Below are 68,990 nucleotides of genomic sequence, written 5' to 3'. Positions count from 1 at the left end.
ACAGCATACTTTCCACCCTGGCCCTGGGCCTGCCTGGGGCTGAGCTCCCTCCAGGCCAACCTTCCCTAAGCAGGCCCAGCCCCCTCTGTCCTCCCCTGCCACCAGGCGGGCCCAGGGGTTCCTGCAGGACTGGGCCCCCCAGGCCAGAGCTGTCACCACACCGGAGGGAGCAGCCTCCTCTGCCCCCATGCTGAAGCCTGTCCCCCCAGAGCCCCTTATTGCTCAGCCACCAGCTCCTTGCCCCCAAAGGCCCACACCTAGGTGGGCCTGGACAAAAGGGGACAGAAGAGACAGCAGCACTGCAGTGGACAGGCGGAAGGGCTTCCTCTGAGTGCCCAAAGCAGCTCAGTGAGTCAAGAACAAACCAGGCTAGGAGCTGCCTCACCGTGGGTCACATCCTGCTCACTCACCAATTTCCCGTGAGGAGCACTTCCCTAACTTGGGGCAGGATGGGGTCCGGGTGAGGCAAGGCCAGGCTGACCACAAAGTTAGAAAAGACCGGTGCCTCTCTCAGATGGCCTGGCGGATTCACATACACGCGACAGGCTCCGGATCACTTTGCTCTGTTCTGTGGTCAAAGACGTCACCCCTCACCCCAGAGACATGTGGCAAGATAGATTCCCAAAAACGCTCTTCTTGCCCGACAGTGCCTGGCTCAGTGCTAGGAGCCTGGCTTCCCTGAGCATAGAGCCTGGATTCAATAATGCCCCCTGAGCTGTGAGTTCGTAGGTTTAGACATGGCAGACAATCCCATTTTGGATTCCAAAAATATGGCCACTGCAAGTAAATTCCACAGCCGTGGCTCACCAAGGCACTGATGTATAGTTCTGTCAAGGACTGACTACAATTCCTAATAATACAGACCCCCGGCGGTGGACTTGGCCCAGTGGATAGGGCGTCCGTCTACCACATGAGAGGTCCACGGTTCAAACCCCGGGCCTCCTTGACCCGTGTGGAGCTGGCCCATGCGCAGTGCTGATGAGCACAAGGAGTGCCCTGCCACGCAGGGGTGTCCCTTGCATAGGGGAGCCCCATGCGCAAGGAGTGCGCCCTGTAAGGAGAGCCACCCAGCGCGAAAGAAAGTGCAGCCTGCCCAGGAATGGCGCCACACACCCGGAGAGCTGATGCAGCAAGATGATGCAACAAAAAGAAACACAGATTCCCATGCCACTGACAACAACAGAAGCGGACAAAGAAGATGCAGCAAATGGACACAGAGAACAGACAACTGGGGTTGGCGGGGGGGAGGGGAGAGCAATAAATAAAAAATAAATAAGTTTAAAAAAATAATAATAATAATACAGACCCCCTCACACCACTGGACAAACACAAAAGGCAAGCCCAAAGCTCCCAAAAATGTTTGTTGAATTGATACCTGGGTAGCATGGTGAATACATAAGTAAAAAAAAAAAAGAAAAAAAAGATGAAACTTTACGTTTAAATTTAGCACACCTGATGAACTTCAGTGCATAGTTCTACCTCAGTTTTTAAATGGTTAAACAAAGAAAAATAGATTAAGGTGAAGAGCTTTGAATCCCCAGACACCGTTTTGTCCCTGTAAGCCCTACCCACCCCTCCTCCTGTGCCAGCATTCCCAGCCTCTGCCCTTAATCTAGGAGTGGTTGGGATTAGGTTGTGTTGACCCAGAGCTGCCAGGGTTAGTCTCACATTCAGAAAGGTCCTTCAATTTCTAATTTTGTAGTTTAAAAAAATACCTCTAAGTACCTTGTGAAAAGGACTATACTATTTGCGTTGGTGTATCTCTTCTCTACACCTCTCCAAGCTCCGAACTCCCTCCTCCACTCTGCCGGCCTGTCCTCCCGAGGTTCCCACCCACCCCTACGTCACTGTACAAGACTGCACAGAAGTGGTGGGTGGAGGAAAGTTGGGGAAGGGGCGCAGAGGAACACCCACCTCACCCTCTTTGCTGGGAGCATCCTCTTTTTTTGAAGAAGACACCAGCGGGGCAGGGTTTGCAGGCTGGTGGCGCCCCCTTGTGCTGGGTGTTGGAACTGCTGCAACACGAGCCCAGGGAACTCCGAGAGACAGAAGCAAAGCCAAAAAGTCAAGGTGCCTACAGCCTGTCCCTTCCCCCCTTTCCACTTTCCATGTTTCTTCTCTGGACACCTGTACTTAAAGGGGTGGGACTAGGGGCGAGACAGGCAAACAAGCCGTTCTTAGCCTTCCAGCTGCAGAGAGGGAAGAGTCAGAATTTCCGTCTGCAGTCCCTTTGCGGGGGTTGTTGGGCAGCCCTCAAATAACTCCAGGAAGGGAGCAGGAGTGGAGGGAGTGCGGGACAGAGAATCTGTGGGAAGGAAGGGGGGGTACTTCTGCGCCCTTCTCAGGGGTCCTCGAGTTGTCACGCTGCCCTTCTGTGGTCGCCTTAGGCACTGAGGACTCCAGGATGCCTATTCCCAGGGCCCCAGTCAGAGTCCAGGTGGGTCTCTGCACCCTCGGGCCTCGGAATGCCGTGATCGAAGAACTCTATGGAGACAAGTGGACCTCGGGGTCTTCTTTATCCAGGAGTGGGGCATTCCAGAGCCACATCCCCGAGGTGCTTGGAGATCATGCCCATGTCTTTTGGGGAGTTAGGGAACCTGCTCCCATCCTCCCATCGGCATCCCCACCTGGGGTCAGGGAAATCCTTTGGTACCCGTCTCACATTCAGAAAGGTCCTTCAATTTCTCTTCAGTTTTTAATTTTGTAGTTTTAAAAAATCCTCTAAGTATCTTGTGAATAGGACTATAATATTTGCATTGTTCTGTGCTAAAGTTTTTGTTTAAAATGCACCAAGTATTTTCAAAACGATCTTAGTATTTCTTAATTTTGTAATACAACAGAGGCGCAAAACATAGTTGAGTCACTCTCAAACCTCCGAGGGGTGCGTCACCCCACGTCAGAGGTTGAACTGCATCTCAGTCTCTTGTGAGGCACAAGGAAACTTCCTCCCTTAAGGCAAAGTCTTCAACTCCCTCTCTCTGCAGAGACTTCCCCGTCTTGAAACCCTTCTACTGGATACTGCTGTGGTCTTCAATGATTCTTCCCATCTTTCCCCTTCCTCTCAAGCTAATGTCTTTTTAAAGCTGTCTGCGTTCCTTCACCAGTTTTTTTGTGTTGCTTTTTTCTGTACCTGGGCAGGAGATTGAACCCGGGACCACATATGTGCAAAGCTGGAGCTCAACCACTTAGCCACATCAGCTCCCCTGAGTTGGGTTTTTCCTTTGTTTTGCTTGTTGTTCCTCTTTGTTTTTTCAAGAGGAACCAGAACCCAACTCTGGACCTCCCATGTGGGAAGCAAGCTTTTCATTCTCTAACCTCATTCTGTTTTTCTGGTGACCTATATTCAAGTTATTAATACCATGAGATTACACAATATATTTAATTCATAATAGCACAATCACACCATATTTGTCCTTTTGTGTCTGGCTTGTGTCACTCAACATGATGTCCTCCAGGTTCATCCATGTTGTTATATGCTTCACGACTTCACTTTTTCTTACAGCTGCATAATATTCCATCGTGTATATATACCACAGCTATTTTTATCCATTCATTTTTTGATGGACACCTGAGTTGTTTCCATCTTTTAGCAGTTGTGGATAAAGCCATAATGAACATCGGTGCAGATGTCTGCTTGTGTCACTGCTCTCTGTTCTTCTGAGTATATACCCAGTAGTGATAATATCAGGTTACGTGGCAAGTCTATATTTAATTTCTTTAGAAACTGCCAAACAGTCCTCCACAGTGGCTGTACCATTCCGCATTCCCACCAACAGTGAATAAATGTTCCAATCTCTTCATATCCTCTCCAAAAATTGTAATTTTCTGTCTTTTTAATAGTGACCCTTCTTATGGCTGTGAAATGTTATCTCATTGTAGTTTTGATTTGGTTTGCATTTCCTTAATGGCTAGTGATGGTGAACATTTTTTCATGTGTTTTTTCACCATTTGTATTACTTCTTTGACAAATGTCTACTTTTTAATCAAGTCATTTGTCTTTTTATTGTTGAGTTGTGGCATCCCTTGTCAGATATGTGATTTCCAAATATTTTCTCCATTGAGTCAGCTGCTTTTTCACCCTTTTGACAAAGTCTTTTGAGGTGGAAAAGTGTTTAATTTTTTTCTTTTGTTGCTCCTACTTTGGGTTTAAAGTCCAAGAAACTATCAAAGATGTTTCCCTACATCTTCTTCTAATAGATTTATGGTCCTGGCTTTTATATTTGGTCTTTCATCCATTTTGAGTTGATTCTTGTATAGGAAGTAAAATAGGGGTCCTCTTTCATTCTTTTGGTTGTGGGTATCCAGTTCTCTCAGCACCGTTTGTTGAAGAGACTCTTTTGTCACATTAACACGAATGTGGTAGGTTTGTCAAAAATTAGTTGGCCATAGAGATAAGGGTTTATTTCTGGACTGTCATGTCTATTCCACAGATTGATGTCTATCTTTATGCCAGTACCATGCTGGGTTTTTTTGTATTTTTTTTTTTTAATTTATAATTATTTTTTATTTATTTCTCTCCCATCCCCTCCCAGTTGTCTGCTCTCTGTGTCCATTTGCTGTGTGTTCTTCTGTGACCGCTTCTGTCCTTTTTTGTTGCGTCATCTTGTTGTGTCAGCTCTCCGGGTGTGCAGCACCATTCCTGGGCAGGCTGCACTTTCTTTCGCGCTGGGCAGCTCTCCTTATGGGGCGCACTTCTTGCACGTGGGGCTCCCCTATGCGGGGACACCCCTGCGCAGCACGGCATTCCTTGTGCGCATCAGCACTGTGCATAGGCCAGCTCCATGGGTCAAGGAGGCCCTGGGTTTGAACCTTGGACCTCCCATGTGGTAGGAGGACGCCCTATCCACTGGGCCAAGTCCGCTTCCCAACCAAGCTGTTTTGACCACTGTAGCTTTGTAATATATTTCAATGTCAGGCACTGAAATTCCTGCCACATTGCTCTTTTTTAGAATGATTTTGGCTATTCAAGTACATTCTCCCTTCCAAATGAATTTGGTAGTTGCCTTAATTATTTAAAGTAGGCTGTTGAAATTTTGATTTGTATTGCATTGAATCTATAAATCAGTTTGGGTAGGACTGACAACTTCATAATATTTAGTCTTCCAATTCATGAACACAGAATATCTTTCTTTTTTTAGAAAAAAAAGATTTATATTTTATTTATTTCTCTCCCCTTCCCGCCCCCCGCCCTAGTTGTCTGCTCTCTGTGTGCATTTACTGTGTACAGAATGTCTTTTCATTTGTTCAGGACTTCTTTGATTTCTTGTTTTGTAGTTTTCTGCATATAGGTCCTGTACTTCTTTGGTTAAATTGATTCCAAGGTATTTGAATCTTTTTGTTGCTAATGTATATTGGAATTTTCCCCCCTGATTTCCTCCTCAGATTGTTCGACACTAGTGTACAGAAACATTAGTGATTTTTGCATGTTCATCTTGTATCTTGCCACTTTGCTGAACTCATTTATTCATTCAAGTAGCTTTGTCATAGACATTTCAGAATTTTCTAAATATAGGATCATATCATCTGCAAATAATGGGAGTTTTACTTCCTCTTTTCCTATTTGGATGCCTTTTTTTTTTCCTTGTCTGATTGCTCTAGCTAGAACTTCTAGCACAATGTCAAATAAAAGTGGTGACAGTGGACATCCTTGTCTTGTTCCTGATCTTAGAGGGAAAGCTTCCAACCTTTCCCCATCGAGTAAGATGTCGGCTGTGGGTTTTTCATATATGCCTATAGCAGTTTGGCATTATTTATGAATTCCAAAAATAGATATTGTATTGTTTGTAAACTGATCTGTTTCTCTGGGTATATTAGATTGTCTTAGATTCAGAGGTTTCACTTTTACTTGATTAAATTAAGATTAAGGCTTTGATTGGGCCACATCAGTAGGATGTTGAGTCCCCACCTCATTGGTGGGTGGGAACTCACAGAAAAAACAACACAGCAGAGTTGAGAGTTTGAGTTTTGATGCTGGAGCTCCAGGAAGGAAACACACAGGAGAAGAACCCAGAGGAATAGAGATGGCTCCATAGGCATGGCAGAGGGCCTGGGAAGACAGAGAGTCTGATAGTCTACAGCAGACCTTGTGGAGAGAGCAGAGCAGCTGAGCCCAAAAAGAAACAAGCAACAGGGAGAGAGACATGTAGGAGGAATAGGAAGGCTGAAACCTCACAGAGACTGGCACCATCTTGCTCTAACACATGGTAACAGACTTTGGTGAGAGAAGCAACTTACACTTTATGGCCTTGTGACTGTAAGCATCAACCCCAAGTACTCTTTATACATACCAACAGATTTTTCATACTTTGCATCAGCACCCCTTTGGTTGACTAATACAATGCCCTTATCATATTGAGGAATTTTCTTTCTAGTCATATCTTTTGAAGTATATTTATCAAAAAAGGAATGCTGGATTTTGTTGAATGCCTTTTCTGTATTAATTAAGATGATCTGTGAGATGGGGCTAAGAATACAAGGTGGTAGGTAAGTGGATTAAAAAACATAGTCTTTGTGATGCCTGTGACTAACATTCATTGATTCATTCATTCATTTAAAAATAATTTATTGAGTTCTTATTATGTACCAGACCTTGTTTTTGGCCCTGGGATATGGCAGTAAACAAATAGACCCCTGCCCTCATGGCACTTACATTCTTGTGAAAGGAGCTAGCAATAAACTTGATAAATTAGTAAAATATATATAGTATGTTAGGTAGTAATAACTGTTAAGGAGAAAAATTAATTGAGGAAGAGGGACAGAAAGTGTTGGTGATGTAATTTTGAACAATGTATCTGGGGACGGTCCCCCTGGAAACCTGATGGACATGAGGTGGTTTTCAGGAACAAGCACATTCCAAGCAGAGGGAACAGCCAAATCCCAAGATGAGAGCATGCCTGCCATGTGTGAGCATTAGTGAACAGGGCGGAATGTCTGGAACAGAAAGAGCCAGGAAGAGAAGAGTAGGAGAGGAGATTAGAGAGGTACAAGGGAAAGATCTCATAGGGCCTTCTAAGTCATTGTAAAGATTTTGGCTCTTACGTTGACTGAAATAGAAAGCCTTTGGAATATTTTAAGGGAGGATATGACATTTTAACACTGTGTAAATATCAATTACTATTATTTCAAAAATTCAATGTGATCTGATCAGTAGAACAATCAACACGCATGCATCTGATTAATCTTCCTGATAAGAGGTAGGTACTGTTTGTGGTGTTTTCAAAAAAATGTCCACTGATTTTTTTTAACAAGTGTTTTAATTTTTCAAAGCACTTTTCCCCCAACATTTTATTGTGAGCATTTCCAAACATACAGAAAAGAAAAAGAATTACAAGTGAACACCCATATAGCCACCACTAGGATTTTACAACCAACATTTTGCTGTGAATGCAGAACATTTTTTATTGGCTAATTTTATTATTATTTCTTTGTATTTCACCTGATGACTGAAGTATTTTTTTAATATACTGGATATATATTTTAAAAAATTTTTTTTGAATCATACACTATGTTACACAATATATTTGGTTCACAGTAATGCAATCATGCAGTATTTTTTTTTTTTAGATTTATTTTTATTTATTTAATTCCCCTCCCCTCCCCCGGTTGTCTGTTTTCTGTGTCTTTTTGCTGCGTCTTGTTTCTTTGTCCGCTTCTGTTGTCGTCAGCGGCACGGGAAGTGTGGGTGGCGCCATTCCTCGGCAGGCTGCTCCCTCCTTCGCGCTGGGCGGCTCTCCTTATGGGTGCACTCCTTGCACGTGGGGCTCCCCTACGCGGGGGACACCCCTGTGTAGCAGGGCACTCCTTGCGCGCATCAGCACTGCGCATGGGCCAGCTCCACACGGGTCAAGGAGGCCCGGGGCTTGAACCGCGGGCCTCCCATGTGGTAGACGGACGCCCTAACCACTGGGCCAAAGTCCGTTTCCCAATCATGCAGTATTTGTCCACTTGTGTTTGGCTTGCTTCACTCAACATCCATGTTGTCATATGCTTTACAACTTCATTTCTTCTTACAGCTGCATACTATTCCATTGTGTAAATACACCAGTTTGTTTATCCATTCAACAGTTGATGGACACCTGGGTTGTTTCCAACTTTTGACAATCATGAATAATGCCGCTAAGAGGATGTCTGTTCATGTCACTGCTCTCAGTTCATTTGGGTATATACCCAGTAGTGGTATTGCAGGGGCACATGGCAAGTCTATATTCAACTTCTTGAGGAACTGCCCAACAGTCCTCCACAGCAGCTGTACCATTCTACATTCCCACCAACAGTGAATAAATGTTCCTATCTCACCACATCCTCTCCAACACTTGTAGTTCTCTGTTTTTTAATAGTGGCCATTCTGATAGGTGTGAAATGATATCGTATTGTAGTTTGACTTGTATTTCCCTAATCATTCATGATGTTGAGCATTTTTTCATGTGTTTTTTTTTTCCATTTGTATTTCTTCTTTGTACAAATGTCTATTCAAGTCTTTTGCCCATTTTTTAATTGGGTCATTTGTCTTTTTATTTTTGAGTTGTAACATCTCCTTATATATCCTGGAATTAAACCCTTATCAGGGAAGTGGACTTTGCTCAATTGATAGAGTGTCAGCCTACCATATGGAGGGTCCAGGGTTCAATACCCACGACCTCCTGACCCGTGTGGTCATGTGCAGTGCTGCCGCTCACAAGGAGTGCCGTGCCACACAGGGGTGCCCCTGCGTAGGGGAGCCCCACATGCAAGGAGTGCACTCCGCAAGGAGAGCCACGCCACATGAAAAAAGCGCAGCCCACCCAGGAGTGGCGCTGTACACACAGAGAGCTGACACAGCAAGATGACACAACAAAAAAGAGACGCAGTTTCCCAGTGCCACCTGACAATGCAAGCGGACACAGAAGAACACACAGCAAATGGACACAGAGAGAAGACAAAGGGGGAAAGGGGGGAGAAATAAATAAAAAATAAATCTTAAAAAAAACAAACCTTATCAGACATGCAATTTCCAAATATTTTCTCCCATTGAGTCACCTGCCTTTACACCCTTTGGAAAAAGTTCTTTTTTTTTTTTTTTTTTTAAAGATTTATTTATTTATTTAATTCCCCCCCTCCCCCGGCTGTGTGTTCTCTGTGTCTACTTGCCGCGTCCTGTCTCCCTGTCCGCTTCTGCTGCCGTCAGCGGAACGGGAAGTCAGCGGCACGGGAAGTGTGGGCGGCGCCACCCCTGGGCAGGCCGCACCCTCCTCCGCGCTGGGCGGCTCTCCCCACGGGGCACACTCCCCGCGCGTGGGGCTCCCCCACGCGAGGGACACCCCTGCGTGGCAGGTCACTCCCCGCGCTCATCAGCACTGCGCATGGGCCAGCTCCACACGGGCCAAGGAGGCCCGGGGCCTGAACCTCGGACCTCCCATGTGGCAGACGGACGCCCCAACCACTGGGCCAAGTCCGCCTCCCGGGAAAAGTTCTTTTAGGTACAAAAGTGTTTAATTTTGAGGAGGTCCCATTTATCTGTTTTTTCTTTTGTTGCACATGCTTTGGGTGTAAGGTCCAAAAAACCATTGCCGACTACAAGGTCTTGAAGATGTATCCCTACATTTTCTTCTAATAGTTTTATGGTCCTGGCTTTTATATTTAGGTCAATGATCCATTTCAAGTTGATTCTTGTATAGGGAGTGAGATAGGGTCTTCTTTCATTCTTTTGGTTATAGATATCCAGTTCTCCCATTTGTTGAAGAGCCTGTTTTGTCCTGTTTTATTAACATGGACTTGGTAAGTTTGTAAAAAACCAGTTAACCATATAGGTGAGGATTTATTTCTGGACTCAGTTCTATTCCACTGATTGATGGGTCTATCTTTAAACCAGTACCATGCTGTTTGACCACTGTAGTTTTGTAATATGTTTCAAGGTCAGGCAGTGAAAGTCCTCCCTCATCACTCTTCTTTTTTAGAATGCTTGTGGCTGTACAGGTGCACTTTCCCTTCCAAATGAATTTGGTAATTACCTTTTCTAATTGTTTAAATTAGCCTGTTGGAATTTAACGGGTATTGCATTGAATCTATAAATTAGTTTGGGTAAGAATGACATCTTCATGGTATTTTATCCCTCCAATCCATGAACACGGAATGTCTTTCAATTTGTTTAGGTCTTTTTTAATTTCTTTTAGCATAGTTGTGTAGTTTTCTGCATATAGGTCTTATATTTCTTTGGTTAAATTAATTCCTAGGTATTTGAGACTTTTTGCTGCTATTGTAAGTCGAATTTCCCCCCCAGTTTCCCCCTCAGATTGTTCAGTACTAGTGTACAAAAACATTCCTGACTTTTGCATGTTGATCTTGTACCCTGCCACTTTGCTGAAGTCATTTATTAACTCAAGTAGCTTTGTTGTGGATAGTTCAGAATTTTCTAAGTACAAGATCACGTCATCTCAAACACTGGGGGTTTCACTTCCTCTTTTCCTATTTGGATGCCTTTCATTTATTTTTTCTTGTCTAATTGCTCTAGCTAGAACTTCTAGTACAATATTGAATAACAGTATGACAGTGGGCATCCTTGTCTTATTCCCAATCTTAGAGGGAAAGCTTTCAACCTGCCCCATTGAGTACAATGTTGGCTGTGGGTTTTTCATATATGCCTTTTATCAGATTGAGGAATTTTCCTTCTATTCCTATCTTTTGAAATATTCTTGTCAAAAAAGGATGCTGCTTTTGTCCAATGCTTTTTCTGCATTGATTGAGATCATCATGTATTTTTTTCCTTCAATTTACCAATGTGTGTAATATGCTGACTGATTTTCCTATGTTGAACCAGCCTTGCATACCAAGAATAATCTCCACTTTAGTCATGATGTATAAGTCTTTGGATATGCTGTTGGATTCTTTTTGCAAGTATTTTGTTGAGAATTTTTGCATCTATATTCATTAGAGAGTTTGGTCTGAAGTTTTCTATTTTTCTTTTAATATCTTTATCTGGCTTTGGTATTAGCATGATGTTGGCTTCATAAAATGTGCTGGGTAATTTTCCTTCCTCTTCAATTTTTTTGAAGACTTTAAACAGGATTGGTGTTAATTCTTTTTGAAATGCTTGGTAGAATTCACCTGTGAAGCCATCTGGTCCTGGACTTTTCTTTGCTGGGAGATTTTTGATGATGGATTCAATCTCCTTAAATGTGATTGGTCTGTTGAGTTCTTGTATTTCTTGTAGCATCAGTGTAAGTTGTGCATTTCTAGGATTTTTCCATTTCCTCTAGGTTGTCTAGTTTGTTGGCGTACAGTTTCTCATAATATCCTCTTATGATCCTTTTTATTTCTGTGGGGTCAGTTGGAACTTCCCCCCTTTCATTTCTGATTGTATTTATTTGCATCGTCTCTCTTTTTTTCTTTGTTAGTCTAGCTAGGGGTTTGTCAACTTTATTGATCTTCTCAAAGAACGAGTTTTTGGTTTTGTTGATTTCTCTATCATTTTTTGTTCTCAATTTCATTTATTTCTGCTGTAATCCTTATTATTTCTTTCCTTCTGCTTGCTTTGGGATTGGTTTGCTGTTCTCTTTCTAGTTACTCTAGTTGTTCAGTTAAATCTTTGAGTTAAGCTCTTTTTTCCTTTTTAGTATAGGCATTTAGGGCTATAAATTTCCCTTTCAAGTCTACCTTTGTTGTATCCCATAAGTTTTGATAAGTTATGTTCTTGTTTTCATTTGTCTTGGTATATTTACCAGTTTCACTTGCAATTTCTTTTTTAACGCACTGATTATTTAAGAATGTGTTGTTCAGCCTCCACACATAAGCGAATTTACCTTTTTCTTGTCTATTATTGATTCCCAGTTTCATTTCATTATGATCTGAGAAGGCACTTTGTATAATTTCAATCTTTTTATATTTATTGAGAGTTGCATTGTGCCCTAACAGGTCGTCTATCCTGGAGAAAGATCCATGGGCACTTGAGAAGAATGTATAACCCCCTGAGTATGGATGCAGTGTTCTGTAAATGTCTTTTATTTATTTTATTTTATTTTTGTATATATCTTTTCTGCCTCTCTGGTTTATCATATTGTTCAAGTTCCCTGTTTCCTTGTTGATCTTCTGTCTAGTTCTATCTAATGACGTGAGTGGTTTGTTGAATTCTTAATGATTATTGTAGAGAAGGCTCTTTCTCCCTTCAGTTTTGCCAGAGTTTGTCTTATGTATTTTGGGGCATCCTGGTTAGGTGCATAGATATTTATGATGCAATAGTTATCTAGGTGCAGATATTTATGGTGCGTAGATATCTTCCTGATGGATTGTCACTTTGATTAATATATAATGACCTTCTGCATCTCTTATAACTTTTTTGCATTTAAAGTCTGTTTTGTCTGATATTAGTATAGTTACCCCTTTTGGTTTACTCTTTTTTGTTATTATTTGCAGGGAGTATCTTTTCTTTTTTTAATGCTAATTAGCACATTTATTATTTTTTAAAGATTTATTTATTTATTTAAATCCCCCCCCCCCCCCCCCCGGTTGTCTGTTCTCTGTGTCTATTTGCTGCGTCTTGTTTCTTTGTCCGCTTCTGTTGTCGTCAGCGGCACGGGAAGTGTGGGCGGCGCCATTCCTGGGCAAGCTGCACTCTCTTTCACGCTGGGCATCTCTCCTTACGGGGCGCACTCCTTGCGCGTGGGGCTCCCCACACGGGGAACACCCCTGTGCGGCACGGCACTCCTTGCGAGCATCAGCACTGCGCATGGGCCAGCTCCACACAGGTCAAGGAGGCCCAGGGTTTGAACCGCGGACCTCCCATGTGGTAGACGGACACCCTAACCACTGGGTGCAGGGAGTATCTTTTTCCAACCTTTCACTTTCAGCCAGTTTGTATCCCTGGGTCTAAGATGAATTTCTTGTAAGCCACATATGGATAGCTCATGTTTTTTTAATCCATCCTATCAGTCTATATCTTTTGTTTGGGGAATTGAATCCATTCACATTCAATGATATTACTGTAAATGCATTATTTACTTCCATCTTTTTATGCTTTTGTTTTCATATGTCATACCATATTTTTGTCTTTTTACTCTTTTGGTTATCCTTCCTGCTATTCTTTCTTCTACTCTCCTCCAGGCCTCTCTCTCCTGTCTTTTTATTTCAGGTTCTAAAGCTTCCTTTAATATATACTGCAAAGGTGGATTCTTTTTTGCAAACTCTCTAAGTTCTGTTTGTTTGTGAATATTTTATACTCAGCTTCATAATTGAAGGACAATTTTGTTGGATAAAGAATTCTCAACTGGCAGTTTTTCTCTTTCAGTATCCTAATTGTATCATATCACTGTCTTCTCACCTCCATGGTTTCTGAAGAGAAATCCATGCTAAATCTTACTGAGCATCCCTTGTATGTGATGATTTGCTTCTCCCTTGCTTCTCTGAGAATTTTCTCTTTATCTTTGACATTTGACATTCTGAGTAGTACATGTCTTGGAGTAGGTATATTCAGATTTATTCTGACTGCAGTACAGTAAACTTTTTGGACATGTAAATTCATTTCTTGCGTGAGAGTTGGGAAATTTTCACTACAATTTCCTCAAATACTCCTTCTGCCCCTTTTCCCTTCTCTTCTCCTTCTGGAACTCCCATGACGTGTATGTTGTTGGGTTTCATGTTGTCATTCAACTCTCTAAGTCCCTGCTCAATTTTTTCCTCTCTTTTCTCTCTTCAATTTCAGCTGTTCTGTCTTCTGTATCACTTATTCTTTCTTCTATCATTTTGAGTCTGCTGTTGTTTGCCTCTATTGTGTTTTTATTATTATTAGGGTTTTTTTATTCTTTCTTTTTTTCTAATGTGTTTTTTATCTCACTTATTATATTTTTCATTCCCATGAGCTCTGTTAGTTTTCTCTTCAGGATTTCAAATTCTTCTTTGCACTCACTCAATATCTTCTTGATGTCCTTTATTTCCTTAGCCATATTTTCTTTCAACTCAATTTGATTTTGGAAATTTGTGCACATCTTGCTAATTAGTTCTCTCAAATCCTGTGTCTCTTCTGGGGCTTTGATATATTCCTTTTCTTAGACCATGTCTTCTATTTTCTTAGTCTGGCTTGTAATTTTTTGCTGATGTCTAGGCATCTGATTAGGATGTAGTTTACTCAGATGCTCAATTTCTTTCTCTTTTGTAGGGATTTAGTGGCAGATGGTTATCTGTTACCACTGCTCTTTGATTCTTGGATCAACCTGGATAGTTGCTGCTAGTTACTCAAAACCAGGCTCTGGGCCCAGTAATTGATTGTAGACTTGCTTCCTAGGGCCTTCGGGAGGGAGGCTTTTTTCAGCTTCTCTTGCCTAATTTTAATTTTCTCACCTGCACTTCCTTGGTCTGCCAGCAGATATTGGTCTTTGGCAGCTCTCAGTTCAATGCCTGGTGGGAGTGTATTTGTTGCAGAACAGACTGGATCAATGTGATACAGCTTTCTGTCTGAATACTAATAGCCTTGTAATTCAAACTTTCTCAGAGACAGTTCTCCAGTCTTCTCTGGCAGTGCCCTCCCCTTTCCTGGGTAGGAAACATTTCCACTCCCCTCTGAGTCCTCAACAATCAGTCCCTATTAGTAGAGTAGGAGACTGGGAGGATCGTATATCTTTAGCCCCTTACCAGCCCCTAAGGCAAACAATGGTGCAGCCCCGCCCAGACAGGAAGAGTTGGTGGCACACAGCAGACCAAATTTGTGGGTCAAAAGCTGAGTCGGCCTTAGGCCTCTCTCCCTTTTCCTGGGGTAGTGGTTCCCTAGAGCCCCTGTTGTTTGTAGCTGTAGGCCCAGAGGCCCAAGAATTCTAAAGTGTCTTTAGTGTGGGAGAGGGTATCAGCAGCGGCAGCAACTGGTTTCAACTCACTCCTCTCTCCTCTGGGTGGTGTCCAGGCTTCACCTGGTGTCCTAAACCCTAGAAGATCTTTTCCAGGTTGTTTCATACTGTCCTCTAGCTATTTTGTTGGAGGAGAATAGAGTCCTATGTCTTTCTAGTCCACCATCTTCCTTGCAAGTCTATCTGCTAATTCTTTAACACTCTTCCCCTGGGTGTGGGCTGGACTTGGTGACTTGATTCTAGTAGAATATGGAGGAAGTAATGGCATGTGAGTTTCAAGAGTAAATAATAAAAGACACTGCAGCTTCTACCTTGCTCTCTGGAATCACTTAATCTGCAGAAAGCTAGCATGAAGTCAGGACACTCAAGAAGCCTAGAGAGAAGTCCAGATGATGAGAAACTGAGGCTTCCTGACAACAGCCAGGATGAATTGCCAGGCTTGTGTCTGAGCCACCTTAGAGGCAGAGCCTCCAGCCCCAGAAAAGTCTTCAGATGACTGCTGCCCTGGCCAATATCTTAAGTTCAAGTTAATGAGAGACCCCAAGCCAGGACCATCCAAACCACTCTAAAATTCCAGACTCTCAGAAATTATGTGATATAATAAATGTTTATTTTATGTTTTGAGTTGCTAAGTTCTGGGGTAGTTTTCACAGCAGTAGATAGCCAAGGTAGTTTTGGGTACCAGAAGTGGGCTGTTGCTGAAATAAACACCTAAAATGTCATAGTGACTTTGGAATTGAGTAGGGTGCAGAAACTGGAAGTGTTAGTGAAAATCTAGAATGCCTTATATTGGTAGAAACACCACCAGCTTAGAGGGAGAAGGACAGATAAAGTACAAAATGAGAAGAGGACTTTGGACCCATGAACTTCTACAGGTAGGAAGCAGGCTGAGAAAACTACTCAGCTCCAAACATGGGCTACTTCTCATTGAAAAGGAAAGATGGCTCAGAGGGTAGAATCCAGAGGTTAGAGCCAAAGAGCTCTGAAGAATTATGCCCTGGTCTCAAGTCCTAATCAAGGAACTACTAACCTGTGCACTGCTGGGTTTTGGAAATGCTATAGGCTAGTGGCTCCTTTGTACCTCCCACTTTACCCTTTTTTTGAGTAGGAATATCTTTAGCAGTTATCGTTTGCTTCTGCCACCATTTTATGTTGGGTATGTGGGAATTGGAGGAGAGGGAGATAACTTCTCTCTTTAGTTCACAGGTCTTCAGATCAAGAGAAACTATATTTGAGGAACTATATTTAAGGAACTAGGCCAGAGGAGCTGCATCTGTATCTGGACTTTAAGCTGATGTGGTAATCAGACTTTGGGAGCCTCAGGAGCATGGAGTATATTTTGCATATGTATGGGACATGAATCATTGGGACCAGAGGGCAGCCTATGATAGGTGATCCCCAATGATCCTGTGTGTGATCTTGTCCCACAATGAATAGGGCTGACTTGTGTAACCTAAGAGATATTGCAGAAATGATAGAATACAATTTCCAAGACTTGGTCTTAAATGACACTGCACTTCTACTTTGTTTTCTCTTGGATTGCTCATTCTGGAGGCTCAGTTAGGAAGTGTCTGGGGGCTCAGTGTCTGGGGGACACTCAAGTAGCCAGTGGAGAGGCCCATGTTGGGAGGAATCCAGGCTTCCTACCAACAGCCAGTCCCACTTGCCAGGCATGAGTAAGTCACTTAGAAGTGGATCCTCCAGCCCTAGTCAAGCCATCAGATAATTACAACTTCATAAATGATCTCAAGCTAGAACCACCCATATAAGCAGCTTCTGAATTATCCCATGGAAACTGTAAGAAAATAAATGTTCATTGTTTTAAGCCACTACATTTTGGGGTAATTTGTTATGCAACAATAGACAACCAATACACTAAAATCACCATCACCCCCCCTTTCATACATGGAAAAATTCCCATATATAGAAGTAAAAAACTTGGACAGTCCCATTCAACTGATCAGTAACAGAGCTGGGACTTGGGTCCAGGCAGGCTGACTCTTGAGTTCAGGACTGCTTCTCAAGTATCTTCGCTCTTAGGCAGCCACGTCAAACTGTTCATTAAAAGGCACTTGAAACCAACTGAAATTTCTAATTCCTCTTCACACAATCAATAATTAAGTCATCTAACCTCTTTCTTGTAAGTTGGAGTTTTTAACCTAAGTGTAGGATTTTTCATTTTTATCTCTTCTTACCCTCATTGTAGGTACTTTAGGTCCATCGTTCTAGGTTGTCAAAATCTTTAGATTCCTTATTCTGTCTTCTAGCTTTCAATTCCAATTTGTGTCATCTGAAGATCTGATTAACTCACCTTCTACATCTTCATTCGAGAAATTAATTTTTTATACATTGACTGAGACTCCAGGTTAACATCAGTTAGGATGAGTTCACAGTGAATATGCACTTCAATGAGACACTGCTAGTTTTACTATCATTCAGCCCATATTTTCCTACTGGCTTAACTTATACTCCCAAAAGAAAAGAACAATTTTGGAATGACATGGCTAGTTTCTGGTGAAATCATTTCAGGTATAGTGATGATTGCCAATATCAGTCAAGCTGTGGTCTGGAAAACAGCCCATGCCAAATAGCCCAAAAGAAGAGATTTAACAGCCCAGTCAAAAGATGATGAAATTGCCAAAAAGTAAAAAAAAAAAAAAAGAGAGAGAGAGAGATGCTGAGGCAGCCCAGAGGTGAACAAGAGCTGGACGCTGGAGAAACGGAGGGAGGGGGTGGTATTACCAGAACCTAAGGGCCTGTCTACCCAGTAAGTAGAAAAGGCACAACTTCCGCTGGGGACAAAGCAGAAGCAGGGGGAATGGGGAACACCCTTGATTTCTCCGTTTTCCCTTCCCTCTAGAGCTCCAATAGTGTCTCCCTCTGGCTTAACCTAGACCAAAGTCACTGAGCAAGGCAGCCTGGGAAACAGTTTGCAGGGGGAAAGGCAGCAGGAGAATGAATTTGCAGATTTGACAGGTAAGTGACCTGAACATTATCTCTTCTCCCGTTGCGTATTCACAAACCATCTGTTTTAGAAGCTGGTCTAGAAGTTAGACAATTATTGAACTAACCTCCTTGCTCTGAAGTTTTGAAATATACTTTGTTTAAGAACAAGTCAAACCTTGGCTCCTACATGTGCTAGCAGCGTGATCCTGAGCAAGCTATCAAACCTGCCTATCTATGACTCAGCTTCCTGAACTGTAAAACAAGGACACAAACAGCACCTACTTCCTAAAAGTGTGTTAGGATTAAAGGAGATAATAATAGTGAAGTGCTCAGAAGAGTATCTATATGGTAAGTACTTTATGAAAATTAGCTATTATTATTTTGAAAATCCCAACATCTATCCATTTTCCACTGGTTCCACTATTTCCTACAATTGCTCAGAGATATCCAAAAACATTTCTACCGGCTCATGTAATGGTCTAGGATGCGATTTATATAGGAACCTGGATACTTAAACTCACTAAACTAGTTAATGCTCAAAATCATTTAAAAATACCTACATCCAGTTACCATTTATTGAAGGCCTGCTGTCTGCTAGACCCCATGCTAGTTGCTTTCCACTCACCATTTCACTTAATAAAATCTTCACACACACAAAAAAAAACAAAAACAAAAAACCTACATCCTTTTTAATTACTTCCTCACCTTTTTTTTACTTGAATTCATGTTTAAATATGAACTGCAGTGTTTGGCATAGGGTCTAGCACTGGGACGGCACTTTAAAAAATATTTATGGGGGAAGCGGACATGGTTTAACTGATAGAGCATCTGTCTACCATACAGAGGACCCAGGGTTCGATCCCCAGGGCCTCCTGTCCCGTGTGGTGAGCTGCTGCGTGCAAGGAGTGCTGTGCCACCCAGGGGCACCCCTGCATAGGGGTGCCCCATGTGCAGGGTGTGTGCCCCGCAAGGAGAGCTGCCCCACGTGAAAAAAGTGCAGCCTGCCCAGAAGTGGCACCGCACACACAGAGAGCTGATGCAGCAAGATGATGCAACAAAAAAGAGATCCAGTTTCCCACTGCTGCCTGATAATGCAAGCGGAAACAGAAGAACACACAGCAAATGGACAGAGTCCAGACAATGGGCTTTAAATATATATATATATATATATTTATGGAATATATATAAAAATATATATTTATTTATGGAATATATATAAAAATATATTTTTATTTATGGAACATATATATAAATATATATATATATTTATGGAATAAAAGTTTATTCTACTCTGGGGCTGTTTCTTCCTGATGATGATGATGGCTCAAGGCCATAGGTCGTTATTTTATTTTTTGCAAATTTCAGTTTATTCAGCTACTTTTTACTCATTAACTCAAGTTCTGGGTATTTCATTCCTCCTTGGGTATCCATTCTTCCAGAAAGCCACTTTGCTTTCCTTAGGTCTTTCTGGTTTTGTTTCCTCAGCAGCCTCCTTTGCTACTGTCCCCTTACAGTATCCCAGCCCTTAATCCCCACCCTGCCAAAATCCTGGCTCTCTTCCCAGCTCCCTGCCACCTTTCCCACTTCCTTTCCAAATCCGCCCCCCTCTCCCACACACCCACTCCTCTGGCTGTCTAGCTTTTTAATTGATGTATCTGGCCTTTCTTCCCAAGTAGTCTGTGAGCTCCTTGAAGCTAAAGAGAAGGCTTAGGAGTTCCAGACATTAGCCAAGCACAGCGCCCAGCACAGAACAGAGCCAGCCCTCAACCTACACCTCCCGGCGCTCTCCTAGGACTTGAACATTTGAAATTCCCCCACTGGTCACTTATGCCCTGCTTCCCTTTGCTCAACACCCTCCAGCCACAGTCAGGTTCTATCTCACCCCTCAGGAATCCCTAAAGGCTGCAGTGGGGAGCACAGAGAGTTGGGGCATATGACCAAGGTCCAAGGGGAAGAAAGGCCTTTTTATGGTCAACTCCATGGCTTCGGGCGCTGCTGAGGGCCCCACAACAAATGCCATTGACAGAAAAGAGCTGTTTTTACTATTTTGTATAGGGCAGAGAGCACTAAGGATTGAAATGTAGGTTCTGTCCAGAGCCAGAACACCCGGCTGCAGACACTAGTTTCACCATCAACTAGCTCCATATCTTGGGCAAAAGACTTAATCTCTCTGTGCCTGAGTTTCCTTATCTGTAAAATGGGAGTAACAACAGTATCTACCTCTCATAGGGTAGTTGAGAGAATTAAATCAGCAAATATTTGTAAAGTACTTAGCCCTGTGCCAGAAATGTTTGCTATTATTATTTATCATTATTTCCTTTCAGTGCCAAGTAACTTCATGGTAGAAGTTCATGTTGGAATTAACCTACATAAATCAGCAATGTCCCCTGGGAAGAATAGCATTGATAATTGCTACCAATAATGGAACACTTCCTATATGGCAGGCATTGTGCTCACTGCTCAACCTGAATTTCTTTCCTAAATGTTCGCAATCGTCATTACACTATTAGCCCTATTTTGCAATTGAGGAAGACAGAGGGGATGAGTAATCTTCCCAAGGTCACATAGCCACAGCGGTGAGGGCATAGCATATTTATTCGTTCATTTGCCATTTATTGAGTTCTTACTGTGTCTCCCAGCTGGAGAGATACCCTGTGGGTACAAAGGTACAAAGGGTACAAAGGTACAAAGGGTACAAAGCCTAGACTCCAACCCGCGGAAGTTTCAGTTTCCAGGGAAAGGGCGGGGCAAGGGCGGGAATGAGGAATAAACAGATCCCGTGTGGTAACTGCTATAATAGAGGCTCGCCACAGAAAGGGCAACCGGATCTCAGAGACGGACTTGTATCGAGAGGAAAGAACTCCCAGTGACAGTGAAGGAAGGAGCAGACGTCCTCTGTCACACAAGTTACAAACGTGCCCCGTAACAACAAACGCGTTACACCGAATGCACTAAACAAAGTGGAGGCTGAAACGGCCGGTCATAGGCCAATCTGACAAATCCAGGCGGCGCCAGAAAGGCGTTAGGGAGAGCCGGTGGGCGGGGCTCGAGCGTTGATTGGCAGGGGGAGGGGCCAGGCTCGTCACCTGCCCCCTCCCGCCCCCCGGACTCCTCCCAGCCCTGGGCGGGCACCGCCTGGGCAGGGGCGGTCGATCCCGCCCCCCGCCCCCCCCGCTTCCCCGCCGCGCTCCGCCGGCCGGACGCGCAGGAGAAGTTGAACAGCGCCAGGGCCCGCCCTGGGGGCTGACAGTCGACAAAGTTTGGCCGGAAGAAGCGACCGCGACCCGGCAGGTGGCGGCCGGGCCTGGACCGGGACGCTCGCGGCCTGCGGGCTGACTGGAGGCGAGGGCGCGCTCCAGCCCGGGGCCCTGCGCCGAGTCTCGCGGCTTCTGAAGCCGGCCCGGGAGAGAGCGCGGCGGCCGCCGGCGAAAACAACTCTCAAGTTGGCGAGAGGCACCGCCCCGGCTCCCCCGGCGCCTCCCAGCCCCCAGCCCTGGCATTCAGAGCACGGGTCGAGGAGCCCGGGCCGTAGGGCCCCTCGGGGAGGCGGCACCGGGTGGCCTGGACGCCCGGAGTCGCGCCGCCTCCCCACCGCCTAGACGACCGAAGCTCCGAGACGCTCCCTGTACCTCCGGACGGCCCAGGATGCTACTGGTCAGCCTCCTCCTCCTCCTGGGTAAGAAACCCAAACAAGACTATCCCGCCGGCACCCCGCCCCCAGGACTGTCACCGGGTCCCGACGCTCCGATTCCCTTCCTCTTACGCGACCTGTCACCCCACGCTGCCTGCTCGAGCCCCCAGCCCCGCCACCCCCACTCATAAACTGCCCGGAAGTCCCAGGCGGCTTCCTTTACTTGAGTTACCCAGGTGAAGAGAACTACTGAGGGTGACGCGCTCTCCTCCCCTTTCTCGCCCTTCCTCTGTAGGGGGCGCTCTGGCCCATCTAGACCGGATCATTTTCCCAAACCGTGGTGAGTGGAGGGAGCGCGCTTGGGAATAAAGGGGGACTCAAAAGGACTCTGTCCTCTGGTATCTACCATAGTCTTGAACTAGAGCTCATCCATGCTTTGTCTTATAGATGGAGAAACTGAGACCTAGTGTGGGTCCTCACTTGGTGGTTTCTCTACTACATTTTGTTTTTAATGAGTATGGATGTTTGATCACCCTAGCTAGAATGTACCCTCCCTGAGGGTTGAGACAGTAGTTGCTGTTCCTCTTGGCCCAGTGACTGGCACTAAGCAGGCCACAGAATCTTTTTTGGCTTATTTTTTTAAGGTGAATCTGAGAACAATGTGTAGAAGGTGGGGAGAGGGAGGGAGCAGAGGACTGTGACCCTAATGTGTGTGTGTGGGTGGGGTACGGCTTCTTCATGAAAAGCCCAGTCCTTTGGAGGCCTCAAGCCTAGAAATGATGCTAGGGACTGTCAACCAGTGTCCTGATCTCCTCTCTGCAGCCTGTGAGGCCCCCCCGGCAGTGCTCTTGGAAGTACAGGGCACCTTACAGAGGCCCCTGGGTCGGGCCAGCCGTGGCTCCCCAGCCAACTGCACCTGGCTCATCCTGGGGAGCAAGGAGCAGACTGTAACAGTCAGGTGAGAAGTAAGGCAAGACTCTTTTCCTCTCCCCACCTCCTCTGCTCCACCCTGGTAAAGTCTCCTGGGATCACTTTTCCACAGAATTTCTATACCTGTCTCCAGCTAAAGAGTAGAATTTGATTTGGCTTAGTCTGCCTTAAAAGCCTGACATGGTGAATTTGAGCTAGGCTAGGGTGGCCCTGGGACATCCAGCTTGGGTCCTGGGCACTTCTGAAGGACAGCAGTCACTCTAGAAATAACCCCTGGTCTCAGATATGATCGCTCTGAGTCCTTCAGTTCACTGCCTGCCCCTGCCTGGGATTCAAAGATACTCCCTCTATCAGCTCAGAACTTTCCTCAGCCTCCCTAAGTCTTTTAAACATTCCAGATATCCCCCCAGGCTCCTCTGGATCTTGGGCAGTGGGGTTGGGACACATGCTAAGTTCCTATTTGCCTCAAACAGTTCACTTTCCAGGAATTTACCCAGAAAGGGCTAGGTGAGGGGGGAGGGCAATCTGGGGAGAGGTTTTTGGGGTAGAGGAGTCAGACTGCCACGGGGATATCAGGTCTCATGACCTGACACTGGGAGGGAATGGTGTGTCCTGTTAGCTGAATTGTATGGCAGTTGCCACTGACAGCTTGTACCGTACTTGGGTGACTAGAAAGCAGTAAATCTGCTCTTAACTCAGTCTCTAAGCACAAATCATTTTTTTCTGAGGGGCTCTAGGATATACCTTACAGTCTCATGATGCCACTGGCCTCTGTGACAATACTGTCCCCATTGACTACAAAGCAATTCTGATTATTTGAATAGAAGATAAGCAGGTGTTTGTACTTCTTGGGACAGAAAGGGCCTGGTGTCCTGGGGAAGGAGGTAAGCAGCAGGATATAAGAACCTCTCATATCCTGTTCTACTTTATCCTTGTAGGTTCCAGAGGCTGCACCTGGCCTGTGGCTCAGAACGCCTAATCCTGCAGTCCCCTCTCCAGCCACTCATCTCCCTGTGCGAGGCACCTGCCAGCCCCCTGCAGCTGCCCGGGGGCAACGTCACCATCACCTACAGCTATGTTGGGGGCAGAGCACCCATGGGCCAGGGCTTTCTGCTCTCCTACAGCCAAGGTGGGCCGGACAGGGATGTCCATGGGGCCATTAGGGCAGGCAGTGGAGCCCCAGGGAGCAGGGGAGAATTCTGCAAGCCCTGGTGCTTCACAGCCCCTTCCTTTGGTACCTTTCTGTAGATTGGATGGCGTGCCAGCAAGAAGAGTTTCAGTGCCTGAACCACCACTGTGTGCCCTGGGCCCTGCGCTGTGATGGGGTCGATGCCTGTGGGGATGGCTCCGATGAGGCAGACTGCAGCTCAGACCCCTTCCTTGACCTGACTCCAGCCCCTGTCCCCCCTCTGCTCTGCAATCGCACCTTGGAGGACTTCTATGGGGTCTTCTCTTCCCCTGGATACTCAAACCTGGCCGCAGGCTCCCATCCCCAGTCATGCCTCTGGCTGCTGGACCCTCATGATGGCCGGCGGCTGGCAGTGCACTTCACGGCCCTGGATCTGGGCTATGGGGATGCCGTGTATGTGTATGATGGTGCTGGGCCCCCCGAAACCCCCAGGCTGCTGCGGAGCCTCACCTACTTCAGCAATGGCAAGGCTGTCACCGTGGAGACACTGTCTGGCCAGGCCGTCGTGGCCTACCACACAGTTGCTTGGAGCAGTGGTCGGGGGTTCAACGCTACCTACCATGTGCGGGGCTACTGCTTGCCTTGGGACCGGCCCTGCGGCTCAGGCTCAGGTCTAGGGAGTGGCGAGGGCCTAGGTGAGCGCTGCTACAGTGAAGCACAACGCTGTGATGGCATGTGGGACTGTGCCGATGGCACAGACGAAGAGAACTGCCCCAGCTGCCCACTGGGTCATTTCCCCTGTGGGCCTGCCGGCACCCCTGGTGCCACAGCCTGCTATCTGCCTGCTGACCGCTGCAACTACCAGACCTTCTGTGCCGACGGAGCAGATGAGAGACGCTGCCGGCACTGCCAGCCTGGCAATTTCCGATGCCGGGACGAGAAGTGTGTGTATGAGACGTGGGTGTGCGATGGGCAGCCAGACTGTGCGGATGGCAGCGATGAATGGGACTGTTCCTATGCCCTGCCCCGCAAAGTCATTACAGCCGCCGTCATTGGCAGCCTGGTGTGTGGCCTCCTGCTGGTCATTGCCCTGGGCTGCACCTGCAAGCTCTATGCCATACGCACCCAGGAGTACAGGTCAGTGAGGTGGGGCTGGCTGTGGAGGAGTGGGGACTGAGGTGAGACTGGGCCCATGAAGCTCCAGGAGAACTAATGGAGGTGCCCACCTTGGGGATAGGTTGTGGGAGATGAGCTCTTGGGATGGGTCCTAGGGTTGTCCAGCTGTGGGACAGGGTTGCTCAGTGAAAGAAGGACAGGTGTAGATTCTGAAAGCAATCTCAAGGAAGGAAGGACCTTTTGGGAAAGCCATGGCCAGCCAAAGCCATTTCCATCTGTCCTGGCCTGGGTGCGGAGGGGAAGGCCTGCCTGGGCTGGGGCAGGGGTCTTCCAGAGCAGCCTGCTCTGGCTGGGAGCCCCCCAATGACTGAGCAGCCCTCACTCCTTCCAGCATCTTTGCTCCCCTCACCCGGATGGAGGCCGAGATTGTGCAACAGCAGGCGCCCCCGTCCTATGGCCAGCTTATTGCCCAGGGTGCCATCCCACCTGTAGAGGACTTCCCTACAGAGAACCCTAATGACGTAAGTCACCCCTCCCCCCAGCCCTAGCACCTCCTGGTCCCAGCCTCACTGCGGCCCTGCTATCCCATCCTCCTCCTGTCAGGCTTCCAGCCTTCCCTCTCCTCTCCAGCCCTAATGTCTGCTTCCTCTCCTTGCAGAATTCAGTACTGGGAAACCTGCGTTCTCTGCTACAGATCTTGCGCCAAGATATGACACCAGGGAGTAATTCAGGCACCCGCCGCCGCCAGCGGGGCCGTGCAGTGCGCCGCCTGGTACGCCGTCTCCGCCGTTGGGGTTTGCTTCCTCGAACCAACCCCCAAGCACGGGCCCCTGAGACCAGATCCCCGGTCACACCTGCTGCTGCTCCCCTTGAGGCCCCAGAGGGCAGCAGCACAGGTCCAGCCCGGGAAGGTGGGGCAGTAGGCGGGCAGGATGGGGAGGAGGCACCTCCACTGCCTGTCAAGGCCCCCCTCCCATCTACTTGCTTGTCCCCAGCCCTCCCTACTCTCCCTGAGGCCCCAAGGCCCCTGCCCGCTGCACCCCTAGAGCCATCACTGCTGTCTGGAGTGGTGCAGGCTTTGCGGGGCCGTCTCCTGCCCAGCCTGCGGCCCACAGGGCCAGCCTGGACTCCACCTGGACCCCACCCAGCACCCCTGTCCCCAGAGGACGAGGATGACGTACTTCTTCTGCCACTGTCAGAGCCTGAGGTCTGGGTGGTTGAGGGGGAGGATGAGCCACTGCTTGCCTGAGGGGACCTGGCTTCCCTCGGGGTTCTGCTCACAACAGCAACAACCCTTTAGAAGGCAGCTCAGCTTCCCCCTCCACCACGCCCCTCCCTGTGCCTCAGTCTAAGAGGTCTTGGTAGGCCTCCCATTGTCCCTGTTCAGGCAGGGAGAGGGCACACACACAGCCCTCTCTGCACACAGCCCAAAGACCCCAGTCCCTCCACCACCAACTGCTCCCCACATCACCACTATGCAGGTGACTGTTTTTAAAAAGGAAAGATCTTAGAGGGTTAAAGGGTCACAAGACCTGGACACTCCATCCTTGCCAAGTCCCCTCCCAAAAGTGACCTTAAGCACCAGGACGCCCATTGCCTGGAGACCTCTCGCTCCCAAGGGGAGGATTTGGGCAGGACCTGAGGTTCTGTCAGCCTCGATCTACCCTACGGGGCCTGGCTCATAGAGAGAGTGCAACAAATGCTTTTGTCCCATAACTGGGTCATTCCCTAAGGAGTCAAGGTCAAAAATAAAGGAATCATAAATTTAAAATTTTTGCACATTAGCTGTGAACCTGAGCCCTGCCTCTCTACCTTGGCTCCTCCTCCCCACTCTGCCTTTTCACCTGCCTGTCTTCCCATCTGTCTTCCAATCACTCCACCTATGAGTCTTACACCACTCAGAGGGTAAGAAAATTCTAGGAACCCTAGGGACAAACCCTCTCCACTTGCCTGCATTGCCTGGGGCACAGCTCTGCATTGACTGAAGCAGGGGTGAGCACCAAACCCCTTTACTCACTAACAGGCTGGAAGTCTGGGGTATCAGCTGGGCCCTGCAGCCAGGAAGGTTCCCATTTTTGGCGTACTCCCAGAGCATAGAACACAGGAGCAGAATGTCCCTGGTGGCACACAGGAGCCGTGACTCCTGCCCTCCACCCCCACCAGGCACTTATGGTCTGTTCTAGGCAAGACAGATGAAGTCTCAGCCAGGAAACCTGAAACAGGCAAAGTTAAGTCAAGTGAAAAAGCACAAATATTCAGGGTGTGAAGATGCTGGCTCACGTTGGTCAAATCCAGAAGGTCTTCCTGGAAGAAGGTCCAAACTGGATTCTACAGAATGCTGTCTGCAGTTGGAATAAAATTGTGAATTCTAGGGGCAAGGGAGGTCTACAGGACAAGCAAGCTAAGGGAACATGAGGGCTAAAGCTATAGGCTGGACTCTGGACCTCCTAAGGAAAGTGGACTGACTGGAGGGCAAGCAGTGGCCAGAGCTGAAGAACTGATGGAAGAGGGAATAATCTGTAAGAAATGTTGGAACCCAGCCTCCGGTGGTCAGGGTGACAGAAACTGCCCCAGACTTTGAAAGGAAAATCAAGGCAAAGGATACAGAGGAGCCCTTGGGAATGGGAGTAATGTCGCAGGAGCAGAGCTGAGGCATTTCCCAAGAGAACCAGTCCCCAGAGGAAGGGGCTACCCCAGGCTCTCCCTGCCTGCCTGAACAGCCTCTCCTCATGCTCCGGTAGAGGGACCCTGTTGATTATACCCTGTGCACATCCTCATGCCCAGCCTACTTAATGGGTCCTCTTTCCTAGTGAGCAACAGCCTGGGGAAGAGCCAGGGAGTGGGTATGGCCCCATGTGCAGGCCTGGGTTCCTGGCATCTTGGCTCAGGGAAGACCCTACCTCCTTTCATTCCAGACTCTATGAGATTGGGGAAGAGGCTCCACAGAACCTGATTCTTAGTTACTGTTCACCCTTTGGGTCCTCCCTCTCAAGTGCAGAAAATCCCTGGGTCTAACCAGTGTCAGGTCTAGCTAAAACAGCGAAGCAAGAAATGTCCGTTTCCTCTCCCCTGCTTCTCCATCACCTGATTTTTGCCCTCTCCCTTGCTCCTTTCTTCCCCCTGACATCCTCATCCCTTGACCTGTTCCAGACCTTTTCCCTCTCAGGGGTATTTGCAACTGGAAAGTAGACAAAGATTTAAGATAAAAGAATTTGTTCCTCTCCTGGGATGCTTCAGAACACCGAAGGGAGCGCTTTAGGGAAGTGTTCACTGGGGAGGCCTGTGCTTATATATTAGCTGGCCAAAATTTTCTCTGGGTCTTGGTAGGTGCTCTGGGAGGTACAAGCAGTAAGCTGCTTTTTTAAAATAAAAAAAAAGATTTATCCCACCCCACCCCCACCCCCATTGTGTTCTGCACGCTGCCTGCTTTCTGTGTCCATTTGCTGTGCATTTTTTGGTGTCAGCTTGTCTTCTCTTTGGGTGGCACTGGGAACCGATCCTGAGACCTTCCAGAGTGAGACAGCAGTGCTCAATCTCCTGCACCACCTCAGCTCCCTGGCCTGCTGCGTCTCTTACTCTCTCCTCTCTGTCTCTTTTTGTTGCATCATCTTGCTGCACCAGCTCTCCACACGAGCCAGCACTCCTGTGCAGGCCAGTACACTGCGTGGGCCAGCTTGCCTTTACCAGGAGGCCTTGGGAATCAAACCCGGGACCTCCTATATGGTATGGGAGCCCAATCACTTGAGCCATATGCGCTTCCCAGTAACACTGCTTTTTGCCAGTCATGAAGACCCAGCCAAAGCTCAGAGTGGTGGGGAGAGAGGACTGACCTTACACAGGCAGAATGAGGAAGGCAGAGAGGGTCTTGCCCAAGTGAGGATGGGGTGCTGGGGAGCAATCACCCAAGTTTATTATCACCAGGGCCCAAGGAAAAGAAATGAGGCCACTTCAGGTCCCATCAGAACTGACAACACTATCCAAGGTGTCTGATATCTCAGTGTGGGCCCAAGTTGAGGTTCTTGGGTGGTGGGAAGGCAGGTGTTTTCAGCATGAGGTGGGGATCAGGCAGTGACTCAGGGAGTCTGAAATAACAGAAGTGCCGGAATTCAGTCCTTAAGGAGCAGGACCAGCACTGCTGGGAGCGAATGAAGGACCCTTAGCCAAACAGACCTCACCTCTCACAGCACCAAGGAGGCTGAATTATTGGGCATCTGCTGAGCTCCAGACCCTTTATCCCATGCAATTAACCCTCATAATAAGGCTGTGCCACGAGAATGGTTAACTAGCCCCATTTTACAGGTTTGGGAGCAGCTCCAGATAAATTATGAGACTAGCCCAGTCACTACTGAGTGGCACACTTGTCCTACTACTCCACAGAACCTCCCATTCCTGAGGGAGCCTGGACGTGGGCTAGCAGACAGCAGAAGACAATTTCCAGTAGGACAAGGAAGTGGTGTCAAAGAGAAACCCAGCCTGTTTTGTGGTCCAAGAGTGGATTGAGGGCAGGCACAAGTCACGGTGGAGCATGGTTGCTGAGGTCTGCAGCCCCCTGAGTCACTCTCATATGATATCACAGAAATGAGTCCAACCATTTAAGTGGGTTTTCCAGATACATAAAACTATTTTATCATTTAAAACTTTTTTTTTCCTGAGGTACCAGGGCTGGGGATTGAATCTTGAACCTCCTATATGAGAAGTTGGCACTCAACCACTTGAGCCACATCCACTCTCTGAAAGTCATTTTTGAAGGAAATCATTCCAAAATATTACCCTTATCTTTTAAATTTATTTCTCTCCCCTTCTCCCCCCACCCTGTTGTCTGCTCTCTGTGTCCATTTGTTGTGTGTTCTTCTGTGTCCACTTGGATCTTATCAGCAGCACCAGGAATCTGTCTCTTTTTGTTGCATCATCTTGCTATGTCAGCTTTGTGTGCGGCGCCACTTCTGGGCAGGCTGTGCTTTTTTCGCATGGGGTGGCTCTCCTTAAGGGGCGGCTCTCCTTAAGGGGTGCATTCCTTGCGCATGGAGCTCCCCTATGTGGGGGACACCCCTGCATGGCATGGCACTCCTTGCGCACATCAGCACTGCGCATGGGCCAGCTCCACACGGGTCAAGGAGGCCCTGAGTTTGAACCCTGGACCTCCCATGTAGTAGGCAGACACTCTATCAGTTGAGCCAAATCCGCTTCCCGTTATCCTTATCTTCAGCACATCTGAAAACAACATAAAATTTTCTTGATAGCTGAGGAACATTAATAGAAAGCAACAGCTTCTCAGGAGCAATGTCTCCAGAGGCTGTAACAGTGTCCTGGTTGTTTGCCTTGATGCTAAATTACCTCACAATGCTTTTTAAATGCCTATGGCTGCTTTAAAAGTTTTTGTTGTGGTGGCTTGTTTTTGTTGTTTGGGTTTTTTTTTTTTTTTGCCTTTTTGTGGGGTTGCCTCCCTTGCTACCAAGCTATCAGCAGTCACTGGCTGCTCTAAATGTGCTTCTAATCTACTGGTACACACGGACACATTGAAAGTGTGCATAACGTAAGGATAAGTAGGCTGTGACTGAGTCATGGAGGGTCTATACAATGAGAAAAGTGCACAAATATTTTGACTGTTCAGGAGTTCTATCTGCTCCCTCTAGACCTTTTCCTATGTTGCCCTGTAGCTGACCTTTAGGTAAGTGAAGTGTCATTGCACATTATTCCCAGGATTACTATTTGCCTCTTCCATTGGAAAAGTCCACTGCGCACTGGAATATAGGTTGCACCCATAATGGGAGGCAACTGGAAAATTTAAGACAAGGAAGACAGCATAGAATAGAGATGAAAAACAGTCTTTGACATTGGAAATACTGGGGTGGGAATCCCAGTATCCCCATTTTCCAGCTGCATGATCGATTTGGGGACAGGACACTCACCTACCACTCTGAGACTTAGGATCATGAGACTGAAAGAAAATGCAAGAAGGTGCTTAGCACAGCACCTGGCACAAATTTTTGGGTGAGAATGAGAGGAAACTGGAGTGTGTGTTTGGGTGCTTGGGAGTGTCAGGAAGGAGAGGGAAAAGTGGGAATCACAAGGGAAAGTGAAGTAAGCAAGGAAGAAGCAGTAAAGGGGGTCTTCCATCCTGAATGCCTACAAGGAAGGAAGCATCGCATGGCTGCCTTCTGCAGCCCAGAAAGCCTAGTGGCTGCACCAGGGAATGCTGTGCAGGGGCGGGGGTGGGGGGGGGTTGGGGGGGGATGTGGGGGGGCGGAGGGGTAGGAACTGGCACTCACCACCTCCTCCCACCCCCCATCCCTCGAAATTTGGAGCTTCGGGAGGACTAGCTTTGCCTCTTTTTTTCTCTTCTGATTAATCCTGGCTTAGTGGACCTGGAAGGGAGGGAAAGTAGAGGGAAGAGTCCCCTCCCAGTCCAGGACTCCTGCTTCCTACCAACCTCTGTTCCCTTATCCACGGACCCTCTCCACACCTCTCTGAACCCCGATCTCCTCTGCCCCTCTGGCTTTGTCCTACTCATATCTTAACCAGACTATTCAGAGTGTGCATGCCCGCACCCGCTCCCAGAGGAAAGCGACACAAAGGAAGGGGGGGGGCCAGAAAGGAGGGAATCCCGCTGACATCACTGCTCATTAGCATGTGTGACATCAGGGGGCGGGACAATTTCCCCAGGTGTCTAGGGGGAGGGTATGTGTGTGTGGGGGTGGTATTTAAAGGGAAAAGCTGACACTGCTGCTGAGGGAGCGGGTACTGTGAGCTGCGGGCTGCACAGGCACACACACATCGATGCATACGGACCCGGACACCGACATGGACACAGACACAGAAACCGCAGCACTCTGCCCCTCGGACAGCCACCAGGCCTCCCCTCCAGGGACACCCACACCAGGTGAGGGTTGACCTGGGCAGGTTCCGACTGAAACCTGGGGGTGGGAGCTGCAGCTTTGGTGGGGAAGTCTCAAGTAGGCATTGAGGGAGCCAGAACCCAAACAGCAAGAGGGGAAAAGCAACTCTAGAAGCGGGGAGGACCCTGGTCACCGGCAGATTGGGGCTAGGTTAGGGTGGCGGGGAGGGGAACGGGTGGGGTGGGGGGGAGTGCTGCCTAAATGCCTACTCCCCCATTAACCCCAGGGCTTTGCCTGAGTAATGGTCCATGGCCCCTATGTCAGCCTCATTCCCATGGGGCTGGGATGGGCAGAGGGGATGAGGCAGGGAAAGACGGGGCAGCCCACAAGCGGGGAAACACAGGTGGGGGGGCTACTCTGGGGACCAGTTGTAAGGGTTTCTCCTGGCAGCCCTGGCTGCTGGCCAGGTATTGATCCTGGGCTATTTCCAGCCTCTATCCATCCCCCTTTGTTGTGTCTGTTGTTCCTCCTCTAGTTCCTGACCCATGCATTGTCACTCTCCCCTCCCCCTTTTTTCTTCCTCTACCTCTACCTCTCCATGAACACAATATTCTCTCCCACTCACAGGGACAGCCAGGGATAAGGAGGAATTCTCACACAACCAGGCACTGGGAAATGCTCACCTGTGAGGCCACTAGAAGGGGCAGCCCCTCTCACACACACCCATCCACGGAGGCTGGACATGCATACATCATCTCAAAGAGCAAAGGCTGCCCACAAAGTTTTACACTCTTTGGGTATCCACCCCACAGGCTGTGGACAGCAGCTTCAGCTTCTCATTCCCTCTGCTGCACCTCAGTTTGGGGATCACCAGTGCAAGAGGCATGGGAGGCTCAGGGGAAGTAGAGGTAGCTCTGGGGCCAGAGGCTTAGTCTGGGGGTGTATCTGTGTGTCAGTGTGAAGCGTGAGTGGGTGTTTGAGTCTGCGCATAGGTGCCACCCCTGCACAGGGCATGTTTTGAACAGGTTTGTGGCTGGGACCACACTGGGGAAGCTGTCAGGTCTGCTCTTTAGAGGAGTCCTGCCAGTTAAGACTTCTGGAGGAGTTCAGTATCAGAGGTCTCAGCAAAGAGCATTAGCTCTTTCTGGGTCTGCAGTAATCTACTGGTCATCCTGGCAAGGCCAGGAATGAGCCCTTGGCAGATGTCTTGCTATACCCCCCTCAGAGCATCCCTCTCTTTGCCCCCTAGAAACAGATGCCACACTGCTGAAGAAGCCAGAGAAACTGCTGGCAGGGTTGGACCTAGGCGGGCCACCCCCTGCCCCAGGGGCCCCCAGACGAAGAGGCAGTATGCCTGTTCCATACAAGCACCAGCTGCGGCGGGCCCAGGCTGTAGATGAACTTGACTGGCCACCTCAGTCCTCATCCTCTGGCTCCTCTGACTCCCTGGGCTCAGGGGAGGCAGCCCCCAACTCAAAGGATGGCATCTTCAAGGTCATGCTGGTGGGGGAGAGCGGCGTGGGCAAGAGTACCCTAGCAGGCACTTTTGGCGGTCTCCAGGGAGACAGTGCTCATGAGCCCGAGATCCCAGGTATTTGGGGGAACCCTGCAGGGGTTGAGGGGTTCCTAGAGCCCTAGTCATGGATGGAAGTGCTCCTAGCATGAGCAGCCCCTAGAGGCTAGAACCTATGGGAGGCTTCTGCAAAGCTTCTGTGGCATCCTCCCTGGAGGGGTTTCTTGGTCTGGGATCTGAGGTGTCCCTGGCTACCACGGCTCACAAATACTGGGGAACCTCCTAATAGGCTCTATTCCCTCTCCCTGTTTCCCAACAGAGGACACCTATGAGAGACGCATCATGGTGGATAAGGAAGAAGTGACTCTAGTTGTGTATGACATCTGGGAACAGGTGAGAGCTAAGATGTGGTTGCAAGCACATGGTGAAGCCTGGGAGAACTGGGGAAAGACCAAATCTGGTGGAAGGCTGGTGGGACTGCAGGTCCTAGTTTCAACAGGAACTTGGTGCCTTACCTTTCATTTGTATCAGCTCAAAGAGTGAAGGCCGCATACCAGTGAGCATACCATGGCTGTATTTTCAGAATCTTCTGACCCTGAGGAAAGTTAGGCTCCAAATTTGACAAACCCTGCAGCTCCAAGTCAGGCTGGGCACCCTGAAATTGGTCCTATCCATAAATGTTTCAATCTGGAAGAGTCTGATCTGAGAGGACAAGAGCTCAGGGCTCTGGAGTATAAGGGAAAGAGGAAAAAAAGAAAAAATGAGGACTTCTTAATATTTGGGCATAATAGGTTACTATGTAGAAATGAGGAGCCAAATTACATACACTTGAACAGCATTCTTTTTTTTAGAAGGTACCAGGGATTGAACCCAGGACCTCGTACATGGGAAGCAGGCACTCAAAAACTGAGCTACATCTGCTCCCCAGCATTCATTTTTTATTCAACAGCATAAGCAAACGAAATCAGGATCTTATGTCCTCTATTTTCCCATGTGGAGCTCACATTACTAACTTCTCCCTCCTTCACTAACACACTGGAGGTATGGAGATTCTGCAGCTAGCTCTACTGTCCTAAGCAGGTGGCTTCTCCCTCACAACCCCATTCCTCATCCTTAAGATACAGATGCAGGACAATGTCTCTGATGCTTCCAGCCTTGACGTTTCAACGACTCTGCCCGTCTGCAGGGGGATGCAGGAGGGTGGCTGCGGGACCACTGTCTTCAGACCGGGGACGCCTTTCTCATCGTCTTCTCAGTCACCGACCGAAGGAGCTTCTCCAAAGTTCCAGAGACCCTGTTACGGCTCCGGGCTGGCAGGCCCCATCACGACCTGCCTGTCATCCTTGTCGGCAACAAGAGCGACCTGGCCCGCTCCCGGGAGGTCTCACTGGAGGGTGTGTATACTGAACGGCATCCTTAGAGGAGCACATTGTCCCTACCCACATCTTCTCCCTAAGGCTTTTTTATCTTCGCTGGGCACGAACTCAGCCCTAGCTAAGGGCGGACCACTCCCAGGGCCTTCAGAATCCTTTCTTCTCTTTACTCGCCGCCCTCCCCCCCCCCCCCCCCCAATCTCTTCTCGCCGTCCTCTGTCTCTCCCCTCCGCACCTCCATTGTCCCACCCTGGGGTCTCTGCCTAGTTCCTAGTTGCGGGTTCACTTGCCGCAATCCCTTTCCGAGGCACACCGTGACCTCTCCAAGTCCACCCTCGCCCCGGGCGTAGTGCGGCCTGGTGGGCACCTGAGCATTCCTTCTCGCAGAGGGCCGCCACCTGGCCGGGACGCTGAGCTGCAAGCACATCGAGACGTCGGCCGCGCTGCACCACAACACGCGGGAGCTCTTCGAGGGCGCCGTGCGCCAGATCCGGCTGCGGAAGGGCCGGAGCCGCACCGGGGCTCAGCGGCCCGGGCCCGGCAGCCCCGCGGGCCCCGCGCCGCCCGTGCGACGCGAGAGCCTCACCAAGAAGGCCAAGCGCTTCCTCGCCAACCTGGTGCCGCGCAACGCTAAATTCTTCAAGCAGCGCTCCAGGTCGTGCCACGACCTCTCGGTGCTCTGAGCCGCGGTCGCCATGGCCACCACGGTCGCCATGGCCACCGCGCCCTCCGCTCTCCCTTCGCCCCGCCCCGCCCTCGGCCGCCTTCCTTTGTGGCGGCCGTCTAGAAAACCAAAAAACTCCCAGGATCCCCTGGGGTTTCCGCGGGAGAGGGGCCGCTGGGCGTCTCTTCCGTCGCCGCCGCGCGCTCGCAGAGCACCTCCTGGCCCCAGAGCGCCTAGAAAGCGAGAACGCAGACCTGTGGGCGGGGCGCTGCGGCCGGTGGCGGAGCGGGTTCTGGCGGATCAAGAAGGAAAATAGTTCTGCAAGGTTTTTTTTTTTTTAATTCGTGCTTGGCCATTTCTCCTGTAAAGCGATTCTAAAAGCGAGAACTGAAAAAGTGCTTTGTAGGCCCCTTTACGGAGTTTTCCTCCTTTGTACTCCCGTTGAAGAGATTCTTAAAGGTAAAGAGACACGGGGGACCCTTTCACTTCGGCCTAAGTTCTGACTCTTGTCTGCCGCACTTGTTCATTTTGCCTTTAAGAAGTTATTAAAGGGAAGAGCCTAGAAGCACTATTTTTGAGAATTGATTCTGTGATTGACCCTTCTATCAAGGCACTTCCCCTTTAAGGCTATTAAAGGTAAGGTGTGGACAGACTTTTCTGCTTTCAGATGCCAGATGTCAGGGCCCAGGAGCACCAGCAAGGGTCCACCTCTTGTCTTTTGAATAAAGAATTTTTCTACTGCATCTGCTTATTCCGACTCTCTCTTCTCTAAGTCCCCAAGGATGGTAGGGATGTGGTTGAAAACACCTGTTATAGACAAGAAAACTCTGGCCCAGGGGAACAAGGAACCTAAATCTCTAGGGAGCCTCCAGAACTGACTTGCTCTTAGGGTAGTCCATGACAAGGGACCACAGGCCCTCAGAGATGATTGGGTCCAACTTCTCCATTTGCAGATGAGAAAACTGAGGCCTGGAGAGGAGCAGGGACCTGCTAGAAGGCATTCAGTAACTGAGTGACACAATGGGAGCCAAGTCCTCAGACTATCCTTTGCTATAGGGAGCAGGCTGGAGGCTACACTTAGCTCTAACCTGAAATAGGTCAAAGTGGAGCCACCAGAGAGGCCCATCAGCTGGAGCATGATGGGGTCTGCCTGCACTTCCCCTGGCAGGGACCTGCCACCCCAGCCGTCATCAGCAAAGCTTTTGTTAGAGCTGAAGCTGTCAGTGCCTTCCATGGGGACGCCTACGCCTGCTGCTGCCTGAGTCTGAACAAAGGTTGCAGAGGCAACAACTCCTCACCCCTAGACACACAGTACAGCTACCTGAGCACCTGAGTGCTGGGCCTCCACCTCACTCCACAGTGGCTCCTAGAACTTGATGGAAAGAGGGAAGAGATGTCTCCTGAGTTCTTGCAGCTGGGGCTGAGCCAAGGGGAACTGTGGTTCCAGGATGGGTGGTTATGAAATGATAATATGAATAATGTCATGATCCTTTAAGACTGTATACCTTTATGTCAGTTAAAAAAAATTTTTTAGGAGGTATCACGGATTGAACCCGGGACCTCATATATGGGAAGCAGGCACTCAATCACTGAGCTACACCTGTTCCCTCAGTTAATTCTTTAACAACTATATAAGGTGTTATTATCAATTTTACACTGGAAGAAACAGAGTTTAAGTAACTTGCCTGAGGCCAACCAATAAGCAATGGAGATGGGATCCATTCATTCTACCTGATATTTAATGATTATTTTACCCATCTTTGCACTTGAGGTTCCCCTTCCAGGAAGGGTGGGGGAAAAGGTGGAAGGACAAAGGAAAGGATGCAGAAAACATGATAGGCAAGGCCATGGGCAGTCACTGCGGTGAAAGAGCCAAAGAGATTGTATGGCTGTAGTGCAGTAAGCAAGCTCTAAGAAGCTCAGGGGGTGGGGGACATGGACAAAGGCAGTTCACATTTTAAAATGTAATAAAACACATTGGGCCCACTCAGGTACCAGATGGTTCACAGTTGGGTTGAAACCTCAGGAACATGAGTGGGGGGAGGTATCAGGCATGGAAAAGAAGGTTTGGAGCCCCACTAGTGAAGGGCCTTAAATGCCAAGCAAAGCAGTCTGTGCTCAACTCTGCAGACACTGATAATCACTGAAGGTCTTCTAAGTGTGGAGGTGACATGATGGGGATGGTCCTTTGGGAAAAGGGGGCTGGGAGAGGTGTGCATGGACTAGAGCAGCAGAGGCAAGGCCTATACTAATACAGATGGAGGATAATGAAGGACCATCCTGAGGAGGATGGCAGTGGAAAAGGAGAGGAGGCATGGGCTTGAGAGTCAGAAGATAATCAGTGGGACTTGGCAACTGATTGGATGAGTACAAAGAGGAGTCACTGGTGGGAAGATGGGAACTAGGAAATTTAAGGGCAGAAGAAATGAGTAGGTAAGCTTCATTTTGGAGATCCTGAATTTGAGGAGGTAGGAGGAAAGAATGTGGAAAGTTCCAGCAATTCCCTGGACTACTAGGTCTGAAATTCAGAAACTATGGCCAGAGACACAGATATGAGAATAATCTCCACGAAGATGGGAGTGGATGCCAGGGGAAAGGATGAGATGCAGGGCCAGATTTATTGGTATGACCTGTGCAGTCACAGAGGGCCCAGATTTAGTTGTCGCTGCTATCACTGTCTTGAAATTCTTAATTATTTTTTAGTAAGGGGCCATGAATTTTCATTTTGCACAGGGATCCACAAATTATGTAGCTGGTCTTAATGAGATACTAAAGGAAAGGTTACAGTACAAGCCGGGATCCTTAACTCCAGGGCACAGATGAGCTTTAACGGTCTGCATTTCCTTGTGAAACATTACATCTGATGTGTTTGTGCAGGCATGCATTTGTCTCTGAGAGTAGAGTTTATAAATTTCATTAGATTCCCAAATGGATCTGTGACCCAACAAACTACAAACCATTGAGGATATTAAGGATACTGGTTCACTCTGGGAAGAGGACCTGAGTAAGTAGAAGACAAGGATGGGAGATTACTTTTCATTGTATGCCCTTTTTGTACCTTTTGAATTCTGAACCATGAGCATAAACTACCTATTCAAAAACTAAATAAAATAATTTAAAACACAGCAAAGCCTCACTGTAGTAGAGAGGAAGTAGAGAAACCAAGAAGAGAGTCCTGGGGATAAGTACATGAAGAAGTCAGAGAAGCAGCAGCCAGAGGTAATGGAAGAACTAGGATGAAGGGAGAGATTTTCTGGAAAGAGAATCACCAGTAGAGCCAAATGTTGCAAGAGAGAAGGATGAAGATCAAGAGCCCAGTGCCTTTCACATGGTAGATACTTAATAAGGGCATGTTGAAGACAATGATGGCAGGACCTCCCCCATGAAGGGAGTCACACACACTACAAGCCTCCCTCCCCCCACCTCTGCCAGTCCCATCAGCCCGACCCATCTGTGTGTTCTCGCCAGACGCCTACAGGGAAGAGCTCAGAACAGACGGCAGCTGAAGCCAGGCTCCAGTCAAGACTTGAGAGAGGCGGGGTCTTCTCTGAGAACCAGGCCATTCTTCTCCCTCCCTCTGATCATGGCAAAGTAAGGCCACTGATCTGAATTGAGTCATGAACTGCCTGTGCCAGGTAAGGTCCCTTTTGTCCTTGTGCTCCTCTTAACACATACAACTTTGTCTTGGGGCCTGTGTCCTGCCAGTGCACCCTTACCAGTCCCCACCTGCTCCTGCTACTCCCTCTCCCTCCTACACACAAGGCCTCCTCAGAGGCCCAGAGCATCGATTGTGTGTGCTCTCTCCTTAGAGGCTGGAGGAGAGAGCAGCCCTGTTGTCTGGGAAGGTCCTCCTTCACTTTGCACCTCTGTCTACAGTTGGGCCTTTAGGCCCTACAGCATCCAGCCCTCTGTAGAGAGGGACTGTGACAGGGGCTTTCCTCTCCTGAACGGCTGCCAGAGCTGTGGAAGGGCATTTCACAATCCTCTGGGTTAAACTCTCATGCCTCACACACATCTTTTTATTAACATAATTCCAGGCCACAGCAGTTGAAGTCAATTTGTCCTGGATATTTTTGTCTCTCATGCACAAATTCTTGAATACTTTAGTTCTTCTCAAGTACTATGCATCTGGTATATGCCAATCACCATGCTTGGCTCTGTGGGGAAACAAATAACCTCTCTAAGACTCCTTGTCCTCAAGCAGCCTGCAGTTGAGCTGGGAGGATGGGTGGTGACAGCACTACCACAGTCAAATCAGCAGAACTCTCTATCATTTCCTGACCATTGGAGAACTGGGGATTCAGAATGGAAGAAACAGTAAATTTGGAAAACATATTTTAGCAACTGGGCTATGAAGGATATACAGGCAGTAGGTAGATGGAATAAAGAAGGAAAAATATTCCTTGCAGTGAAACTACACAGAAGGTAGCAAAATTTGGGCGGATGGTGCAGCAAAGTCATCAAACAGCTCAAAACCAGATTAGCGCTCCCTGCTTCTCAGTTCTTTATCATCTTGGTGGCTCTCTGATTGATATGCTCAAGGTCCCTTTTTCATTCATTATACACACTGATGTCATGCCTCCACAGTTTGGTGGCCTTGCAAACGTAAGATATGAATGCAGGCTTTTTAGTTAGCACTCAGGTCCAAGACTTTCTGGATGATAGTCTATGGACAAAGTCACTCTTAACCTGTTTTTCTGAATCTCAGCTATCCCAACTGAAAAAATGAAGATTATAAGAATATCTAACTCATAGGATAGTCATGAGGACTAAATAAAATGCAAAAATCCTTATAATTTGTCAAGCATTACACAAATGTCAGTGAAGCTTTGAGCAGTGGATGGAATGCTTTTTGCAACCTGTGCCCTGGCCTTTTATTTAGTCACCCAAGCAGCTGGCTAACCTCCCAATGCATAGCACCATTTTTGAGAGGCGAATTTAACTTAGGTTCAATACGCGTAATGTTCAATATGCGTCCCATAGGACTCACAGGGAACCCATTATTATTGGGTTTTGCTGTGTGTGGGTGAGTTGGGGGGGAAGATTGGAAACTGAAGCCTAAGTGATAGTATTTTACTGTACAGTTTTCCATTTTTTGTTCAAATTATAACATGTCTGTCTTTAGGCAGAGGACCTGTGCTGATGTGAAATACTTATGGAGAAAGGAAACTGGTGGGGAAGAAGATGTGGCTTAAGTGATTGGGCTTCTGCCTACCACATGGGAGGTCCCAGGTTCGGTTACTAGTGCCTCCTGGAGGTTAGCTGGTGTGGCAAGCTGACACAAGATGACACAACAAAAGAGACACAAAGAGGAAAGACAAGAAAAGATATAACAAACCAGGGAGCTGAGGCGGCTCAGGTGATTGAGCACCTCTCTTCCCCATGGGAGGCCCCAGGTTTGGTTCCTGGTGCCTCCTAAAGAGAAGACAAACAGACACAGAGAGAAGACAGTGATCTCAAACAATGACGGGGAGGGGATAAATAAATGAAATAAATGCTTTTTTTTAAAAAAAAAAAAGGCTGTAACAGAGAATATTCTGGGATTTTCCCAGGCATAGATAAAGCAAAGGGCACCAGGTCTGTACTATGGTAGCTGAGTGGCTCGCCTTGATTTTTTCAAAGCCATCTGGGTATAATCTGACTATAGACAGAACCTCAGGCATAAAAAGATTGAGCCTGTGGGATTTGTTTTCCTGAAAGCTAGTTTGGTTATATGTGACCCAGAACCTTGTCTGCCTGCAACTTTAGCCCAGAAATATAGTTTATTTTCATCATTGCCCCACCCTCATTTCCCCTGTAAACCTTGAGCATTCACTGAAGTTGGGAAGAAAAATGAGGTTAGGTGGAAAGTCAAGTCTGTAGACAGCCAGGGGAGTGGGAATAATGACAGTAACAAGTCAACAAGTTCTATGCCCTTTATAGGTATCATCTCATTTAATCGTCACAGTATCTCCGTTAAATAGATTCTATTGTTTTCCTTTTTACAGATGAGAAATCCGAGTTAGAGAAGGTAAATTACCCAAGCTTACTCAGCTGGTTTGTGATGGTGGAGGGATCTGAATCATGCAGTCTGGCTCCAGAATGTGACCATTCTGCCATAGGATAGAGGTCCCTGGTTTGGGTGGGCCCAGGGGTTGGGAAGAGGAGACCAATTCTAAGGACCACTCATTCTAAACAAGTAGGACTCACGATGCTTGAAAACTGATTGAAGAGATGTTCCCTTTCTTTCTAGAACATTGGCAAAAGTTTGACAGGTCTGATTTCCAAGGTCATAGTTTCCCCCTTCTACAGTCAGGAGCTGACTGGCTCCTTCCAGTTTCCAGGTATTTCATCCATCTACCCATTGCTCTCAAAAATAACTGCTTAATGGCTCTGCAGTAACTCCAGCCAACTCCTTAAGGGCTCTTGAGAGCAGATCAACTGGAATAGCAAACTAAAAACTCATCCAATTTTTTAAAGTGATTTTTGATCAGCTCTTTCCTTGCCCCTACCACCTCACATGACCTAAGTTGGTTGGTCTGCTTTGCTTCACTCTCAGAGGTCTCCCAAGCAAGAGCATACCTTGACAGCAAACCATTTCTGGCTCTGGAGGGCAAAAGTTGGAAGAGAAGGGAGGGGGAGGGATGTCTGAAGCTAGAAGATTCAGACACACAGCTTCTCAGACCTTTCCTGCATACAGCTCATGACTATTGCCTTCACCTGGTTGCTGTGGAAACATCAGTCTCTGGAAGATGGCAAGCAGCACATTAGACAGAAAGCATCACAGGCTACCATGGTAACACCAAAAAGAGTAAAGCTGCATGTTCCTCTCCTGGAGTAGTGAGGAAAGAATGTATGGGGCTACTGGGGAAAGCAGGCTAGAAGGGACAACCTTTGCAAAGTCTGGCTCTGGTTTTAGCAAAGAAGGAAATTAATTCAACAGACATCCAATATGTGCAAGACAATGAAAAATGGAAAAGACACGATTCATGTCAGTGGTTTGCAAAGACCTGTAAATAAAGGCAAAATAAGACCTAGGACAGGACAAAAAATACCAAAAAGAGAGATTAACTCCAACTGGGAAAGCTTCAGGGTCTCAAAGAAGGGAAGGAAAAGAGAACAGGATGAGCAAAGGCATGGAAGTGGAAAAAATCAGGGTGCACTAAGAACTATGGGTAAGAAGATAGGAGAAGTGATACTTCTCCACCAAACCAGGGCTTGGTTTCCACAGTGTTGCTAAGAGGCAGACAAGGACAAGATCACAGGATCTGAAGACAGACTGCTTGAGTTGGAAGCCCAAACTTGCTGTCTGATCATGGGTAAGATATTTAACTTCTTTGGGGATCAGTTTCCTCACTTACAAAGTGAAAATAAAAGAACCTACCTTGGAAGGTTGATGAAAGGATTAAATGATTTACTACATATAAAGTGATTAGAACAGTGCCTAACCTACAATAAATGCCACATAAATGTTAACAATTATATCACCTCCCACCACCTCATTCTTCAGAGCCAATATTGAATCTTTTCTTGGGCCTAAATCTCTCTACTCCAATTCTTACGAGACCCTTTCTTTAACAGGAAAAAAGAGGGACCATGAATGATTTCTCCCTTCAAGTTTCTACTCATTTCCCTTCGTCATAAGCACCAAGTCTCAAGGTTTACAGTTAAGTAAGTCCTGCTTCCACTGGTGGTGGGTTGTGGGGACTGGAAAGGAAGTAGGTTTACATCCCAAAGTTAAAGCAATTTAAAAAACAGGGAGGAAATTTCTGTCTTAGAGAAGACAGAAGCATAGGCTATCAGCCAGAAGTGGTGAAATCCCATTTAGAAATGCGGACTGGTGGGGAAATTCTAACTATGCCGGAAAAGAACATGGGTCAGAGTCTTAGCTCTACCGCCCACCCCAGCCATCATGCTCAGGCAAGAGAGCTTAAGGGAAGTTCCCTTCACCTTGGGCTGGGCCCAGAGGCTGCTTGATACCCCCTGCTCTCCATCCAAACACCCCCACATGAGGGATCAGTAACAAGAAAGCACTGAGTCACACACAATGGCACCGACTGTCACCCACTAGACACTGTCAGTTATCTTAGAGGTTTCCTCCCTTCTATCATCTCCCTCCCGTAAGCAGCTATATGAGGAACTAAGAACAGGTTGCGAAGAACTGAGGTGGAAGGTAAGGGTCAAAATACAGGACAGCAAAGTTGCTAGGGATGGGAACCTAAGGAAACGTAGCAGAGATTGGGTCCATCTGAGGCAGGCAGTAAGGCAAAGCCTGTGGATATTTTTAAGAGTCTTAAGAATCCATGCCAGTCATGGGGAGACCTGGTCTTTGGCTTCAGGATGACTAACAAGGACATTCCCCCCCTGTGGTTTCTCAGGATACATTAGCAACCAAATCAATAACTACGGAGAAAAGGGCCATGGCCAGCAGGTCCCATCTAAAAATAGTGCATCTTCCTGCCCTTCCCCCAGGTCCAGAAAGCAATGGGAAGGAGTGGGGGTGGCTGCTAAGGGAAATGTAGCAGCAGGTGAGAACTGCAACATCCTAGAAGAATCAGGAGTCAGTCAGGGCTCCTAGTGGCCTTTTATGCCACATGCTGGCCTCAAGTAGAATACTAATGTTTTGGTGTTAAAAAGCAAGCCCAGAGGCTAACTTCCCCAGAAAGCCATCACACCACTTAGAAGTCTGAGAGCTGACAAATTAAAACCTAGCAGTAATTATCCATATTTTTAGCATAATAAAGCCTTAACATTCTGTTGCCATAGAGATCAGTAAAGAATGGAGAAGCCCCACAGAGCCCTGCCCCAGGTCCTCAGGCCTTCTCCTTTGGGTTGGTCTGGAGGCTGGTGGACCAGACTCTTCACCACCCCATGTTATAACCTTTCAAAGCCAGCAGAGGAAGGTCCACTACTCCTTCAGAAGACCTGTTCCTGGTATACTCAGCTCTCGGGAATTAATCAGTGCCAGGCCTGTGTTGCCCCAGTCATATGGAAAGCAAGAGTTAAGGGGACTGCCCTAGGAGCTACCGTAAACATTAGGTCAAGGCAGCCCTGATGAACAATGCCCAAACCCCTTTGGTAACTTGGCCTTACAAAGGCCAAAGGTGAATACAGAGACCTATATGGAAGAACTGAATTTAGGAGGCTTCCCTGGTACTTAAGCCACTCAAGACTGTGACAGACCCCTAGAGGAAGGTGTAGAACATGCTATTATCACACTGCCACCTGGTGGAAAGACAAGTGCTGTTCTAAGTCCAGAGCTGAGCCTGGAAGTCTCTCCAGTGGGCCGGTAGGTATGGAGATAGTTTGAGATGAAGACAGAGACAGAGGGATACCATGGGACCAGGAGTGTAAAGCACACACAGATGGGGAACCCTGCCCAGGCTTAAGCCTTTAGTCCATTTTTTTTTTTTCTAAAAAGAAGGCTAAATAAATCAAAATCAAACACAAAGGCATTACAAATGTTTTATATCCCTAGACCCATTTGTGGTTTTGACTCATGAGAAGTTAAAATCAGACAAACAGACCATACACGTACGGGCAGTAGCCACAACAGGGGGACTGCCTTTTGTACAAAGTTTATATGTATATTTATATACACAAACACAAGGGTAAAAAATCCAGTGAGAGGGGCTCATATGCACCCAGGTAAGGGTCAGAGTGGCTGGCTGTAACAACCAGGGTTGGGCCCACAGTAGAGGCACACAGGAAGTGGTGGGGAATAGCAGCCTCCCCGCCACCCTCCCACTCTAAGCCAAAGGGAGGGTGTGGGAGGATGGACAACTATACAAAGAAAGATGGAAGATACTGGAAAGCTACCCCACCTTTCACTAAACTCCTAAAGGTCCCTAAGGCATCCAAAATGCCCAGCAAGACATATCACTCCCATATCTCCCAGTAAGACACTGAGCCTGGGACCCAAGCTGTTTCAAGCTGAGGTCAAGGGCACATGTCCACGCCATCATCCAGGACCCTTGTAGCAGCAAGCCAGCACCTTCCAGATTCACCCCCCCACCCAAACTAAATCCCAAAGTTCTTCTGACCCAGAGATCCTAAGGATTTTCCTTGACAGAATGTACATAAAGATGGAGAAAAAGGAGAGACATTAGTTTTCTTCAGTTGATGCCCTATAACCTTTCCAACTGGAAATGAATCAAGGAATCACTAAGGGGTGGTTGGAAAGGGCAATGAAGGTCATCCCAGAAGACAATACACACAGAAAAACATGTATTCAACACAGGTGTAGATTCTATCGTCTTCAACTGTAGGCTTTGCTCAGCAGAGTCCACTCCTAGACAGGCCATGGGCAGGAGCTCTTCTTGGTGTACAAGGGTGGCCCCAGTTTCTGGGCCATGGAAAGACAGAAGTGGAGAAGGGAGTGGCAGGACCCAGAGGCACAGGGATGCAGTTTACTGGGCACTGATTTACCTGTGGCAAGAAGAGGAGAGGTAAACGGGAAGCCAAAGTAAAGAGAATAACCAAAGACCAAAATGGGCTAGACCCTGACACTCACATGGTCTGAGGGGTAAAGAGGCTGGAGAGCTGAAAGCACTGGGAGGCAATTGCCTGGGAGGCAAGGTTCAGGGCTGGACTCAGAGCTGGAGCAGAAAGGCAGAATGAGTAAGAGAGCACAGCAAATTCCCTCTTTCCAGGTCCCGCCCCTTCTCTCCCTTTTCAAAGCCAAGTCTAGAGTCTACCAGTCAGAGCCGTTGAGTTCAAGGCCCCCAAGGGAACTGCATTCAACTGCAGGGCAGCAGCAGCAGTGGCAGCTGAGGTTGGCAGCTGGATTCCAGAGCCTAAAGGGGAAGAGGGTAAGGTTAGGTACCAGCCCCTGATCTAAAATTTACCCCCATGTTCTTCACCTTGCAGGGAAGCAGATAACCTACCTTCTGCCAGTTTGGCCATGAGCTGCAAACGCCCACCTGCTGATCCTAGATCCAGCTCCTGTTCTCCCTCGGGAAAAGTGATGTCTATGCCACCATCCAGTCGCTCAGTCACCTGGCCAACCCTCATAGGTCGACCAGCAAGCTCAAAACCATTCAACTGTTCCAGGGCCCGCCGGGCACACTCGGAGTCAGAGAACTATAAGAAATCCAGACCATCTCAGTCTCCTTCTGTCCAAAGACATGCTCTCAAAGCCCACTACCATGCTTTATCCCTACATCCCAAAAAAACTGCATGCTTCCTGTGGTACAAACTTTGATTTCCCAGGGAATGTGACCTAAAACCTCCATCCCTCCAAAATGGGTCTCTGAAAAGGACCTTTCCCAAATGACTAAATGGCAGTCACTTTCCAGTCACACAATGCAAAATGTCTACTATCTGTATGAAGTAGCCTGACAGCATACTTCACCAAAGGGTATGTAAAATGAAAAAGAAGGTGGGCTGAGAGCCAAGGCTCCTGGGCTTTTACTCAGCTCTTAAGACTAATAGCCTTGTTCTCAGGCAAGAACCAGGAATCTGGAACTCGCCTTGAGAGGGAATATACCCTGGCATTTAGAGCAAGAATGCACCCCACCCCCGCATACACACCAGTGCTGCTGACTCAGTGACCTGCTGACCAGAGCGCCTCTACTCTCTAGTCTCTTTCAGGATGACAGCCATCAGCAGCACCTGGTATATAAAGAGGATTCCCAGTCTGCTGTTTGTGTATGAAAGTTGTTGACTTACAAAGCAGCCACAGGGGCAAAATGCTCCAAGAAGGCTTTCTGCAGAGAGAGAGCTAGAAAAGGCACTTGCCAGTATGGAATCATCAACACTGTACCTGGCTTGGTTTTTTCTGGCCTTACCCACCCTAGGGCCTGGCATGCAGTACTGACAGTTCCTGGACAGGTGGTATAGGTGGCTTGCCTTTCCTAGATAATTCTGAGCAAGTCCCACGTCTACTTCCCCTCTGCCCTGCAGGCAGTTGTGGGGGTGTCTGCTGCCTGGATTGAGTCTAGAAAATACTCTATCATACTTCATGGCTGGCAGCCAATCCTCAGCCTGAAGTCATATGGGACTGGAAGAACCAGTTATGGTAAATAGAAACAATTTTGCTGGAGTTTCAGGAAATGGTAAGGCTTGCCCACTGGTAGGTGGCCTCACTATTCTCTGTATAATGCTATTTAGCTGCAAAGACCCTTCTCAATGAAGAAACTGCCTTAAAAGAAGCAGTACCAGAGGGAATTATAACTTTCTATTCCCACCCCTATCATGAGAACAGTAACCAGTTCTACGGGTCTTTAAAAGCCCATACCTAACTTCCCTCATGCCCCCGACCTCTTTTAGGTGCAGCCTAGAATCGTTACTATTACCCAAAGAGAAAGTTGCAGCACCAGTGAACTGGCTGAACTCCTGGACACCCCCGTACCAGGGCCACTGACAGAGTGTAGGAGCAAAACCATGATCTCAAGCAATGCTCTCGTGTCAAGGGGCAGAAGGTTAGTCCAAGCTTCAGGCACCAGTATTTATGAGTTATTTAGACAGTTCCTAAAGGAGGAGGATGAAGCTAAGCTGCAAAATCAGACAGGTGGACAAACCCAAACGAAAACAAAAAATTAAAAGATTAGAGACTCACCGTAATGAAACCATAACCTTTAGAGCAGCCTGTATTTGAGTCCTTCATCAGGACAATATTATCAATCTGTAGAATAGGAAGGAATTACTAGTAATTTTTAGTTAGTCCACACCTTCTATCTTTCCTAATCAGATTGTAAATGCCTAACTTTCTAGTCAACAACTAAAAAGAAAACATTTTTAATAAGAAAACACTTTTCCTGACTAATCTTAATCTGGACCTCATTATCTGATTTCAATGTGTGTCTGACTCCTTTGTCTACTGGGCAGCATGAATGTTCAGACATGGAGACTAACTTTCATGGCATGGTCCCAGATGCCCCTGTTTTGACATTTGTGACATGTGAGCTAATCATGGCCAGACATAACAAAGAGGTACACTCACCCTCCCCTCTTTTTCCAATTCCCTTCTGAGATCTTCTTTATTTTCTACTCACTTTGCCAAAGGGCTCAAAGATGCCCCGGAGCATGTCCTCAGTGATATTGAAGTGCAGGGAGCCCACATAGAGGCGCATTGGCCCACCACTGCCCTTCTGCAGGTTGTTGGCCATGGCTGCCAGTCGGTTTTTTTCAGCCTAGAAAAGGAAGAAATGATGGGTCATGCCCCCCATCCTCTCCCTCCAATGCTCTTTCTACATGTAAGTTCCTCAGCTCACCTGTGAGGCCTGTACAATGATAGGCACTCCCAGTAGCCGCTGCCCAGTTAATCCAATGGCCAGAGGCACGGACTGGATTTCACAGAATTCCACGTAGGCGATGCCCTTAGAACGATGTGAGTTTCGATCTGAGATGATACGCACATCACGAACCTAAGCAAGGCAAAAAGGAAATCCTGAGTTGGGCATAAAAGGGGATAGAAGATAGGCTACTTTGAAGAGAAGAAACTAAAGGGGGCAGGGAGTTTACCTTGCCAACAGCAGAAAAAAAATCCTCTAAATCTCGAGGCCGAATGCGGGCAGCCAACTGCATACAAAAAACTGTACGGGCATCACGCTCCTCAGGACTCAGGTTATCCACTGGCTCTCTAAAAAGTGAGTGGACTTTGTTGAGGCCTCCTGCTCAATACTTGTCATCTTCTCCAGTTAACCCTCAAATACTACACCTTCCTGTATTCAGTACTACACACCTTACATCATGGGATGTGAATACAAGGTTGTTTGAGCAAATCTCATGATTCCTAGGTGTTTGTTATTGACTCAACTCACCTAATGGGGCTCTTCTCTCTGAAATGAGGACTCTTGCTGTGTCCATACCTACGTCTAAGGAACAGAGAAAAACAATCACCCAGTCTTATTCACATTGGTCTACATTTATCCATCATGAGAAAACCATATCCCAGACTTCAACTTGTGTGAATTTTTAACACCATCCCTCCAAGCACTGGATATCCTGCCTATCACAATGAGTTACAAGCACCCTTAGGCAGGTCCATAATTCACTTTGTTTTTTTTGCCCAGATTACAACACAACTGAACTAATCAGCAAAAGGTAATACCCAATGCCAAGTGGTGGACTCCTATAGTGCACTCGATCCTCATGCCGCCGGTCCCGACTTCGTGACTCACTGCTACGTCGATGATCCCAGCTCCGGCTGCGGTGCTGACGCTGCCAATCCCGACTTCGGCTGCGGCTGTTTCTCCTTCTATGCCGATCTCGGTCTCGACTCCGGCTGCAAAGGGAAATGACTGTTAAGTTTGTTAAAGAAAAAACAGGCCTTTTTTGGCTTAGAGTATATAGCTTTCCCTGCTATCTTTCCATTTAGAAAAATTCCCAAAACCCAATAGCTCAATAGTCCCCAGAATTACTGACCTGCGCTTTCTATCTTTGCTTCTACTGTGGCTCTGACTCCTCTTCTTTCTGTGAAAGAGAGAGTAAATTCTTATTATGGAGAAGATTTCATTGTTTTCCCAAGGAAAAGGAATGACAGTAAGGCTAGAGTGAAACACAAAGCAATAAAAGACTATAGTCCAGAAGTCGATCCAGCGATAATTCACAGCAACTGCACAACAGCAACTTATATGCAGCCCTGAATGTAATCAGGCATCTGAGGCAGCCCTTTTACCCCAAGCCAATCAAGAGCTGGTGTTTCCAAATCAGAGGTCCAATTGCTATTTTATTCGAATGAAACACACTGATGGTAGGACTGATCCACTAGAAAGACTGGAAGATCATAAAAGCCTATCACCGTTATTCCCATAACCCAGTGGAGCCACTACTAAACGTCAGCAGTCTTAGGGGTAACTACCTCCCCTCTTCTGGCTTTCCAATGGATGCAATTGTTTCCCTTCCCAGGTCACCGCACACTCACTTGCTTGTCTCTCCATTAATGCTGCTCCCACTGGTACCACTGCCATTGTTGCTGATGCTGCTGGTGGTATTGCTAGGGCTGTCCTTTTGAACTTCTTTCCTTTGCTGCTCATCCTGAGGGGTTCACCAGGAAAATGTCACAAGCACAAGGTGGGAGACATGCAGATTCCATTGGACAAAAAAAGAACAAAGGCAAGAAAGCCCTTTTAAAATCAAAGTCTCAATTATCTAGCCAACTTTTGAGGACCTGGATCTCCTAATGGAGAGAGTAAGACAGGAAGCGAGGATATCATCCAAAAGGAGGAAACCATAGTAGATTTTGATGTCAAAACTTCAGCCACTTAACATTTGTTCCAATGACATTTCCCAAGGGTGATAAGTCAAAGGTAGGTCTGAGTACAGTGACTCTCCACTTTGTCCCTGAAAGTTAAGAGCGAAACACTTATTCCCACCACCACCCACATTATGTCCCCTGGTTTAGGGGGGTCCTCTAAAAACATGGCCCTTGAATATGGGGTCTCCAACAGAGTTTACTAAAAACCTAACCCTTTATGAATAACTGTATATAGTAAGCAAGGAAGGAAAGAGGAGTCATAAAATGTTGAAACTGATGATCCACAGCTGTTCTTTCTTACTAACCTAATTCTAAGAGTTGGGGGGTGGGTAATATTACCTCCTCTTTTTTATAGGGAGCTTCCAACATGGCTTCAATCACTATATCAAAGTCATCAGATGCCATCGTGCCAGAATCTGAGAAAGAACATTGATACATAAGAACCTCATTTATATTTTCCCTTGTCTTTCAGCATGCCACATTCCCTCCCCATTCCAAGAAAAGGTTCAAGATACACAGTTTTGTTTCTTGAACTCCAAAAGGATCTCACTGGTTGTCACTCACCCTAGATTTATTTTTGTGCCTGTTACTAGTCTGCTTAGAGAAGGTTCGAGAGTAGAGACAAAATACAATATTCATCCTATTCTGGGAGAAAATGTTGGTACTCAAAATTATTATTCACTTTATAAGTGAATAAGGAACTGGTTTAACTTTAAATCATAAAATAGGCACATATTTTTCCAATAAAAAAGGAAAAATGCAAGAATAAAGTCAAGAAGAGGGAAACGGACTTTGGCCCAGTGGTTAGGGCGTCCGTCTACCACATGGGAGGTCCGCGGTTCAAGCCCCGGGCCTCCTTGACCCGTGTGGAGCTGGCCCATGCGCACTGCTGATGCGTGCAAGGAGTGCCGTGCCACGCAGAGGTGTCCCCCGCGTGGGGGAGCCCCACGCGCAAGGAGTGCACCCGTAAGGAGAGTCGCCCAGCGCGAAGGAGGGAGGAGCCTGCCCAGGAATGGCGCCGCCCACACTTCCCGTGCCGCTGACAACAGAAGCGGACAAAGAAACAAGACGCAGCAAAAAGACACAGAAAACAGACAACCGGGGGAGGGGAGAGGAATTAAAGAAATAAAAATAAATCTTAAAAAAAAAAAAAGTCAAGAAGAGCAAGACGGGAGCAGGTGTAGCTCAGTGGCTGAGTACCTGCTTCCCAAGAACAAGGTCCCAGGATCAATTTTTTTTTTTACCTCCTAAAAAAAAAAAAAGAGCAAGACAAAGCAACACCACACCACACCAGAAAGATACTATTCTCCACATATCCCAAACATCAATAATTAGGGCCTCGTCACTAAGCATTTTATTTTCAATACCAACTAGAGCTTAGGTAACTCAGAAACATTAAATTAGGCTTAACCAATCCTGCTTTGAAGCCTGTTTAAACAGGCGGGGTAAGATTTCATGCCTCCCCCAAGCCTTCATAACTAGCAATACTCTTTCCCCAGCCTGTCTATCATGTCTGTCAAATAAGAAAAACAGAAAATACAAATCAAAACCAGTTTGATAAAATTATCCAAAAACTACTGGTCTGGAATTACTGATAGACGATAACATGGATGAATTTCAAAACTAATTATGCTGAGTGAAAAAAGCCAGACAACCCCCCCCCCCAAAAAAAAACCCTATTATATGATTCTATTAATATAAAATTGTAAAAAATACAACCTACTCTACAGTGATAGCTGCTCAGTGGTTGCCCAGAGATAGGAACAGGTGGGGAAGGGCAAGGAGGAAGGGATTACAAAGAAGCACTAAAAAACTTTTGGTGACAATGGATATATTACTTTCATTATGGTGATTTCATGGTTAATGTGTGTGTGTGTGTGTGTGTGTGTGTGTATATATATACACACACAATCAAAACCATCAAACTGTGTACTACTTTATCTGTGTGCAGTTTACTGTAGTCAATTATACCTCAACGAAGTTGTAAAAAAAAAAAGTAATCTGAGAAATTTCTGTGAAAGGAATCTTAATCAGACTATATCCAGAAGAGCTCTGTCCACTTCAAAGTAGCTAAAGTGTCACCTAATGATACTAGTCTGATTGCCCTCAGAGCCCAAAACCTGTTTCAGTGATTTAATTAGTTATAATAACACCTATCATTTATGGAACCTACTATGCACTAGACACTGTGCTAAGTATGTCACGGAGAAACGACTCTTGCAAACAGCAAACAAAATGAAAATTATTTGGAGCCAAATATAAGGCTTAAAATGTAAATCAAATCAAAGTATGTTTAAAACCAATGGACTTAGTTTCTTATATCACCTTATTTAATAATCAAAGGTAATATATGCTACAAACAGATATCTGATCCAATGCACAGGAAAAAACTAAGGTTTTGTGAACTGCCCAGTCACATAGCTCAAATGAAAGAGCTCACTCTTCATCAGGGAGGTCTTCTGACTCTAAGGTTCAATCTGCTATATCAGGTTACGTTCCTCAGGTGATTTCTATTTTAACCTTAAAGGAAACTTTTTTAAAAAGAAAAAAGTACACAGTGTATCAAGATGTTTATTTTTAAATAGTCACTTATTTGGAAATGAATGTTCGTTAGGTTTATCAAAAAGAATCAGTCTCATTAGTCACACCTTACTGTGTGCCTCCTAGATCTGAAGCATGTTCAATGTAAATTTCAAAATATCAGGGACCAGGCTAACTGTAACATATACTAACAGACCCACTGTATGAGAACAGTTCTAAAGATAAACAGTTTTGGTCCTCAAACTCCATTCCTTTCAGTCATTCCAGCTGCCAAGTCTACAAATTTTCTAAAACTCCTCTTTACTTTTTACAATCTGCCTTTTCCTCTCCAAATGAAATACTTCCGACTTCAAAAATTGCTCTTTGTTGAAAGTCAGTACAGAGTAGGGATAACTTAACACATGTACAAAAATTTTCACTCAAGTGGACAATCCTCTATAAATGAACCCCCATGTATGGAGTAAAGTTTTCACTCAGACTCAGCAACAAATGAAAGAACCTATTTAAGCACAGACATATACATGAGCACACTCTTTTGAAACTTGCAATTTCAAAGGTGTATTTTTTGTAATCTTTCTAAAGCCCTGATGGCTATGATTTTCAGGTTGGTAGTTCTCAAACTCTGTGTCCTAATTTTTGAGGCAAGGCCCATTCAATCCCGTCCATGCACACACTATAGTCTTTTCCTCCATCCCTGTTCCAAAAACTGCATTAGGACCCATAATCATCGCAGTGGCTGGACCTTGTCATAACACAGTCATATCGCAAGCCAGCACTCAGGCCCCACTGCTAAAGGGACAGGAGGAGAGTCAGGTAGAATTCACATGTTGAAGTCCCAGTGCCATCTCCTGGGTCCAGTCACTGAGCTGGGCACAAATGCTCCAAACTGAAAAAAAGCTTAATTAAGAACAGGAACAGTGAGAAGCATAAAAACATTACTTCAAGGACTGCCTTCCCCATGTTTGTGCAACACAGCCATGACTATGCTTTTAAAAACGGTCCAATAAGTAAACGGCTGGCACCACAGCTGGGAGATTCAGTGTTCCCAGCGATCCGCACTCATTTGTGGCCTGCCTTTATCACCAGCGAATGTGGTCAAAAACGGGGAGAGAAAAAGTCCGTGTAGGGCAAAGTAATTAATACGAATTCAAAAGACCTGGGATTAAGAAAGAAATCTCAATTCCTTCATTTCTGAGTGATGGCACCAGTGGCGGAAAACCGACCATGTGTGTCCTCTCGTGCTGCGGAATGGCGATGCCCCTTCCCAGATGGGCGACCCTAGGTGTCATGGCTGCGGGGACCTAGAGACAGATGGAAGCCACCGGGATCCTTGAAACAGCATCTTTGTCGGTACAGGAGATAGCCACGAAGATACCAAACCCTAAAATTACGCCAGTGGACTGCATATAAGTAGCGAACACCTCCGGATAATAACAAGCAAAAAAAAAAAAAGTGTTAAATTCGCTTGATTCTGCTCTTGACGCCATTTTCTGCCCATGACGTCAGGGGAGGCGCCAAGTGGCAACGTCACGCATAAGTGACGTCGCGGGGGAGACAGGGTTGCGGGATTTCTCACCAGTTCCGGGTCCCCACCGGGGGTTCCCGGTTCTCTCCGTTCTTCTGGGGGTGTTGCGGAGGCACGAAGCCGACTATTTCCCAAAGACGCACAAGTAAATACAGCACCGTAGCCGGAGCCCTAGTCTTCCCGCAAAATGGCGGCAGCCCCACGCTCTTCCAGCATTGTCCCCAAATTGCGCATGCCCCGGAACATAAAGCCGCAGTGGAAACAATCTTACCGGTTTCGAGGCAACAGTCCTGAACACAGATTTTCATTGGCTAAAATCCTAAGCAGGGGCGGAGCCAAGCTCAACGGTTTCTTAGCAACCATCAAGTTCCCATTGATTGGCTAACCTCTCCTAGGCCAACGAAACGTGGAAGCGTCCTTTTTAGCAGCCCAGCACTCTCATTGGCAAAATGACACGCAGAAGGCGGGGAAAACCGCAAAGCGAACGCGTAAAGACCCCACCTACCCTGTTCAGGTTCGGGTTGCCTAGGCCAGTGCGAGGGGTGCAACTAACGAGAAGATAAAACAGCTGTCTTTGGCCATCCCCAGTCTTGAGTTGCTGAGGGGGTCACATCGGTCCTTCCCTAGGACGACTTTGCGAGGAGCAACTGCTTTTGTTTCACGACGGGAAGGATGCCGGACTCGACATCACTATTCTGACGGCTTTCTACACAACCCATTTCAGCACCTCCTCCTGCTCTCAGTGCCTGGGATCTGGGTAACACAGGTCTTACCAGAGATTTGTTCTCTTCTATACTCGGCCTTATCGTCATGGCCTGGTCCCACAGGCCACGTACCTTCAGCTCAAGTCAAGTGCCCCACACACCTCCCACTGCAAGGGCAAACTTATGTTTCTCACGTCTCCTTGCAGCTGCACTCAGCCCTCTAACCAGAAAAAGAAAGAACTAATGTTAACTCTTATATTCCAAGGGCTTCCAAAACCTCGAGACTTCAACTGCCTAAATATAGCTGGTTATAACCGGGAGAGAGCTAAAACCAGAGGACCTCTGTCCCAGTTCTGATTTGAAATACTAACATTATGACATTACACCACTTCTGACTTCCTTCTCCATAGAGTTGGACTTGATCATCTTTTAGGGTTTCAAGCTCTAATGCTGACATTTTATTTAAATAGGTGACTTCTCAATGGAGATGGCTTCTGGTTCTTCCCCGAATAAGTAACTAAAGAACTGGCAGGGCAGCACCTTGGAAAGACAAAGGGAAGCTGCCTTCACACACTACCCCCATTTTTTTCCAAAGCTGTGAACTCTGCCTCTTTCCCAGACAAAAGCCTAATCACAGGTCCTGATGGACACAGGTCACCTTAGCTGGCAAGAAAGGCCTATATCCAGGAGTCTGAGAGTCATGAATCAGCTTCCTAAATACAAAATAAAGGTAGGTTCTCTTTGGGTCCTAGACAGCATAAGGGCAGAATTAAACATGCTTGGATTCAAGTGAGGTATGGGAAAGCAGAGGCAGGGGGCAGCAGGGTTGAAGTAGGAAGGGTTGTAAGTTCACTTTATTCGTATTTCCTCCTACAGAAAACCATCAAAATGGGGACAGAGATAGGCAAGGGAAAGGGCTCAAAATGTGTTCAATTCAAATGTTCTCAGGATTATTCCAGGGAGCTCTTGAGGCTGAGTGCCTGGTTGGTGTGGCTTCAGATCCAGCACTAATTCCTCATGCCCTGGCCTGAGATCTTCACAGATTGGTGGCTCAGGCCCTGTAATTAACTCTCATCCTTTGCCCACCTTGATGTAAGGCAGCAAGCAGGCTGAAATACTCCTCTCTGATGGGCAAGAGTAGTCACAGCCCACTGATGTACTGCACCTTCTGTGCTCCAGGAGCAGAAATGGAAGTTGCTTCCAAGACTTTGGACACTTGCAGGCAGGGCTAGAGGCCAATGGTATATGAGCGGCCTGTGGGATTGTGAATAGCAGAACAAACTGGTGCTGTCACAGCCCACTCATACCACACCTTCTTGGAATTGCTGCATCGCCAGAAACGCACACAGATGGTCTGGCCTTCACGCACTGTAATGGGCTGCTGTAGGAAAAAAGATGAGAGTTTCAGGGTGGAGCTACTTAATAGTATCTGGTAATGTAGAGATGAAATGATAAACATGGTAGAGTATTCTAACCCTCTTGAAGTTTATTTGGAGTCTATCAAAACACTAAACAGACATTAAAAAGGTAATCAAAAGTGGTAAGTGCTATGAATATGTACAAGGTGCTAAGAAAGTACTTATAAAAGGGAACATTAATGCTAGACTAGTCTATAGAAAGTCAGGGAAAGTTTATCTGACAATAAAAAGGGTCCTGGAAGATAAATTAGCTGAGTAGAGAGAGGAGCAAAGAATTTCCTAGGCAAAGAAAGTTGTGAAAACCTGAGTCAGCAAAGAAGATGGGGTGTTAGAGGAGCAAAAAGTAAGTCTGCAGGACTGAAGAAATTAATCAAGCAGGACAATAATTTTAAAAGTAAGCAAAAACTGGATCTTGCCAACTCTTAGAAGAAGATTCAGGATTCTGACCTTTACTTAAGGGCAATGGGAAAGCATTGAAGGATTTTAAGCAGAAGAGAGACACGAACAGATTTGAGTCTTTAGAAGATGAACTCTTGCTTAAGGTAGAGAATGAAGAAGAGCCAGAGTAGATGTGGGGAGGCCTGACAGGAGGCCTGTTGTAGATATCAAACACCTACAACAGAGCTAAAAGCATGAGAGAAGAGAACGTGGGTCATAGCCAAGTGCCATTCTAGAAGAGGAAGGGGCAGAACACCAACAGCAAAAATTACTCATTGTTAACCTACAGTCTTGGAAGCAATTCATACCTTAATGGGGAACAGAATGGGAAACCAAGAGAACATCCCAGGAGAGTGAGTCTCTGGACGGATACCTGTGTGGACAAAATAGTGAAAAAAAAAACAACAAGGTCTCTATGACTATGACTTGTCTCAGTTGAGGAGGGTCTCTTCTGTGATTACAGATAATCAAAGATCCTACTGGGGAACGGATGTGGCTCAAGCACTTGACAGCCCACCTCCCACATGGAGGTCCCGGGTTCAATGCCCGGTGCCTCCTAAGGAAGACAAAGAACAGACAAACAAAAACAAACAAACAGGAAGTAGATGTGGCTTAAGCAGTTGAACGCCCACCTCCCACATGGGAGGTCCCAGATTCAGTTCCTGGTGCCTCCTAAAAAAAACAGACAACAAGCAAAAAACAACATACAAACAACAAGCAAACAGACAAGGGAGCCATGGGGGAAAATAAAATTTAAAAAATTTTTAAGTGTATTAAAAAAATCACTATTCACTAACCCTTGGGTTCTCCCTTGAATCCAAATGATTCATAAGCTGTCCCAGGCAGCACCTCCATATACCCCATCATCCACTGCCCCAGACACTCACTCAGAGTGATGTCCTGATAAAGCACAGTCTCAAAGTAGCCTGCAAAGCCATGTAGCACTGTGTTCACCTCCACGGGAAACTCCAAGGTGCAGTAGCGGTTGTTGTCAATCATAGGATCTGTCAGGGAAGAGTTGTGTGTAGGTGGGAAGGGGCCAGGGCCCTAAGCAACTTGGCAAAGCATGAGCACGAACCAGGAAAGGAAGCCTAGATAGGGCAGACCTGGGACAGCAAAGGAAGAAACCAGGAGGGTGAGCTCACACCCATCCAGCCAGGAGACAGTCATGCAGGAAGTTACCTCTGTTGGGATGGCTGAAGGTAAAACAGGGCTGGGGCGCAGAAAGCTGGTGGAAGTTGTGTAGCCGCACCACATAGGGCATCTCAAACTGGGCCTGTCCCGAGAGAGAGCAAGAGCTAGAAAAGATAGGTGAGAGATACCTTCTTCCTGGGGGAAAAAAATACAAGCCTCAGGGACACAGAAAAAGATGAAAATATAGTTTAACTTCAACTGCTTCCCCCTAGTGCCCCCATCTGCTCCTTCAACTCTTTACCTTCTCCAGTGGAAGAAAATAGTTGCTGCTAATATGGAAAAAGAACTAAAGAGAACTACTTCCAGAAGAGAATAACTCTTTACCTCAGGGTCACGGTCCTTTTCCCGACAGGCTCGGACCTCATTGTACAGCTTGGAAGAAGAGATGGGAGCCAGGAAAGAAGTATACTCCCCAGGGATGCTCACGCCATTATCTATTCAGGGGGGCAGAGGGCATGGGACAGGACAAATGAGTTACCAAGGGATGGGGTGGAGATGATGTATCCGTACTAATGGAAGGCTCACATACCCTCCCTTCTCCCAGCTCCCCAAAACAGCAAAAGAGACCCATGGGCATGGCAGGAAGAAGCAGTGCAATGTTGTCACATTTCCAGGCTGGCCTGCTTCCAATTCTTGTCATGGAGGATTCCACTTCTAGGCTAACTTACAGAGTTACACAAGATTAAAACTGGAAGGACCTTATTATTAGAGAACTCCTCTGGTTTTTAATTTTTGTGGAGTCAAAAAGCCCTTTGAGATTCTATTGAAGACTAAGCCCAAGGTACATATTCAGGTCAGCTCAGGTAGTCCACATACCTCAGGTCAAGAATCTCTGTTCTAGTCCACTCTCCTCATTTTTCAGATGCGAATATCAAGATTTAAAGTCATCATTTCATTTGCTAAGGTCACAGAGCCAGCAGTGCAGCAGGTCTCAGATCCACACAATCTGATCCCAAGTCCAGCTCACCTTCCCCTAAACCCTGTAACCTCCTCCCAGGCTGCTGCCCACCCACCATCATCCCCCCTAAGCTCTCCCATCTCATAATCCATTCCCAGGACACCCCAGGCCTGGAGGCACCTTTTAGGAAATGCTGGGCTCCATCCAGGCACTCAGGTGACAGTTCGTTGTCAGCGAAGGACCCCAGAAGCTCACTCACAATGATGTCTGCTTTCTCTGGAGCCACCCATTCCCGCATATCTGATGAGACTACTGTCACCTGGCTTCCCCATTCTTCAAACTGCCAGTTCTCTAACCTGAAACAGAGAAAATACAGGTGAAGGCACTGATGAGGAAAACAGGCAATGGGGGCTAACTTCCCAACAAGCAGATTGCTACTCACGTTACCACAGCATTTGGGTTTTTCTCCACAGCATACAGCTTTATCTGCCGGTCTGCCTGCTTGGCTGCCCGCAGAGAGGCATTCACCAGGGGTCCTCGGCCTGCTCCCAGCACCATCAGCACTCTAAGAAAGGAGGGGAAAGAGACACGCAAACTCAGCATATAGAATGGTAGGTATGCAAGTCCCTGGGATCACAGGAGGACACTCACTGGACATTAGTATCCTTCTCTTCTCCTGGCACCCGGTCCAGCAGACATTTATAGATGGCCTAGAGGGAAGGAGAGGAGATCTCAGCAGGAATGGAGTCCTGGGTATAATCCCATCCTCACCACAGACACCATGGCCCTGTGCTTGCCCCAACCTGAGACCCACACTTGTACCTGCTGGTACTGAGAATATTTGATAGGGTCTTTTTCAAAAACTTCATATGTCTGAGATTCCAGATTATCCATCAGCGGCTAGTGAATGAGAGGCAAAAGGCAAAGTAAGTTAGCCAGATTCTGGCAGGGACAATGTACTGAACATTAAAAACCTTTCCATTGCCTCCTGAGTTCTGGTAGGGATTACAGGCACATGTACTCGAGAGACATCTTCCCTCTCTCCCTCCTCTCAGGGTACTGCAGACCCACCTGGAGTGGGGACTGCAGATAGTCTTCATAGCCCTTGGCAAAGAGTTCGTAGGCATTGGGTGGAGGACGGTTCTGGCTCAAGTATTCCAAATACTGGAGGTAGGAGCAGAACTCCTTTTCTGAGTGGTGGTTGGTGCCTGTGATGATGAACTGTACCTCCAGCTATGAGAGAAATCAGACCATCAGACCAAGATTCTGGGGTATCATTATGGTTTCTGGCCAAAAAAACAGCATAAAATAGAAGTCCAGACCAATTCTCCACCCCTTGCCCTTACCACTAACAAAAACGGCATGAGGCTTCAATGAACTTATAAAGCCCTCTTTTTTTTTTTTTAAGATTTATTTATTTATTTCTCCCCACTCCCTCCATTGTCTTCTCTCTGTGTCCTTTTGCTGTGTGTTCTTCTGTGTCTGCTTGTATTCTCATTAGGCAGCTCCAAGAACCAATCCTGGGACCTTCTGGAGTAGGAGAGAGGCGATCATTCTCTTGCACCACCTCAGCTCCCTGGTCTGCTATGTCTTTTTCTCTCTCCTCTATGTCTCTTTTTGTTGTCATCTTGCTGTGCCAGCACTCCTGCATGGGGCAGCATTCCTGCGTGGGGCAGCATTCCTGCATGGGGCAGCACTCTGCGTGGGCCAGCTCACCACACAGGCAAGCTTGCCTTCACCAGGAGGCCCCAGATATTGAACTCTGGACCTCCTATATGATAGATGGGAGCCCAATTACTTGAGCTACATCCACTTCCCCTATAAAGCCCTCTTATGCCACATAAGTTTTATCCAGGCTCAGAGCCCCATGGATCCTTGCTATAGCTTTTTAAGTGAGAACTTCTGCAAAATTCTCATAAGTTCTGGCTCCTTTTCCAAGTTTTCTAGGGTTTCTAAGGCCACTGGTCTTATGGCTGTCAAGACTCCAACTTTGCTAAAATTATTCTCCAGAAATCAGAGAGGAAGAGTCAGTTACACAAGAAAAGAGCACCACAAGTTATTAAGGCAAGATGATCAGCTGGACCTCTTTTAGAACCCTTCTACCACCCACCTTGAGGAGTCGGAAGATCAACCTCTGGTGCATCTTAGAAAGAACAGGAAATCCCTTCTTATTAGTCAGGAAGATACTGGTGGGAAGAATGGCTGCTTTGATGGGCTCTCCAAGCCAACGATCAATGACATGATTAGATGGGAGGTCAGCCCCAATTTCAAGAGCTATATGAGAGAAGGGAAAGATCTGTCAATTACTGTCAGGCAAGAAGCCCTTCCTTGCTCCTTTGTGCAGGCCTGTTAACTCCGCTAAAGAGCAGGGCAGACAAAGACACAGGAAAAGTAGCAAAATTACCCAGCATCCAAGTGATATTTATCTTTTTTTTTTTAATGGTACTGGGGGCTGGGGATTGAACCCTGGATCTTGTATGTGGGAAGCCAGCACTGAGCCACATTGGCTTCCATGAATTTTCATTTGTTTTTGCGTGTTGTCTTTATTTTTTTCAGGAGGAACTGAGAACCGAACTCGGGACCTCATATGTCGGAAATGGGTGCTCAACCACTTGAGCTATATCCACTCTCAGACATGAAACTTTTAACTACTGATCCTTATTCACAAGAGGACAGAGAAGGGATACCTATGCCAGGACACTCACAAACTTACCAACTGCAATCCTCTTACTGTAGTCACACAAAGTCCGGAAGTTGTGCCACCTTCCCAGAATCAAATACAGAAAAATAAAGTCAAATTCACATGGCCCACCAGTCACCAGAGCTCACAGAGATCTCCTTGTAAGTTCTACTGTATATTTCCCCTCACCCTACCCTTTGCCCTTATATAGCGGCACCAAAGGGAAACGTACCACATCCATGTCTTCTCTTCCCCACTGTACTCCTCTGTGTGTGTAGTTGGTGCATTCTCGATTATATCATCCCGCAGGTCCTCTGGTGCCACCAAGGGTACCCGCATCCAGAACTGCACATATACAAGTACCCTATTTAGAACTCTACTTTGAACTCATCATGTCCAGAAAACTTTCCCCAATTAAAAGATCTTGATCCAAACCTTTAAGTTAACCCCTTTATATGCCTTTTCCAATTTGTTATTATGTATGTGTATGCATATCTTATGTATGTCCTTTTGTAAACATCTACCTGGTCATTTAATTCAACTCTTAAGTTTCTGGAAACAAAGAATTATATATCTTACTTGCTTTTTAACTTTATGCATACCACTTTTATAAGGGGGAAGCTGGGCAGTACTGACATTTCAATTCTGTGAAACGCATCCTCCTCTGAATAGCTAGGCACAAGAAGGTAGCTAGCTCAGCCTGACTACCATAATGTGCAGCAGGAAAGAAGCCCCTCAGTCATACCATGGAGGAGTGGTGACCAGTGTGGATGTGGTTAGTCAAAACTCTGGCCAGGTTAGTGTTATCCTCCTGATTGAGGGGCAACAGGAAGGCTGGAAGACCGAGATATGCTCCAAAATTCAGCTCTTGTAACATGGCCTGAAATGGAGATCAAGCAGAAAGGGTAAAGAGCTAGCACCACAAATGGCTTTAACTCCATTATATGACACTTACTTCACCAAGTTATGGGAGAAAAATACTACTCTCCCCACCCAGTTTGGATACAGACATAACTTTCAAAAAGATCCAACGGAGAGGTGACAGTCTTACCGCTTCTGAGTTCCTGCGGATTTTCTCCACTTTTGAGTCTGGACGAATCCATGGAGAAAGCTTTCCCACAATTAGTGTATTCCAGTCTGCACTCCCCCACCCAAGAAAGACCAAAAAAAAAAAAAAGAATGAGGTTCAGCACTTTACTCTTGCTAAATTCCTAGTTCTTAGCAGGGAATAAAGTAGAGATGAGAAACAAGAGAAACAAAGACTTTTTCTATCAGATATGGCAGATATGGAATAGCCTGAAGAATAGGGAACTAAGGTTTTCAGCAAGTGAAGGAGAAAGCAAGAGTATATATCCCAGGGGACTAACCAATATTTCCAAGTTAGAAGAGGAGAATGAGAGCCTTGATAAAGCATAAGTTGATACTACCACTAACAATTAAGGGTCATAAGGGATGGTCCCTACCCCTTCCCGACAGCAGTAGGTCAGATCGTGTCTGGGGGCCAGGCCGATTCTTAGCAGGTTCCTGAGTGAACTCCCTCTTGAAACGCGGGTGGAAGACAGGCATGCAGAGAAAATCAAACCTACAACCGTGGCAGACCCAAAATCATCATGTAAAGGGAGGATCCGTGTCCAGAAGTCCAAGCAAATCAACTATCTCGATTCTGTACGGTCCTTTCAGCTACCATCAGTCATGACAGCGAAATGCCCCAAAGATCAGTCCATTTGGGGGGCATATCACTTCCGCGGCACTGTGCCTCAATTTCCCCCAAAAACCACGGCCAGGAAGAAAATGAGTAAGGAGAAGAGATAGAAATCCAAACCAACTAGTTTTCTTGCTACTCTGCTGCTAATGGCCTTTCAGGACCTTCATATCGAAATCTGCTTATGCCCCCCTCCCAGGGTTGACCCTTTTCTCCTCTCCCTTGCCATGTAACACTTCCTCCCACTCCCACAAAATAATCTCGACCTCCAGAGCCCTGGAGATCGACTGTACTCCCCTTTTGGGTTCATCTGACAACTTCCCTAACTTTTGGGCTCAGTGACCACACAACACTTTCTTATGGTCCTAGGGTCGAGGCTTCTCCCCACAAGAAGTAATGGTTTCTCCCGCCCATATCTTACCCACTCCCACCCCGTCATTCCTGCCCCTCGGAGATGTCTAGTCTGCCCCTCTCCGACCGCGAGTTCGGACCCCGCATTCCGCTCGCAGAGATTCGGGCCCTCACCCTTGTTTAGCCACAGCCCCCAAAGTATCAGCTATTTCGGGGACACAATTCAGATCCCTCCCGCTGGACACGCGGCTCCCACCGGCACCACCGACCGCCATCGCCGCCATCTTTCCCTTCGCGCTTGTCCACGCCGGGATTCCTTGATTTTACTAGCCAATCACAAAGCCGAGAAAAAGCCGCCAGAAGGCGGGACGAATTTCCTTAACAACCAGAGCCTGTTCCACCACCCGCGAGCAGAGGCCGACAGGTGCAGTGTACCAATCCGCGCGCTGCAAGTGACGTACGGCGTGGCTTCAGAAAATCCACCAATCTGAGGACCTGGTTCATGAACTTCGATTTCCCACAATGCTTCGTTTATTTCTTAATTCCGTTAAAAGGACTACACGGCCCATGAAACCCTGCTGTATAGGCTTGAAGTAGAATCACTGAGGGTAGTGAGACAGGCTCAGGGCCAGTGGCGCAATGGATAACGCGTCTGACTACGGATCAGAAGATTCCAGGTTCGACTCCTGGCTGGCTCGGTGGGGCCGGTTTCTCTTTAACACACATCGTAGTGCGATAGGTGGTTAAAAGTGGATTTCATGTTTCTCGTTATTTTCTTAGATTTGCTCGTTATAGTCTCATTTTCAAGTCTTAATCTTCCTAGGTTCTGCAACCATCTTAAGGCAGCTTTTCCCCATTACCCCCTTCGGAGGTGGTTCTTGTGACACCACCTAGGCCCACTTGAACACTGAAAAACTTTATTAATGACTGCGTCTCTTAAAATGAGCTCGGTCTCTTTAGTATGTTACATTTTTAAATAGACCGTGGTAACTGCCCATTAATTTTCCGTGATTCTGTGCTTCAAATGCAAAAGATAAACACACGCACACTTAAAGATCGGAGAAAGATATTCGTGATGAATGATTATAGTGGAGGGGAGTCATAGAGCTGTCCGACCTGAGGCCCGCGAAAATTTCCGTATTTTCCTATATCGATAGCTGCTGAGGGACGGAAAAGAAGGGAAGGAATGAAGCAAGGAAAGACACAGGTAGGGCAAAGTCAGAGAGTCCAGAGATGTTGAGGGCCTGGCAGCAAGTAGAGAACACAGCATAAAGGCCCTGAACAGGAGGTCTTGACAGAATTAAGGGGTCATTTGGCAGGAGACCGTGCGAAAGAGAAGTCGGGGTGTGTCTTACCGTTGAGTGAAACAAGAAATGAGAGGAGCGACATCAAGGAAGATCAGATTTGGGGTTTGGACATGCTGAATTGGGCGTCTAGGGGGCGCTGTGTAATAGAAAGTTGGATGAACAGTGATCTGAACCAGACAAGATTTGCAAGTCACCAGAATAGAGCTAGTGACTGAAGCCATGAGATTGAATGAGATCACGATGACCCATGGGAGACAGAGCCCTGGGAAACACGGAAAGGGTGTGGATAGGATAAGCTCTCCTTTGAGGAGCCCGGGCTGCAAGGTAAAGAATAAAAGTCCTAAAGCTAAAGAACTAAGGAAATGGGTCCATAGAGCCTGAAGGGATTGGAGGTAGTGTTGTCCCTTCTTAGTCGTCATTTAATTCCCACAGATATTTTACTTTATTTTTTAGAACAGTTTGTTTTACAGAAAAATTAAGCATATAGCCCCCAAGTTCCCATATAGTTCCTCCGCACACACCACACACAGCTTCCTCTATTCTTTTATCAACATCTTAATAATGTATGGTACATTTGTTACAATTAATGAACCATTTTTTTTTTTATTTCTCTCCCCTTCCCAACTCCCACCCCATTTGTCTGTTCTCTGTGTCTATTTGCTGCGTCTTCTTTGTACGCTTCTGTTGTTGTCAGTGGCACAGGAATCTGTGTTTCTTTTTGTTGCGTCATCTTGTTGTGTCAGCTCTCCGTGTGTGCGGCGCCATTCCTGGGCAGGCTGAATTTTCTTTCACGCTGAGCGGCTCTCTTTATGGGGCGCACTCCTTGCACATGGGGCTCCCCTACGCAGGGGCTCCCCTACGCAGGGACATCCCTGCGTGGCAGGGCACTCCTTGCATGTATCAGCACTGCACGTGGGCCAGCTCCACACAGGTCAAGGAGGCCCGGGGTTTGAACCGCGGACCTCCCATGTGGTAGACGGACGCCCTAACCACTGGGCCAAGCCCACTTCCATGAACCAATATTAATACATTATTATTAACTACAGTCCATAGTTTATTAAAATTTCCTTAGTTTTTTTTAAATTGACTTTGTAATAATATTACATTAAAAATATATATATATGAGGTCCCATTAAACCCCACCACCCCCACCCCATCTCTCCCCCCCCAGCAACACTCATTCCCATCATCATGACACATCCATTGCATTTGGTAAGTACATCTTCGGGCACCTCTGCACCTCATGGTCAATGGTCCACATCATGGCCCATACTCTCCCACATTCCATCCAGTGGGCCCTGTGAGGATTTACAATGTCCGGTGATTGCCCCTGAAGCACCATCCAGGGCAGCTCCATGTCCCAAAAGACGCCTCCACCTCTCATCTCTTCCTGCCTTTCCCCATACCCATCAGCCACCATGTCCACTTTTCCCAATCCAATGCCACCTTTTCTATGCGGACATTGGATTGGTTGTGTCCATTGCACCTCTATGTCAAGAGGAGGCTCAGATTCCACCTGGATGCTGGATGCAATCCTCCCACTTTCAGTTGTAATCACTCTAGGCTCCATGGTGTGGTGGTTGTCCTTCTTCAACTCCATCTTAGCTGAGTGTGGTGAGTCCAATAAATCAGATTGTAGGTGCTGGAGTCTGTTGAGGCTCAGGACCTAAGAGATTCAAATCCCCTAAATATATCTTAAACCCCAACACTAACTGCAACTCCAATTTCCTTAGTTTTTACCTAACATCTTTTTTCTGTTCCAGGATTGCTGCAATCAGCTCACAATAGATTGGCTCGAAGGGAAGGCGATGCAGAACTTTACGGAATAAAGGGACAGAGAGAAAGACACAGGAGAGGAGATAAAGATGGGACCAGGGGACTCACAGCTTCTGGAACTGAGAGCCTTGACCCTAGTTTCCACCTTGTATTTATTGGAAACTACCAAGCAACTGTTTGCCATTAGAACTGCAACATCATCTACAATAATAGGGAACAACTGCAACATCTAACAACTGCAACATCTACAATAGAACAGATGTAACATTTACAATAAGGAACAGGTAAGCCAGTTTCCCACAACACAGGATCCCATCCAGGATACCACACTGCATTTAGTTGTCATGTCTCCTTAGGCTCCTCTTGGCTGTGACAGTTTCTCAGGCTTCCCTGGTTTTTGATGACTTTGATAGTTTTGTGGTGTATTTGTCAGGTACCTTGTAGGATGGCCCTCTGTTGGAATTTGTCTGATGTATTTCTCATGATTAAAGGATTTGGAGAGGAATACATATCACAAAGGTAAAGTGCCATTTTCATTACATCAAGGGTACATTCTATCAACATGCTTTATGTCTGTTGACGTTAACCTTATAATGGTGTTTCTCCAATGTAAAGTTACTCTTTTCCCCCTTTCCATACTGTACTATATGCAACGAAGTCATTATGTCAGCCCACAATTAAGCAGTGAGGATTTATGCTCTCCCTCCCTAAAGGGGAATATCTAAATAATTTATGTGTAATTCTTCCCTGAAGGTTCTTTGCAGTAGGTCCTTGTCTATAGGAAGTAGATGAAGGCTCTATGGACATTTGAAGAGGTAAAAAAAAGTTGTTGCCGAGGCCTGCTTATTTTCTGGTCCAGCTATGCCCAACCAAACTCTACGTCCACAGAAGACTTATTAGATGTTGTTTCTTCTTCAGAAGCTAATTATCTGGGTTGTGGACCATCTGTGCTCCTGGCATCTCACTCCTAATTTCAAGCTGGTAGCTGCTCTGTTGGTTAACTAACCCATCCACGGATGATGGGGAAAGAAGAACATTTATGAAAAATGAGTGTCAGTTTTGCCATCAGTTAAAATACTTTTCAAAAGGAGTCATAGGTGAAGAATTTTCCTATTTGTCTGGTTTTTATCATTATTATTGAAATAATGAAAATGCTTTAATAATGATTGAAGTGATGAATGCACAACTATGTGATTATGTCAAATGCATTGATTGTACATTTGGATGAATTGTATGCTTTATTAATATGTATCAATAAAACTGATTTAATTTGTAAAAAAAGAGTCATGTAAAAAGAGCCTAGAATTTCTGGCTGATCTTAAAGTAAGTTTAGATAGGCTGAATTTCATTTGTCTGTGTTGTCTTTTTTTTTTCATTCAAAATAGCCTCAGCTGTGTGGCAAGCATTATGCTGAATAGTTCCCCATAACTCCATACCATATTGCTCTCTGCCTTTCCTACACTTGTCTGTGCCATTAAAAAAAAAAGTTAGCATGCAACTGTGAGTCTTTATCTCTATGAGAAGGAGAGACGAAAGAAGGGAAAGGCTGAAAAAAAGAAAAAAAAATAGAAAACCTTGTACAGGACTTGGCCCCAGGCAAAGAAGTTGAAGTTGGTGAAATCATCTTATACTTTGCTTCTCTCTGCTAGACCCTGCACACTGACCTCTTGAACTCAGAAGCCATGACCACTGTTATGTTGTGGAATGTAGGACTCTGCTGGAATGGAGGTAGGAAGATGGTGGGACAGAATGGCAAATACCCTGGATGAGAAATAATGTTACTTTCTCCAACAGGAAGCATGAACAACAGGCCACAGCATCAGAGACTTTTCTGAAAAGGAACAAGGAGCCACCAGACTTTCCAGCATTCCCCACTGCGAGACCCTGATCCTGGGTTCTGTCCTTGTTTAAGTACCTCCAGCCCATTGTAAGCCCTCCTTTCATCTTCTTTAGTGTTCCTCTCCTTCCTTAGCACTTGCCCCCCCTCCCCAGACCCATTCTTGCTCACCTCTATGCCTGCCCAGCCAGCCACATTCTTCACCATCAAAATAATGGCCGTTTGACCCTCCTACTGCTCCAAATTGCTTCTTCACAATCAATGCTGTCCTCCAGCTACAAAAGTGACAGAGTTACTGAGGCAAAATAATATGTGCCGATTTGCATTCTCTCTCGTCATCTCTGTTATACAGTGTTTATCTGTCAAAATGAATAGAAAGTAGAAACTATACTGGAACATAGAAAAAAATGGAAAACTACCCAATTTATTTATGAAACCAGAATAACCCTAGTACCAAAACCTATCAGAAATAGCACCCCTCAAGAAAAACTATTGACCA

General features: G+C 46.7%; 4 protein-coding genes and 1 non-coding gene across 6 annotated transcripts; 3 read left to right on the top strand and 2 right to left on the bottom strand.

The window, feature by feature from the left end:
• The first annotated feature begins 20,558 nt into the window (after window positions 1-20,558).
• Window positions 20,559-26,327, top strand: LRP10 (LDL receptor related protein 10). Its single transcript, XM_004474568.4, has 7 exons — window positions 20,559-21,426; window positions 21,677-21,721; window positions 22,204-22,339; window positions 23,250-23,440; window positions 23,560-24,577; window positions 24,948-25,077; window positions 25,215-26,327. Exons 1-7 carry the CDS (start codon window positions 21,396-21,398, stop codon window positions 25,803-25,805), a joined length of 2,142 nt encoding a protein of 713 aa, XP_004474625.1. The 5' UTR covers window positions 20,559-21,395; the 3' UTR covers window positions 25,806-26,327.
• A 4,925-nt stretch (window positions 26,328-31,252) lies between these two features.
• Window positions 31,253-35,267, top strand: REM2 (RRAD and GEM like GTPase 2). The gene is made up of 5 exons (XM_004474567.4): window positions 31,253-31,436; window positions 32,642-32,983; window positions 33,225-33,298; window positions 34,092-34,299; window positions 34,666-35,267. The coding sequence occupies exons 1-5, from the start codon at window positions 31,334-31,336 to the stop codon at window positions 34,959-34,961; spliced, it is 1,023 nt and encodes a 340-aa protein (XP_004474624.1). The 5' UTR covers window positions 31,253-31,333; the 3' UTR covers window positions 34,962-35,267.
• Window positions 35,268-40,842: 5,575 nt separating this feature from the next.
• Window positions 40,843-54,477, bottom strand: RBM23 (RNA binding motif protein 23). Of its 2 annotated transcripts, XM_004474561.4 has the most exons (14): window positions 54,238-54,477; window positions 50,460-50,536; window positions 49,788-49,900; window positions 49,289-49,336; window positions 48,975-49,148; window positions 48,685-48,738; window positions 48,386-48,503; window positions 48,136-48,288; window positions 47,917-48,054; window positions 47,481-47,546; window positions 45,808-46,003; window positions 45,619-45,717; window positions 45,435-45,519; window positions 40,843-45,349 (listed from the first exon to the last, which is right to left on the bottom strand). In XM_004474561.4, the coding sequence occupies exons 2-14, from the start codon at window positions 50,523-50,525 to the stop codon at window positions 45,346-45,348; spliced, it is 1,314 nt and encodes a 437-aa protein (XP_004474618.1). In that variant the 5' UTR covers window positions 50,526-50,536; window positions 54,238-54,477; the 3' UTR covers window positions 40,843-45,345. The 2 variants fall into 2 exon arrangements, with proteins under 2 accessions (XP_004474618.1, XP_004474619.1); XM_004474562.3 differs by lacking the exon at window positions 40,843-45,349 and having other exon boundaries at window positions 45,431-45,519.
• A 1,239-nt stretch (window positions 54,478-55,716) lies between these two features.
• Window positions 55,717-63,903, bottom strand: PRMT5 (protein arginine methyltransferase 5). Its single transcript, XM_004474560.5, has 17 exons — window positions 63,746-63,903; window positions 62,982-63,100; window positions 62,570-62,655; window positions 62,264-62,398; window positions 61,751-61,863; window positions 61,552-61,601; window positions 60,949-61,112; window positions 59,910-60,071; window positions 59,661-59,738; window positions 59,490-59,548; window positions 59,281-59,403; window positions 59,019-59,194; window positions 58,265-58,374; window positions 57,929-58,022; window positions 57,634-57,750; window positions 57,055-57,119; window positions 55,717-56,271 (listed from the first exon to the last, which is right to left on the bottom strand). Exons 1-17 carry the CDS (start codon window positions 63,853-63,855, stop codon window positions 56,119-56,121), a joined length of 1,914 nt encoding a protein of 637 aa, XP_004474617.1. The 5' UTR covers window positions 63,856-63,903; the 3' UTR covers window positions 55,717-56,118.
• A 293-nt stretch (window positions 63,904-64,196) lies between these two features.
• TRNAR-ACG (transfer RNA arginine (anticodon ACG)) lies at window positions 64,197-64,269 on the top strand. Its single transcript has one exon. It is a non-coding gene; the product is annotated as a tRNA-Arg (tRNA).
• The last annotated feature ends 4,721 nt before the right edge of the window (window positions 64,270-68,990 follow it).

The sequence above is a fragment of the Dasypus novemcinctus genome, chromosome 3 (genome assembly GCF_030445035.2).
Source record: "Dasypus novemcinctus isolate mDasNov1 chromosome 3, mDasNov1.1.hap2, whole genome shotgun sequence".
NCBI lineage: Eukaryota > Metazoa > Chordata > Mammalia > Cingulata > Dasypodidae > Dasypus > Dasypus novemcinctus.
This window is presented reverse-complemented; position numbering and strand designations above follow the sequence as displayed.

Coding starts and splice junctions, on each gene's coding strand:
- RBM23 (XM_004474561.4), bottom strand. CDS start 50,525: ATGGCATCTGATGACTTTGATATAGTGATTGAAGCCATGTTGGAAGCT. Junction 47,547..47,916: donor TCTTTGAGCCCTTTGGCAAA/GTGAGTAGAAAA, acceptor CCTATTCTACAG/ATTGATAATATTGTCCTGAT. Junction 45,718..45,807: donor CATGGCCAAACTGGCAGAAG/GTAGGTTATCTG, acceptor CTTCCCCTTTAG/GCTCTGGAATCCAGCTGCCA.
- LRP10 (XM_004474568.4), top strand. CDS start 21,396: ATGCTACTGGTCAGCCTCCTCCTCCTCCTGG. Junction 22,340..23,249: donor GAGCAGACTGTAACAGTCAG/GTGAGAAGTAAG, acceptor TTATCCTTGTAG/GTTCCAGAGGCTGCACCTGG. Junction 23,441..23,559: donor TCTGCTCTCCTACAGCCAAG/GTGGGCCGGACA, acceptor ACCTTTCTGTAG/ATTGGATGGCGTGCCAGCAA.
- PRMT5 (XM_004474560.5), bottom strand. CDS start 63,855: ATGGCGGCGATGGCGGTCGGTGGTGCCGGTGGGAGCCGCGTGTCCAGC. Junction 61,864..62,263: donor CTGGTCACCACTCCTCCATG/GTATGACTGAGG, acceptor GTATATGTGCAG/TTCTGGATGCGGGTACCCTT. Junction 59,549..59,660: donor AATATTCTCAGTACCAGCAG/GTACAAGTGTGG, acceptor CCTTCCCTCTAG/GCCATCTATAAATGTCTGCT.
- REM2 (XM_004474567.4), top strand. CDS start 31,334: ATGCATACGGACCCGGACACCGACATGGACACAGACACAGAAACCGCA. Junction 32,984..33,224: donor TCATGAGCCCGAGATCCCAG/GTATTTGGGGGA, acceptor GTTTCCCAACAG/AGGACACCTATGAGAGACGC. Junction 33,299..34,091: donor TGTATGACATCTGGGAACAG/GTGAGAGCTAAG, acceptor GCCCGTCTGCAG/GGGGATGCAGGAGGGTGGCT.